Source organism: Cryptomeria japonica, chromosome 3 (assembly GCF_030272615.1).
Source record: "Cryptomeria japonica chromosome 3, Sugi_1.0, whole genome shotgun sequence".
NCBI classification, from domain to species: Eukaryota; Viridiplantae; Streptophyta; class Pinopsida; order Cupressales; family Cupressaceae; genus Cryptomeria; species Cryptomeria japonica.
In genome coordinates, this window is record NC_081407.1 from 855578857 (window position 1) to 855650945 (window position 72089).

Here is a 72089-nt window from a genome sequence, read left to right on the forward strand (position 1 = left end):
AGAAATTGGAGAGAAAGCTCATGTTGAACATATGGTAATGGATAGCTCTCTCAAGGGATAAGGATTGGATGATGGATCCGCTTGTTGTCTTAGTTTCAGAGAAAGAAATTTAGGATAGATGGATATTGTTCAATGGTTGGACAAAAATCATTGGAATATTTTGGCTTCAAACCACACTGAATTTGGGTTGGTAGTTTGTAAGTATAAATTGTTTTGACTTTTTGTGGCTTCGTCATTGTTCCTCTTGATTATCTTTTGTTATCTTGTAATAATTATAACCCTTTCAAAATCCCAACTTAACTTAATAAAAAATAATCCATGCATGCTCTCTAACTATTTTCATCAAATCACAAAATATGATCTGAAACATGATACAAAAATTTACACACAATCTAAATAATCCAAAAACAGCTCACTACTTAAAAAAAATAATGGTCAAAACAAAAATACAACCAACCTCTGCACGCAACTAACAACCAGAACGGTCGAAGACATAAAGATGCCTCTTTCACTATTTGTTAAAAAATTTCCCCTAATCTCCAGATTAGGTAATTGATATTTTGCTGAATTTCGATATCTATTTCTGTACAGGCAGCTATTGCATAGCGCGTGGAGCAGAGTGATTCGATCCCTTAAAAAAGCGCCTGCTTTTTGCTTTGAAAATCTCCACCGGTCGCCAATAATGTAATTTCGCGTGAGAGCCTTCTGGAAATGTGGTAGGGCTGTCGTATATGTTCATTTAAAGCTGTAAAATACTCCAAACCCTAGTCTCTTTCTACAGATCGATCTTTGCAGCAAGCAAGAAAGTAAATAAAATATTGCCGCTTACCGACTCCAATGTTATGATCTGCCGCTTTTAAATTGCCTGCAATCTTTTCAGAAGCCCTTTGTATTTGCCAGTGCCCTAAACAGAAATTATTTTAAAGCTTCTATGAATAGATTTTTGAGGCACTGCTTCAAATGTTCACTGCTGCTGCTTACTAATTTGTTTTTCTCTCTGTAAATTATTTTCCGTTGCAGATAGATAAATAAAGATTCCTTCTACACTGTCAGTTTTTTAAAGTTTGTGTTGCAAATCACGAGCATATTTTCACATAACTGCCTGTGCTGATCCCGCTGTCAAGTCAAATTTGGAAAAGCTGGTAAACCTAGGTGCTTGTGCCATTGCATTGGCCAAATTATGGAATTCTTTTTATTTTTATTTTTATAATAATAAATCAGGATGATTCTTGATCATACTGTGAGGTTTTCATGTCCAATCAATTACAGCATTTTCTATTACATTGGTATTTCCCAAAATTGCATAGATTTTATGGTTCAAATACGAAGAATTTTCATTTTACAATTTAGAGGCATTAGAGTAATGGTTCTATATTTTTGCTTAATTTCTACCAAAGCACTTTCTACAAATACATCAACTGGAAAACCACACATAATTATATGTATGTGGATTTTGTTTCTTATAATCGACATCATATCAAATTAACATCAACATATCAATAACTAATAATTTGCATAAAAATTTCAATCTATATATGTCAAAAAATTACTATGTACAATTTCATAAGGTTATTGATACATCATACAAAATGTCTCAAAATATATGCACAAAAAATGGCACATGGCCTCATCATATATACGTCATGTGTATATGACTCAAAGTTGACTCTTGATATGTCACATCCCCTCATGTGGAGATGGACTTGCTAGAAGAGTTGGTGGTGGTGGCCCCTCATCTAAACAATCCCATCAACATTGAGACTAACCTCAAACTTTATGCCCTTGACCGAGCATTAGAGTGGGCTCTATATGTTAGTGCCCTCTACCCTATTGTTGCTACCTACTCATATAAATACTTATAGTATTGAGCCTCCCTTAAGGATCTTTGAGATTTCTATAACATCCTAGACATATATAATAAAGCTTACATGTTGATCCCTATGGCCCTAGTGATCCCTTGCTAGTATCTCACATTTGTCTTAACCTCTACACATTTGTTAGAGCCTTGTCCCGCTCTGCCTACATCATAACTATCTAGGCCTACAACCCATCTAGTTATGCATGCACACTCTATCCCTATATGTCTAGCTTGCATCCTTGTCTATATACAATGTGTCCAACTACACCTATAAGTCATCCCCTACCAACTAAAGGTTGTCCCTCTTAGGTTGAAAACCATCCCACTCTAGCTATGTCACGCTCGCTAGCAGTATCCACGAGTTATCTTTCTCACTCCTAGTTGTAGAAACCTCCATTCATAGACCATTGGCCTCTTCGTATGCTCACAATTATGATCTCTCTATCTCAAGAAACTATCTCCTAAAGATAGCGATCCTTCCTCATTATGACAAGACTTGTTATTCCAAAAGATCCTACCTCTAGGGTTCTTGATAGTATACCTATACCTTGGTATAAGTGGTATTGCTAGGGATAGTTCAGGTGATGTGTGGTTTTTCTTTTCTATTTATAAAAGGTTTCACACAAATAATTTCATTGGAGCTCTTGCCATCTTGTATGCTAGAGATATAGGTGGTGCTCTTGGTTGGAAAAGGCTTCTTTGTGAATCTAATTCACAAGTGGTAGTGCATATGTTGAATGAGCAACGATTGGAAGATGCTAATTGGCATTTAATTGTTGTTATTAAATAAATTCTAATATGATTGAGTGGGTCTTTTGAATTTGTTACCTTCTCTCACATTCCTAGGGAGTGGAATAGTGTTGTTTCTGAATGGTGGGATAACATTTAGTTGTCACCTACTCAACTTAGATTTGAGGGGTAGGGGAACTAGGAATGACATTTAGTTGTCACCTACTTAGATTTGAGGGGTAGGGGAACTAGAAATGAATGGTGGGATAACATTTAGAATATTCTATACATAATATTATATTATTCGCATTTGAAACTGCATCCTGAGGTACCTTTTCTATTGGAGGTTTGTCGTCATTTATCCGTAAGGGGCCTATCCTTGGTCGCCATAGAATAGTAGGGTTTCTCCTCGATAGTGGATTGTTTGGCTAAATGAACATATGAACAAATGTAGGGTTGGTATGTAGTGGATATGAGATATTTGACTTTGGATTTATCTCATATGTTTGAGCAATTAGTTGTGCAAGAGAGAAATATGTAATTGTTTGATCTTTGTTGGGCCATTGGCCATTCTTGCTTTGTACCTCTTTCTTGTGATTAATAAATTTGTACCCCTTTTGTGAGATTTTTTTATTTATATATTAAACTATTTAATTTTTGTTCATACTGTTAATATTTTCTTCAAGGCATCTTCTTTAATATTAAACAAAATACTTCCAAAAAAATAGAGAAATGGTGTAATTTAAACCCTATTTACAACAATTTGGTTTAAATGAAATTATTTATGAATATGTAGATCTGCAGAAGGTGTCATCCTCATCCCCGTCACAAGACTTATTCCAATAAACAAAGAAATCAATCACTATAATTACAGTGTTACATAGAAAATCTCTAGTTCACAACTTTATGGATTAGTTAATTTTGTTTTGCCTTAACAAAACATTTTGTTGTGATTTGAACAATTTTCTCTATCTTATATACATATACTTTGGATCTCTTGTGCTATAAAAATATCGTTTTAGTTTCAAAAATTTATTGTTTATATTTCACCATATTGCAAATCTTTGCCAATTGAATCGTCTTATTCCTATCCAAGAACTATTGGGTTCAATCCATATTCTATGGTTGATGCACATATATACATGTTAACAAATATGTCTCCTATTTTTTTTTTATGAAATTGCCCAAAGGAATTTAATGTCCATGCAACTGACAAACATGAATAATGTTGTTCCTTCTCATTTTGTATCACGTATGGGTGTGGTATACAAGAATGAGCTATGTTTTCCAAATTTGTGTGGGGCATCCCCCATGCTCATGATTTGGAGGGTTGGTTTTTTAACTTCCCTTTAAGAATGAAGCTCATTGAATTTTGTGATGTTGAAGATGAATATTATGTTAATGGGACAAATAGTTTGCCTATCTTGGGAAGATCTCTTCGTTGCAAACGAAGAAAGAAGTATACATAGATTTTGATATCTCACCAATAGTATTGACTAAGCATAGAAAGTTGAAGTAAGCAAAGATGACATCCTCTGGACCTCCTAAACAGCATTGTTGCATTTACCTCAATCTATTATTAAATTATTTTAAGAAGGTTGTAGACATCCAGCAGAAGATTGTTTTGATATAACCAACGAGACCTCATGATCTTGTCTTATAATAAAAAAATTGGATTTTGTGGTCTATTAGTATGCAAAATTCTGTGAGATGCACTCAAAACAAACCAGCCTTAACCAGCACACACTAAGCTTTGACTGCTTGTAATAACCCACTTTACTTAACCCAACAAAATTTGACCACTTTTTTTTTTGTTTAATTTAATCATTTGTGTTTGATCCAATCACATACTTTGGGCATCCATCCATTTGGATTAGGCATTCATCCATCCGCGTTGAGCATCTAACCATACGGGTTAGGCATTTGTTCATAGGGAATAGAAGGTTTCATCTATCCAATGCGGGATAGGCATCTACCCATACGGGGTAGGCATCTATCCAATTGGGATAGGAGGTGCTCTGGCCAGAGACTTAGATTCATCGGGACCATTCGAGTCTTGAGTCACTCACTAAGTACTACACTCCCCTAATAGGAGTGCACCGAGGTCATCGTCCTTAGGAGAAATCAAATAACATAGTGCAAGCTTGAATTCTGCCTCGGGATTTGGCTTAAAGCCTTGGGAAGTCAAGCGAATCCATACGGGATTCCTTTTGAGTATGCATTGAATTACTTTTTCTTTTATTTCACTTATTTTTCAAGTTAGGATTCTTCTCAATCCTTCTTCTTACCAAAACCTAGACCCCATCCATGAACGCCTGAGTACTAGGGACAACTCCATCCCTAGACTACCTACATACCCGTTTCGGCATGGGATCAAGGCGTAGAGTATGTAGTTCTATTTTCTAATCTATGGTTTAATGTAAACTGTTTGGTGGGTACGCAACCCTTTCTAGGGTCAATGTCCCAGACAATTTCTCTGTGGTTGCCACCCACGGTGGTAGCATTTAAGCAAAGGCTCAAGGTGGCCTATTGCTTGTGGCCTAAAACAACTAGATCCTAATACCTATCATAAGCGTCACCCTTGACCCAATTGTCAATCGACAACAACTCTTTGAGATTAAATCAATTCCATAAAAGCATTTCACTCGATCAACCTTAAAGGGGGTTTACTATGGTTTAACTCAGCGGATGTAAAATCATTTAAGGATTATCTTATTAGATTATCGATCTAAGGGGGATTACCCGCCCCTTGGATTTTAACTTCCAAGTATCCCTTATTACTCCCTGACGATTTATAGGGACGATGCCACAGACGTCATTGATGCATCTTTATTAGGCGTTAAGTGCAGTAGTTCAACATGACGACATTACCGGTAAGCGTGACCCAGAGGCACCGTAAATACCGAACGCTGCTAGGTTTTGGTTTTCCGACTTCCTTTATTTAGTTTTCTAACTAAGAAGCTATGAAAAACATCATGCTTAAAACAATTATGAAATGAATGTACATAATTGGACATTGCAAAGTTTTAATTAATTGAAATAACTACTTCGATGGCATTCATGTACCACTTGATAAAAATACCATCCTTCTACAACTAAACTATTTAATACTGAAATATAATTGCATGATAATGACAATTATGAACTCACATATTAAAACGTGTAACTTGCATGAAGATGATGAAAATGTAACTCGCTCATCAATAAATGCAATTAATGTATAAGAAATTTGCATGAAGCAAGGATAGTGTAAGTTACATGCAAGGTTAAGCAATGTTTTATTTCTACCATGAGAATAATCACTTATAGAGTCACTGGTTCAAAAATAGCAATTAGTTTAGACATTTGACAATTTTGGTTCAAATCATATTAATATGAACTAATTGTTTTTAATGAATATAAAATGCCAACTAAGTGACCCAATGAATCTTAAATAGATTGAAAGATTCTAATTATAAAATTTGATATAATTTAATTTACAATTATAAATTTACTAAAGATAAATTAATTATAAATTCACTAAAGATAATTATAAATTTACCTAAGTTCAATTTTATTAAACTAAAATTAATTTTTTTTTTTAACAAAATCCAATTGCCAAGAATTTAATGTTATGTAGTGGCTTTTATAGCCAAGTGGGAGTGGGGGCCACGGGTCCCATCACCATTGCGGTTGTCATAACTCCACCCCCCTGCGTTGGCCCGATTATTTATTCAAAATAAATTTCGAAACCACTTTGTCTTATTTTTGCAAAAATTATTTTCGAAACCACTTTGCAATATTTTATATATTTATTATCATTTTGTATAAATTTAATAATATATGTGTGTGTGTGTGTGGTTTTTATTCCAGTTTATTTAATAATATAAGAGGGATATATATATATATATATATATATATGAATTTAATCACAGGAATGAAAGGAAATAAAGAAATTTGTTTTAGCAATATAACAGACAACTAAATTATCACAGAGATAGGTAAATGTTTAAATTTTGATTTCACAATGATCATATCCAACAATTTTGCCCTTATGTTGAGATAAACAAAACTTTCTTTGAGAGATTTTCAAGAAATTAATATTCACAAAGAGAGAGAGATTTCTGGAATAAATAAATAGCAGAACAATAGTGAGAAGAATTCATATTTGATATACTATTTCTCATAGCGAGATTTCTCAATACAAGTGATTTTATGCATAGAGAGAGAGAAATTATCTACAGAGATAAAAGAATTTGAGTTTTCCAAAAAAAGAGATAGAGATGTTGAAAAACATGAATTATTTATTTTTATTTCCAGATTCGAGATTTTCTCTAGATTTCTAAAAAAAAACAGAAAGTAGAATGTGATTTCTTTCTTTTAAATAGATTAAATAAATAGATTAACAAATAAAAGAGAAATCTGCGTTTGTATTTTAAAAAGAAAAGAAACTTTTATCAATGTATTTCTTTAATGAAAAATATATTTCCTTTCCAATTAATCTATCTAACAATTAAGAAATGATTTCCTTCAGGAAGTTATATTCAACTAAAGAATTCCTTTGAAAATATAAAAATTTACATAAGGAATTAACAAATGCAAAGAGGGAACCTGGAGAAGCCTTTTGATGTTGAATCCTCTCCAAATCTTCAAGCCTAACCTTCCTTGATCCTTCCTTGCGAGCTTGGAAAAAATTCTTCAAAACAACCTTAACTATTCTCCAAATGAAAATATGACTACTAAAAACAAACTATTTGAGAAAACTTTCTTCAAAGAATAACCAACTCCTTCTTTTGAAAACTTGCATACAATATATAGGAAAAATCCCTTAATTCCACTATCTAGAGAAATTAATTAAGAATGAGATTCTTTTTCCAATATTGGACCCATGCAAAATTGATTAATATCCTAGTGGGGGAGTTACATGCAAGGTATTAAAGAATGAAGATTCCTCTAGAAGCTTCTAATTTCTCCTACAACATGTGCCATAATTGGGAATGGGAAAAAGAATAAATAAACAATACCTATTTAAATTATATTCTCCAAGTGTGTACGTGGGTCCATTATTTATTCTTTTATAATATTTATTCAACCATTTTCAATAGCTCAACCAAAAAATATAATAGAAATTGTATCAAATCAAAAGTGATAAAGGAGGGTTGTGACACTGCTTAGGTGGCTGGTGTGGGCCCTTTTACTCCGTTAGTTTTCCCAGTACCTGTTTCCATTATCCCGTTAACCGCTACAGTCAGCAGTTAGTAGCTACTCATAGCTAGAAGCCCAAAGTAAATTTAAATTCAAGGTTCCCGCGCTGCAAAAGATGGGACGTGCTTTGTCATTGCACGAATGCCCATACACCCACTCGTTGTTTATGAAACTGTGACCGATAAACTTGAATTTCAAATTTGAATCTGCAACTCCCACCCAATCCATTGAAAAGGAGCAACAGCAGGATTTCCTTACATCAAATACTCAAAATTAATAAATTTCTAAACATCTTTAAGTATAATATTTTTTAAAATCACTTACATTATTAAAATACACATATTTTTAATAAATAACAATATTCATATATGATTATAAAAATATATTCTATTTTTTTAATTGGATACAAAATGAATATATTAAAATCATTTTGGGGATAGTTATCCATTCATTTGCATATATGTGTATATAATTTAAATACAAATAATTTCAAATCATTTTTACATAGATAACATATTGGTTAGTATAATAAGTTGAATCTGCTTTTTGATTTTTTTTTTAAAAGGGAACCTTTTTTCCTAAAAAATAGAACTTATCATTTTCTCATAGTTTATCAAGTGATTTAAGACTAAAACTAAACACCACAAACTCCATCTAGTTCTAACTTGCAAAAAAAAATCTCTTTGTGCACCTCGCATTAAAATACCTTCAAACTAAAGTGCAACATGTTGATCTTCAAGTTCAGTTAACCTTTGTATTCCACTTAACTCCACACACTCATTGATGTCCTAAATTAAAGACTCACTCATAGGTGAAACTAGTTCACAATTAGTAAGTGAATTAGAACATCATCAAACTAAAATGCCTCACATTCACTTGTATACTCATTAAGTTCTTCGACACAAGGATACCCAACACGTATTCTTATTACATGCACTAATAGATTACCCCATTCTTGAATCATGTGCATGAATCAAGTCCATATATATATCATCAACATGCAAATTAGAAATTTAAGGCACTTTAAGGGAAAGACCAAACTCTTCATATTGACCCTTAAGCTCTCACAATTGGAAATTTTAAACACTTAGAGACAACAAAGACCTAAAGAAAAGATGGAACACAAAACTAATAATGATTGTTTAAGAAAAACTATTGATAACTCTTGTGGAGGGTTGATTATACTCGCCCCGGTGATGCCTTTATTTTTTTAGCTACAATATGAAATGTTTCACATGTCTAGGCATGAATTGGCCACCAGCTCTTACACAACTATGATCAAACCACCAAAAAATAATTATTAGAACAAGAAAATTATAGTTAATACAAGCATGATCCATGCTCATCCACATTTTTAATTATGCCATTGATCCTTGGAGTGATATGTAAATTTTAAAGAAGGTTTGTATGCCCCTTTAAACTTGTAGGAAATAGAAAATATTTATAGCCCATACTTATAGTTTCAATTTAGTCATAAACCACCTCAAGTGATTGAAAACTAAAACAAAAAGCCTAATCAAGATTTGTAGGCTTAAGCTCCTTTAGAAAAAAAAGTTTACCCCATACTCAAAAGATTGCCAAAACATGTCAATACAAACTAATACATATGACCTCTCTTCCTTAGGGATTTTAGGGATTTTAGGAAATGGAGTTACACCTTTCTTAAAATATAAAATTGACTCTCCGTTTTGCTTTATAATGCTTATTGGGTCTTTGACAAGAAAGGAAAGGCCATCAAAACACGCATATTAGTTAATAAAGTATGCAATAAGATCCTCCTAGGAAGAAAAATTATAGTCTAAAGATCTTCTCAACCATTCATTTTCATACCCACATAAAGAGCTAACAAACAAATTCATCCACAAATATTCTTGTTCTATCTTAAACTCTTCCATCAAATTAGCAAACGATTTACTATGTGCATACCCTTGGGAATCATTATACCCATCACACTTAAGAAACTATTTTTAGATCTCTCTTGAAATCGAACTAATGCTATTAGGTACCCAAAAAAAAAAATATCCTTTAATAATCAAAATTAAAATTATTATTTATAAATGTATGTCAAAAGTAATTTTATTTTATCATTCAAAGGATACCTATATGCAATATATAATTCATTTTTTGATATTTTTTAAAAATGCTTTTTTGCTAGTTTCTTGACTAGTTGTCATTCTCTATAATAAAGCTATATTCATTATAAAAAATTTAAAATAATATTAATGAAAAATATATTATACTTTTGAAAATACTAAGATTTAGATAATTAAAAAATAAATGGTATCAATGATTTTATCCAATCCACTATAATGTGAGGTAAATTTACTTTTTTGTCAATATTTTGATAGCTATAGATGAGATTCTATTGATATTTAATCCTACATGTTTTTTATTCAAGGGGTTTTTATCTAACCCTCTTAAATCAAACCCTCTTCGATGGAACTCCTCTAGAATTAAATCATTATTTTTTTAATTATTAATTCAACGTTTGATTGTAAATAAAATGTTGTTATATTTTTTCAGTTGTATAGAATAATTGTATATCACTGCTTATAAATGAAATTCTCTTTAACATTTGTGTCACTTGTGTAAATGATTATGTTTATACTTTTCCTTTTCTTACAATGTCCTCTTGAGATGCATTTTTTGATTCAATGGATTTAAGTGCATCTCAATCAACACATTTCTTCTTAAAAGATACTACATATGATCTATTATTAAATTAAATATTGTTATTATTATTACGGGACGTTGGATGTCTTCTTCTTTGTCATGTTTTGATTAGATAAAAGCGGGATAAACCCATACCACAACAAGATGCCACGGGGGCACGCTAAGGGAAGAGCTCACAAGTAGTGAGATTACCTCGAAAACACCAAAGAAGGAAGACCCTTTTTTGAAAAAGGCTTTTGACCAGGGCCATAACCGACGGGAACTGAAATCCTGGGCACACAAATCTACCTAATTAGAATAAAAGGGTTTAGGAATGAAACCCTAACCATCCTTAACAACCACCCTTAAGCTGGGAACAAACCAACCAAGGGGACAAACAACAACCACCAAATTTTGGAAGGCCAATAAGCCAACTGTCAACATAAACATTAGGGAACAACATCCTTATAAGGAACAACAAAGGAGAGAAGGCCTCAGATAATAAACCAAAGTTGAAATGATCCTACACCTGCATAACAATAAACACCACCAAAATCCTTATCAATAAGGAAGGGACCGCAAAACACTAGTCTCTTAGAGGGGAGGACAAGATTATCCCATCCAAAAGACCCATAGCACCAAAGGAGACCCCCCTATTCAGTAAACATCCCCCTTCAATAGAGCCAATGAAATATAATAGAAAAGCCCAAATCCACAAGGCACAAAGAGTATGCAGAAGGATCCAAATGGCTGAGGCCACAACCAAACACATAACACCCATCACCAAACTAAACCCTTGGGAAGGAGCAACCGCCATAGTATTTTAGAAGGGGTGGGGCATAGTTGACAAAGTCACCAAAAATTTAAGCCTAGTAGAATGATCAGTCACTACATATTAACAATCTCCCATTTGGAAACTGATCAAGCTCCACACCAAAAAATCTCCCACTTGGAGACTGATCCTAGACAAACACAATTGCACTTGTAGCTCCCATTGGATTAGTGTATCTAGACTTGGCTTGTTTCTCATATCCACTAAATTATCATGTGTTAAGGCCAATAGAAACTAGAAAAAAAAATCATTTTTTCTCAAGTTACATCCTTTGTTAACATTTTTATAGAATTTTGGCTAGTGTATATCTTTTCCAGCTACAACTTTCCATCATCTAAAATTGATCATATGAAATTGATTGTATACGTTTATTTTTAGAATGTAGGGTTGAGTTCTTTGCAATATGAATGACATGACTCCCTCTATGTTTTCCAATTAGTTGTTTGGCAACTTCGTCAACAATTGTCACCATTGATTCCAAGGTTGTGGCAACCAATGCATCATGTTGGTGTCTAAGGTCTTCAGTGTAGATACTAACTGAGAAATAGTGACTCCATTTTGCACTAGATGACCTAATAAATTGTCTTGTGAGTTTTTTGGAGGGTTTTTTTTGAGAAATCTGAGGGTTATCCTATGGGTCTTCCTCAGGGTTATCACAAGGAAAATTTTGTTCATCACCAATGTTTTGAGAATCTAATATCAATTTTAAAAAATATTAATCAAAACAAAATTGTCAAATTTTAAATAAAAACCAATTAAAATGACCCACTTGTCGAGAGGTTTTTCTTTTTCGGGAGGTTTTTTGTCTTTTTCTTGTCGGCCATGAGTTTAAATGACCCACTTGGTTGTTTTTAAAAAAAAATATAATCACGATCAGGTCACTTATATTTTAAAATATGAATTCTTGTTTTATAACAAGTTTAATGTATACGAGGTTTTAATTCTTAAACCTTGTACTCATTAAGGTTCAAATTTTTGAGTTGTATTGCATTTGATTTATTTGAATTTTCAAGTAACCCAAACATGTTAGCTAAATTTTTTTTAGGTGAGTGGCCACTTTTTTGTTCACCATCCTAGTGCACATACTCATTTTGTTGTTTATACATTATAAATCTATAAAGATATTTGTGCTAGGGGTGTGATTGAATTTGCAATAAAATATAACATGTATTGGAAGGAAGATTGGGTTCCAATTTCAAGAAAAATGAAATGACTCAAAGAGACCATCTTCAATAGAGCTAAAATGCCAAGAAAAATTGGGAAATTAAAAAGGAAAAGGTAACGCTAGATGAATGTGGTAGCTGAAAGAAATTGGAATCATTTGCTTCCAATCATCATGTCAATTCAAACCCAAGAAGACAATGCATAATGATTATATTTGGCAATTTCAAAAAGAAAAGGTGATCACATTTGTTTAAAGACTTATAGAAATAAAAATTATTTGTGTTAATCATTTGTTTGATTCTTCTTATAAGCTTATATCACCCTATTGAGTTTAAATTTGTGTGTGTATATGTAACATGCTACCTAATAACATTGGGGTTAATATTCTACTAAAGAAGAAAAATTTTAACATATTTATAAGATCCCTCTTCAAGAGCTTTAATTTTGCAAATATTAGTGAGTCACAATATTTGTTCTTGACACAATTATTATGTTCCTTGTAAGTAGATTTATTTAGTAAGGTAGAAAATAAAGTTGGAAATGGTGCCATCTCATCTAGACTTTTCATATGAATAGTAAAATAGTGGAAAGTGCATTGACAAAGTTAGCTTATTTTTTCTCATTAATTATGGTCACGCATGTCTAGTTCATGGATGCACATCACCATTCCTACCACGTGACACTATTGATTCTCTTGGTTTTGTGGCAAATGGTTGACTTCATCGTGAGGATTTCATCATAAATATTTGGAGATATTTGCTATAGTTCTTCATAGATATGGATCAATGGGAGCTAATATACTTTCAAGTTTCAGATTCTTTCAAAAAAAATTTAAGACATTTTTTACTAGGCAAGGAAGGTTTCTTTGCAGCACTTATTTGAACCCTTATAAGAAATGTGTCTATAAGAATCTTAATTTTATGGTATATTAAGTTTTAAGTTCTAATAGAATATATAATAAATATAAATTGAAGAGAAAACCTGAAATTAATTATTGAAATCTAGAATTTTTACATTATAAAATATTAATTGATGTAATGTTTAAAAATTGTTGATAAAAGCTCTTGAAGAATTGAAATAATCTATAGTGAAGTAAACTAGAAATTGCAGCTAAAATATTACTAAGATTAAAAGGGATGGTACATGCAAGAGAAGAAAATTTTTATGCATGCATATGGAACACCATTAAGTACAAAAAAATTCCAAAAGAACCATAGGCATAAACTCAACTAATAGATTCAACCTTTTAGATTGTCAAAGAGAAAAAAAGATATAAAATACAACCTATTTAGTTCATGAATACCAAGCCCTACCAAACAACTTAGATACATTGGGTCTACACACATTAATTGAAAAGATGTGGTACTGAACCTCCTGCCTAAAAAATCCTTAAAAAGTGGTTTTATTGGTTGCACTTTCCTTTCTTTCTATTTTGAAACTACAAAGGACCTCCATAATATAAATAGAATCATCAAACCTCAAGGCTCAATGAGGTTGTGTGTACTTACGTTGCATTGATGTTGCATGATGGTGGCATTCCTATCATTGTATCCTTGAATATGTTTTCCTAAAATTTTGCATTTTATGTCATTATGAAGTTAGAATATTCAACACCAATCTAATAACATCATATGAATTGTTGAAGCTAGGAGTATAAACTATTTAATAAGTTTAAATGTTTTTGTTTTACATCCTTAGGTGTTAGGCTTAGACCAAGATTAAAATATTGTTGTACTTAAACATTTGTAACAGTTTATGTAATAGATGAAATATATTTAATTCTTGGGGTTGGCATGGAAACCTAAGTAATTGGGCACATCTATGATTAGAGTTGTTATATATTTTATGAAAAAATGATTAAAATTATTAGTGGATTCCTTGCAACTATTACCCCATTGTTTTTTTTTGTTTTACTTCAAATACAAACTAATACTTGAAAATGTTTAACTAACAAAAAGACAATCTAAACATATCATGGTTTTATGGCTAGAAAATAAATAAAACAAAAAATTCATTTGGTCATGTATAGATTCCAAAAAAATAAAATTTCCTACAACAATATCAAGTGACTTACCTCAAGATTTTGCATAAATTATGTTGTGATGTCAACAAAACCAATGGAAAAAAGTGGGAAAGGTTTGCAAGAAAATTTTATGAAATCCCATCACAACAAAAAAAATGGATGAACCAACATTAACTCTATAGAGATATTGTTTTATTCTACTAGCATAAAACAAAACGTCACTCTAAAAATATCAAGGTTTAAGGTATTAGAAAGAGAATGAAAGAAAAAATGACCTAGTTGTGTACAATTAAAAAAAAAAAAAAAAGCAACTAAAAAGTGGCTTACCTCAATATTGTGCATGGATTGTGTCGTGCTCTCAATTATGTTGATAAAAAAAAAATGGGCAAAGTTTGCAAGAAAAAATTACGAAATCCTAACACAATAGAACTACAATTGTTGCTTAAAAATTTCATTGAAACCATGCAAGTGACATACCTCGAGACTTTGTATAAATCATGTTGTGTTGTCAACCATTTCAATGATAAAAAATGGGCAGAGGTTGCAACAAAAATTAAAATAAACCCTTATCATACCAAAACATTAGACAAATGAAAACCAATCTCCTCATAGTTGTTATTTGAGTTTAATTTAAATCTAAAAAATATTTGAATGTTTCAATTTATTATTAAACATAAATAAATCTAAAAATTATTGATTATTTCAATTTATTCACATTTAACACAAGTAAATCTAATAATAGTTGATTATTTCAATTTATTCGCATTAAACACATAAAAATAGTTGAATATTAGTTGTGTTCAAATTTGTACTCAGGCATGGGGAGCTAATTTTTTTAATGTGAGACACTTTTTCGATGTGAGAAATGTGTTGTTTGAGACATGAGATGACGAATGTTTCTTCTATTCTCTCATACAGAGAATTATAATAGCTCAACCTTTTCTGGTTTTGGACAGTAATGAAAATGGCTTTGGGTGTTTGGCTGGTATCGTTGTTTTTCCCCATTATCAGTTGCTCTGCATGTTTGGAAGAGGAGAGAATATCTTTCTTTGAATTTAAGAAAGGTCTTAATTTTACATTTTATAGAGAAAATGAAATTCCTCTACTGGAATCAAGGAGAGGGTCGTACTGTTGCGGTTGTGAAGGAGTGGGCTGCCACCCACACACTGGCCATGTGCTCACTTGAGATCTTAGTTATTGCCTTGGAGTGAAATTAGAGCAAGGCTATTCCAATTCCTGCATTTGGAGCACTTGGACCTCATCGAAAATGACTTCTCTTTCCATCCCTCCAAAAGTATAGGAAATATAAAGAGAGAACGTTGAGATACAAAGCCAAAATGCAATGAATATCAATGAAGTAAAATCTCTTGTGTCCACTCAAACTCATCAAACAGAGGCAAAAGCGGGAGATTAACATTGATCAAGAATAAAAAACGCAATCTTGAGGACGGACATAATTTTTTTAGTGAATGGAATAGCCAAATCCTGTCAGAATAACTCGCAATTCGTCAGTGTGTTGCAGAGAAATCTCTGTATTTGCCTATGGATCTATCCTTCAAATCCATTGACATAGAAGCCCAACTCTCTTGTTTCGATTACACAAAAGAATTATATGTGAAGAGGCCGTAAGCATTGAAGCTAGCTAAAAGTCCTACCAAGAGGTCGTAAGCATTGAGGCCAGCTCAAATGCCATCTTCAACAAATACATCTTATCGACCATTACTCCTTTGGCAGGCTCTAATCTCCCATCTAGTATATCCTATACAAAAACGTCATCTCCTTCATTATTCATCATCTCTTCATTGAACAAAACCCTAATCTGTCATGCCCATCTCCATTAACAGACTCTGTGAGTAGTAGCCAAAGAGTTTCGCTATTGTTGGTGTAAATAAATATTCATCATGGATATTATTACACTTTACTTAAGTTAACTTAGGATAATGCATCTCATCATAATTTGGATGTGAGACACTTAAGGAAGTGTGCACATAGGGATATAGCTTGTAGGAGAAATTCCACCTTTTGTGGTCTTATTTTGCTGTTACACTCCACATTCGGTGGGTCATCCACCTCTTGTGGAATATTATATTATTTGTCCTACCTATCCCTAGTATTTCTTACCTACCCTTGTTTCTCATTGAGCCACATGTCATGATTATGTGCTCGTACATCCATATGGCCTTGCCTATATAAGCAGACCCATATTCATTGTATTGGTTAATCCAGTTGATCATTTGTATATTGATGAGAATATAGTTTGTTCTTGTCATTCTATTGTCTCTCTTTATGCTTTTCATTGTGCCCTTGATTTTGGCAAAATCTCACATGGTATCAGAGCTATTGGGGCTTCATTGATTGGTTTTGGGAGACATCTTGGAAGACTTTTATTTTTCGGATCTGAAGTACTGCACATTTTGGAGGCATCCTAGAGCATTTTTGACCTCACCATTGCGTCCGAGAGGCCGTTTCCATAAAAATTGAGTATAAACTCGACCTATTTTGGCAAAAGTCGAATTTTGGGTGTTGGAGAAATTTTTTGCCCAATTTGAGCGGTACAGTACAGAATTTTCGGATTTTTTCAAAAAAAAAAAAATTCTGAAAAATAATTTTCCAGTTGAAAATCTTAACTTTTTTTTTTTTTTTGGGGGGGGGGGGTTTCCATACCTTCTGCCCAGTCAGCCTAGTCCAAGGGTGCGACGGCCATTTTGACAGTCAGACAGCTATCAAATTTAGCACAGTGTTTTGCTGACGTCGACATTTTTTGAAAGTTTTAGACCCCTCTCTGTTGAGCAGTTTGGAATTTGGGTCAACTTTGGAGGCTCATAACTTACTCAATTTTGCTCCTTTTTTGGTGCAATTTTTTTTAATTTGGACTAATTTTTCGTTCTCTTCGCACTGGTGTGGTTATTTTCTGATTTTGATGCACAGGTTTTTCAGAATTTTTGGATTCTCTCAGTTAGACCTATCCAATCCTCAATTTTGCAACTTCAAAGGCTTTGTTTGAGCTCATACGACCTCCTTTCCAAGTGCCATTTTTTTAAAAGTGCATATTTTTTCGTCTACTTTCATAATCTATGATCAGTTTTCAGATATTTTGAGTTGATATTGTACTTTCAGATATTGGTCTTTTTTGGCCTACTTGGTACTTGTAATTTGCTTGGATCTTAGTTTAGATCTCTTGCATTATTAGTTTGAGTCTCCTTTGCCCTCATTGAGGCAGTTGTAAAGTTGAAATCAGAAGTCCACTTTGCCATTTTTTGCAACTGGCCCATTGTACACGCACTAAGTATAAAGTGCCAAATCATCATTTTTTTTTTTTGGGGGGGGGGGGGGGCGATGTTCTTTGATTGAGTGAATTTGGGGGGGTGTATTGTGCGATTTTGCCTCTCTTTCCTTGTGCTCTTTCATTTTTTTGCAATAAGTGCTCATAAATTTCCACCTTTAACTCCACATAATTATGCATCATGGAAAATTAAAGTATGGAGCAAGTTAATGGAAAAAGGTCTCACACATTACATAGATGGAACAATAGCAACACCACATGATCCTAAGGTTGATCCTAATGCTCAGTTAGAATGGCTCACTAATAATTGCATGGCTCTTGGAACTTTGCGTAAGTATGTATCAGATGACCTCATTTTTCACATTGAGAAGTGTACTACAATCAAAGAGGCTTGGGATATGTTTCAAAAATTGTATGGTCAAGTTGATGAAATCAGAGGTTACAAGATTGACAATGAGCTCACCAACTTGGATCTCAAGAGTTTTGATACAATCCAAGATTATGTCACCAAAGCAAATGAGCTAAGAGCAAAGCTTAAGGATTGTGGAATTGACAAAAAGGATGCTTAGTTGATATTCAACTTGTTGGACAAGCTTGCACCAGAATATGCAGCATTTGTTTCTAGCTTCCAAACTCATCGTTTGACAGTAAGGAGTTCATGCACTATGCCTTCATTTGATGCTTTCACAAAAATGTTGATATTGGAACAATCTAAGTTGTTGAACATGGGGTTTCGCAAGTCTTCAAAGTCCAAGGCTTTGGTGGCTAATCAAGGAAGTCAAGGGAGTCAAGGCAAAGATTCCAACAAGAAGAAGAAGCAATCTAATTCAAAGCCACAGTAGGAAAAAGGGCAATCATCCTCTCCATCACAAGGCGATTTTTCATCCTCTTCCAAGAAGGGGACTCCACCTAAGAAGGATAAACCAACTTGTGCATATTGCAAGAAGTATGGTCATGATGAGCATCGATGCCACACCAAGCAAGTTGATGAGTTGATAAATCTTCTTAAGAAAAACACCATCAACTTGCCATCTGCCTATACAAATAAGGATTCATCTCCTTCCTCTTCCTCACAATCTAATGGAAAAGGGCAAGAATTTGTGGCAACAATAGGTTCTTCACAGTAGTGGATACTTGACTCGGGTGCCTCTTATCACATGGGTTCTACATGTGTGTGTGAAAAGTGGACCTATATCTGTAAGCACAACATTTCAATCAAGTCATTACATGCACGGTTAGACAAATATAAACATGAATATGAAAACCATAACAAATTGACCCATTGCCTTCTAAAAGATGTGAGTATAAGATTGCTCTCAGATTTGTATAAGCAATCCAGTGACTAGACAACACCAAGACGAAGGATTTTAATCTATATGAGCATGAATTAAGTTAGATGAATGCAAGATTAATCTAATATGATTTAAGAAATAAATGAGATAAATGATCTAAATATGTATGCAATATATCAATGCAAATTATCAATGAACCTAGAGCAAAAACAACATAATAATAATACATTCTCTAGGATCCTTTGAATGAGAGATGAGAGCCTGAATTTATAGAAAATTTAGAAAGAAATCAAAGACTAAGATCAAATGATGATGAACGGTCAAGATTTTCCAAGAGGAAGCACAATTCAGGTGAATTGATGTGATTGGATACTTTTCTTAGTTTTAAAGGAAATTGAACTAAAATTAAGATAAAATCAAGAAAAAGCTGATTTATTCTCTATTTCATTCAATTTTAATATTTAATTGTTTTAATTGCTTTCTTTGAGATTATTCATCAATTTTTAATTTGTTTTTCAAGATTATCTCCAATTGATTTCTTTTCTCAATTTTTAATTCTTTTTTGGTCAATTAATTCCTTTTTTTGATTGATTTCCTTTTTTGAAGATTTGATGGCAAATTGATTTATTTAATTAAATATGCTAGGATATTTAATAAAATAAATAAGATAATTGTTTAAAATGATTTGCTTGGAATGATTAATTAATTAAATAAATATTTAATTAATATTGATTGATTAATTTGCCATGTGACATTTGATGATTAAAGAATTAATCGTGTGCTAAAGATTTATTTAATTGCCTTTGGTTAGGACCTTGGTGACGTTGTCGAGATTAGGGGCTCATGGTCTAGATGACCATTTTTAGAGTATTACATTTGCCCCTCTTTGAATCAATGTGCGAGCAATGCGTTGGTTCAAATAATAGTTTATGTCTAGGAGATACCAGTTCTGAACTTGATTGATCATGAACTAGATGAAAGCAAGGTGTTTAGCTTGTTTCGAATCGACGAAGCTGAATGAAGTTTGATTAAAGCGATATCGTTCCCGAACTTGATTGAACTTAGGAATGATAGAAAACAAAAGATACCAAACTTGAACTTGATTGATCAAGAAGTGGATCTTACTGATCTAGAACTTGATTGAACTTAGATACAATGAGTGATGATAAAAATCGATCTTGAACTTGATTGATCAAGACACAATAATGATAAACTGTCCAGCTTGATCCAAAGCGACGAACACTAAACACCTTCTTAGATTGAGTGTGATCAAAGATACTCTTTAAACCCTTGATTGAGTTTAAACGAATAACCAGCTTGATGAAAAGCGATGAAATTGATTAACGTTAAGAGATTGGTTCAAACGAAGACAAATATCAGCTTGATTTGAAGCGATGAAACTGATATGCCCCTAGAGATTGATTTGATTCAGATGATAGAGAAATCTCAACTTGATATAAAGCGATGAAGTTGAGATGCCCCTTAGCGATGAGGTCTTACTTGATTTTCTTTAGTTGAAAAGATGTTTTTTGCTTGACTTTTGATGAGGATTTGAAAATTTTCTCGACATTGAATATGTGAGATCATAAGGTCATGAGTATGCCCCCTCGGGAGAGAAATCGAAAGATAGCGAGGGTACATAATGATAGGCAATTTTGAGCAATGATAAGTTGTTTGAGCACAAATTGATTCAGAGGAATTTTTGAAAATTTGGCATTGATTGATAAGAAATTGAGCGCAAAGTTGATTTGTAGAAATTAAATTGAGATTCAGCGTTGATTCATGAGAAATTGAGCGCAATTAGAAGAGGGAATGAGCTTTTGATGAAAAGCGCTAAGTGGTCCAAACTTTGTGAATTTGACTAGCAAAATGATCTCGAATTGACATCAGATTTCGATTTCGATCCCGAAAAATGGACTCAGGACAGCCGATTTACGAGTTCTTGATTTGATTTCATCGTACTTGTGTTGATTGATTATGATATGTTGTTCTATATGCTTTATTCTATATGTATGCATTTCTTTTCAGTATAGATGAATGAACGCAAATAGAATATGGGTGTTTATTTTTGTTTCTTTTTATGCAAATAAATGAAATTGAATGAGTAATATGAATAATACAATATTTTCATTTTTCTGTGCAATAAGATGAATGCAAATGAATGTATGAATTTATATTAAATATTTATGTATGCAGCTAACACCTCAAAACACAAGTACTCGATCGGAGAAATGATGAAAAGAGACCACTTAGCTTAGAAATGATGACGCTCCAACTCTCATTCAGAAAATAAAGAAAGCATTGTTACCATATCGAAATCACTCTAAATGTATGAGATGCAAAAGGAGATACAACCTAAACCTAGTCACTCGATTTTGAAAAGCTTAATTTTCATCATTGAGCGCTTTACAACCATAACAGGCAGATTAGAGTTCTTTGCTTTTCATGTGCAATATTAATTATCTTGTCCGCAATGACCCTTTTTTCTCGTTAATATCTTTGGACAGATTACGTATGGACGTGGATTGCACAATGAAGAAATTCACTCAAAACAGACAAAGAAATGATATGGAACCTCCCTGTAGCATTCAAATAAGCGGAGTCGAGGTATGTGAGGCGATTTCACCTTGATGTGAAGGCTCTTATCACAGACACCCAACTAATTTAGATGTTTCTAGATCATTGGAATCATTCCTACAAGCAGAAAACAAAGAAAATATTATGCCCCCAATCCTTGCTCCTCTTAGTCAAGATAGACTTCCTTGAGTTACTCAGAGGGATAATAATCGAAAACCAATATAAAAGGCAACACACAAAGAAAATTTGTATGCATAGCTCACACTGTTTAGTGATTGTTTTCTGTTTTGTTGTTTTGTTTCTTTACTCAGTAATAAAACTCTTTAGTAGTCAGGAGACAGGTGACTGACTCGGAGTGGACGACCAGGTTTCACTGACGTAAAGATGACTTGTTTGACATTGCTTAGGATATGTAATGTGCTCTTGTCAATTACCTAAGACTAGGACATTGATCAGTTTCAAGCCATGAGGGTTCCAATGAACCAGGATGTCACAAAAGTGATTGAAATATGTACAAGCGAAAGCAAATATGCAGAAAAGCGGGAATGCCAACGTTGCGTTGATAGATGGAGCGCTTGAGTACAAGAGGCACCTGTTTGCCAGGTTTTCACGTGCTTGGCAGAGATTCATATATTTTTTTACCAAGGTGCCTGTTTACCAGGTTTTCACCAGGGCATTTTCTCTCTTTTTCCTTTTTTTTTTCTTTTTCTTTTTTTCTTTTTTTTAAAATTTCTTCAAGACATTTTATGATTTTTAGGATTTCTTCAAGACTTTTTCTGATTTTTAGGATTTTTTCAAGACTTTTTATGATTTTTAGGAGTTTGTTGAAGACATTTTTATGATTTTTAGGAGTTTCATGTTTGCCCCTAGTGTCTAGCAAGGCAAAAGGTATTTTGAGTACATGAATGGATAAGTGAATGATGGTGGATGCTTTCAAGGACTATCTCACAATGTTAATCCAACACAGGGTCCAGATATAGCAATGTAAAGCAAGGATTTTAGCGATGTAAAGCAAGGATTTTAGCAATGTAAAGCAAGGATATAGCGCAATGAAGCAAGGATATAGTGTAATGAAGCCATATGGTCCAAAGAAGTGGCCATGTCAAGAGGTTAGTGGAAAGCATGTTTTTTTGCATTTTGTCCATAGTGTTGATCAAGATCTAGATAGGGGACAAATAGGATAATCGAGATCAAAGGTGGTAATGAAGGATGTAAGTGAGCAATGGAGAGGAGCTAAAGGGTCTAGATCAAGTGTAATAGATAGGACACATGAAGCCTACAAATATCCTTAACCTTGTCAAGATCAAAGGTGGAAAAGGGATATGAATGTAGATAGAGCGAATGAGGGATAATGGAGGATGAAGGATAATGGATGAAGAAGGATAATAGATGGATGTACATGGATGGAACTTGCCCCCAGTGTAAAGTGCAAAAGGATAATGGATTACGCATGACGCTTGTTTGCCAGGTTTTCATCATGGTACTTGCCCAAGGTGCCACAAGAAGTGGTTTTCACTCGTGGATGAAATTATTTCTCTTTACTTCTTTTTTCTGATTTTTTTTTTCATCTTTTTTTTTTTTTTGGAAGATAATGGAGGCATGATAGGAGATGGAAGAAGGACCCCAATGTCTCGTTGCTTTGGATGGTCCCCTTAGAATATGAGTTCCAATAGACCATGGCTATAAAGGTATGCTCAAAGACGTTGGCAGGATAATGAAATGAAACTAGGGCAAGGATTTATGCAAAGGATTGGATAAGAGGGATGGAAGGGTGAAAAAGAGGTGTTGGATAATGGATGGGATATTGGAAGAATTGTGTATGGATAGATGGAGATGTTGGAAATATCAACATTGGCACACGCCTTGAGGGATGATGGACATATGGAGGAGAAGTGAATCTCAGATTTTGAGATTTGGATGGAGGAAAGGTTACATATTTTGGGGCATAAGAACCCAAAATGGATGAAGGAGGTGATGGAGGAATAGACTCGGAAGGTTTGGATGGAGGAACAACAATTTTGGATGCCAATTTTGATTTTTCTTTAGACTGTTGTACTTCAAGCAGCCGCTTAGGGATCCACATGATTTTTTATTTTTCATGCTTTTGTAGTTCCTTAGAGCGCATTGCTTGTACAAGTGCCTTAGGAACCCATATAACTTTTGACTTTTCTTCTTTCTTTGTGGGCCTTTGTGGCGTTTTGTATTTTTCTTTTTCTTTTTGGATCATATTTTTCTTTGTTTTGACATGTCGATTAGATGGGACATGTTGATCCTTGAATACATGTGGATTACTTGACTTATGACTTTTATGCTTGACATCCAAATTAATTGGAGGGAGAAAAGAATGTGTGGATAGATAAGAATGATATGGAGGTATTTTAGATGGATGGAAGGTACTCGAAGATGTGTGCCTTTGTTGATCCTGCATAAGGGATGGAGGGATATAGGGACCTAGAATGGATGGAAGCGGCGGAGGAGAAGGCATGCATTTGGATTTAACTGGAGAAATGTAGGATTTATGAGAGATACCAACATCTTGAGAAATTTCCCTGAGGCCATGACCTTTAACATTTTCTTTAATATGGAGGGGTTCTTGCTTGTGGAGATTTATCCCTTTGCCTTTATAAATATTTTGACTTGTAAGATACACTTTGCTTTGGAAAGAAGGCGTGAGTCCATTATGAGACGGAGGTGGAATGTAGGGAATGATAGGATTATGAGAGGGATTTGTAGGCATGATGGATCCTTGAGGTGAATATGGAGGATTATGAAAAGGAGATGAAGGGATACTTTGATCCTGACATGAAAGTGGACCATTGGATAGATTAGGAAGGGTGTTTAACTCTTCATTTTGAATAGGATCATTTGAAAAGGTGGAAAAGGCATCATGATCTTGCTTAGGAAGGATGCTTTGATCTTGAGATGGAAGTGGGTCATCTTGGAAGAAATGGAAAGGTATAAGGGGATCATCATGGGATTCTAGGGAAACTGGATCTTTTTCAATCATTGGATGGGATTGGAGAGTTTTGGTGTCTTGATCTTGATTTATGATAGGACTTGTTTCTTCATTTTTCAGATTATCCTCTTGACATGGAGTCACTTCTAAGGAAGGGATAGGATTTTGCATAGGTGTAGGGGATTCTTGGAAGATTTCCATATTTTGGCATGATAAGGAAGAATTTTGAGTGGGACTCTCTATAGTGGGTGCGTTTGGAATTGAAGTGTATGATGGCATAGGATCTGGGATTTTTAAATCTTTAGAGGAACTTGTATCAATATTGGCAATAACTTGGATGTCCATAGGAGATAGCCCTTGAAGGTCAACATGAGAAGTTTCATTGTTTGAAGGAGATGTTATGGATTGTTGCTGAGAAGTCTTAGGAGATGAAGGCATCATGGAAGGGATGGAGGCTACATATGAAACCTTGCTAGACATAGGTTCACGATTTTGATCATTCTTAGAAATAATTCCTTCTTTTTCTTTAGGTGAGTCATTAGGATCTTCAATTTCAATGACACCATTATCAATGAGATCTTGAATCTTGTGTTTTAATTCTATGCAATGCGAAGTCTTATGTTCATTTTGTCTATGATATGTACAATACTTACTCAAAAATTCCCATCCCCATGTGGTCTTTTTAGGTAATATGATAAGATTGTTCTTAAGAAGCTCTTCCAAAGCTGACTCAATAGATTGCCCCAAATGTGTAAACTGTCTATCTAGGGAATATTTGGGGCAAATGTCTTTATGTCTTGGTGAAGGTGTCTTGTGAGCTTGTTTGAGATTTGGTCTTTGATTGTCAATTATTTGTTGGTATTTGATTGTCAAATGATATAATTGTTTTAGCATTCCTTGAAGTTTCTCACTCTTGATATCATGCATTTGTTTTTCAAATGGAGTCATTGATTTATTTTGTTGGATTTCCATGTCATATATTTCTTTCTTGATATCTTGAAATATTTGAGAAAAGGTAGCCATGGGAATTGGAGCTAAGGTATCCATGAGATTCTTACTTTTGTCAAAAGAATTTAGAAGAGTTTCTGGTTTGAACAAGAATTTACAACCAACGGGACCGAGAGCCAAATGTGTTGCAGAAGTCAAGATCAAATTGTAGCTAGTAGTTCGTTTAACGTAGTGATTGAGAGAAGTAACTAAGATCTGGTCTAGTTTCAAGAATGATCTATCCTGTGTAAGACGTTATCTAAGTTAACTTAGGTTTGATAAGATATTTGTTTGAACTAGCTTAAAGATGATCGACGAAATCATGCAACACAACAACAGAGGTACACTATCAAGGTTGTTTATGCTCAGGAGGATGATAACCAGTTTTAGGCTCGCTGTAGACTATTTTGGATAGGTTTGATTGTTCTGGACTGGCAAAATCAGAGACTCGTATGATAGAATTTCTGAAACTGTATGACAGTATAACAGGTTCAGGACGACGACAGTTCTATTTCGTACGAGATGATGCCTAGTATCATACAACAAATGGGTAGGTCCTGAACAACAAATAATTCTGAGCAGTTATGTTTTGTACGACACAGGATTTAGCTTGAAATGATAGACTGCTAGGTTTTGTACGACAGAGAATTGAGATTTGTACAACAATTTAGTAGACTCGTATGACATAGAATATGGTGCATAACGACAAATGACTAGGCTCGTACGATTGTTAACAGGACAGACAAAAATTCTGAGTTTTTCAATGGCTGGGTATGACAACTGAGTATAACCAATTCTGGGATGGACTAATTTTTGACCAGGATAGACTAGTTTGTGACACAGACATAGTTTTGATCACTGAGTTTGTTGATTTGTTTTCTCTAGTTTTAGTATTCTAGTTTTAGTTTGAGGGATGAAAACACAGAAAACACATAGTATGAATAGTAACTCCAATCGCAACATGCAAACCCTATGGAAGTTGGCTTAGAGAAGAAAACCTTTGCTTGCTGACTTAGGTACACACTCAATAGCTAATCAGAATATGGCCGTTGAGTCTCATGCAATGGATTCTCAATGCCGTATTAGCCGACTCCAAACACTAATGGGGGCACAATATGGCAAGTGTCTTGGGAGAGCTACTATCTCTCTTGCACAAAGATTATCAACCTTTCGGAGGTGAATCGGGTAGCTTCTGATTTTAATTGGATCTAGTAAGGGTTTCGTTCGACGCATCGAGGTATAAACTCAATTAAGAGGTTTTCCAACCTTGAAAACCAAGGTTCAATATACTCGAAGGTACTAAGGAGAGCTATTCCCGAGCACTATCGTTGACTTGATTTTCATCAAATCACGTTTATTTTATAGTGGGTTGGAGTACTTGGCATTTAGCCATTCCCACTTAGGTCGTTCCCCTCACACTGGCCGTAACGACTTTAAGAGTTTTTCAACCCCTTGGGAGGGCAGGCCTATTAAAGATGTACAGATCTCAAACAAAGAAAAAGCCTCAAGGCTCTAGATTTCTGATTGTCTTAGAAAGACAAGAGCATACTCTCCTACCTCTCGGAATTTTCCAAAAAAGCACAAAAGACAGATTTGTTCATTACCCAGATAGCAAGTTAGGTGCCTAAAAAAATTAAAGAATACACGATGTTTGATTGGTTTCTCTTTAGGCAACCTTCAAAAACAACGCATCAGTAGTCATGTTGTTTTTATTCTTTGATAGGCGTATGTTTGATTGATAAATTCTTTGACAAGTGTCCTACAAGAAACTGGTCAGGCTGTGAAAATCTCAGGCAGACAAAAGACAATTCAGGGTTAGTGTTAGCATAATCCAAATTTAATTCAAGAAAAACCCCGAAAAGTGAAACTTGCTTTTAATCTAACAGAGAACAGAATCGTACGATAATTATCATAAAATGGAATGACATTAAACTTTTATCATACAAGTCAGAAATCAATACAAAACGACAGAAGATAATAGAAGAAGTATGTCGTACTAGTCAATATTCTGATTCGTACAACAATTTACAGGATATAATATTGTGTCGCACGATAAACTAAAGGCTTCAATATAATGTCGTACGATGCATTGAAACTGCTCGTACGATATTTCATAGAGACTGCACGGACGAAACCTGCAAGATAAAAAGAATGATTCTGAGGCCGAAAAAGTAGTTTTCCGACCCACGGTGGGTGCCAAAGATGTGTGTGTGAAAAGTGGACCTGTATCTGTAAGCACAACACTTCAATCAAGTCATTACACGCATGGTTAGACAGATATAAACATGAATATGAAAACCATAATAAATCGACCCATTGCCTTCTAAAAGATGCGAGTATAAGATTGCTCTCAGATTTGTATAAGCAATCCAGTGACTAGACAACACCAAGACGAAGAATATTAATCTATATGAGCATGAATTAAGCTAGATGAATGCAAGATTAATCTAATATGATTTAAGAAATAAATGAGATAAATGATCTAAATATGTATGCAATATATCAATGCAAATTATCAATGAACCTAGAGCAAAAACAACATAATAATAATACATTCTCCAGGATCCTTTGAATGAGAGATGAGAGCCTGAATTTATAGAAAATTCAGAAAGAAACCAAAGGCTGAGATCAAATGATGATGAGCAGTCAAGATTTTCCAAGAGGAAGCACAATCCAGGTGAATTGATGTGATTGGATGCTTTTCTCAATTTTAAAGGAAATTGAACTAAAATTAAGATAAAATCAAGAAAAAACTGATTTATTCTCTATTTCATTCAATTTTAATATTTAACTATTTTAATTGCTTTCTTTGAGATTATTCATCAATTTTTAATTCTTTTTTGGTCAGTTAATTCCTTTTTTTTTATTTATTTCCTTTTTTGAAGATTTGATGGCAAATTGATTTATTTAATTAAATATGCTAGGATATTTAATAAAATAAATAAGATAATTGTTTAAAATGATTTACTTGGAATGATTAATTAATTAAATAAACATTTAATTAATATTGATTGATTAATTTGCCATGTGGCATTTGATGATTAAAGAATTAATCATGTGCTAAAGATTTATATAATTGCCTTTGGTTAGGACCTTGGTGACGTTGTTGAGATTAGGGGCTCATGGTTTAGATGACCATTTTTAGGGTATTACACTACAAAGGAGCAATTTTCTTCATTGGAGCCATCAAAGGTACCTCACATTTACATAGGTGATGATACACAAGTTGAGGTTGAAGGGAAAGGTTTAGTTGACATGGATGATGGAACATTTGAGAATGTTCTTTATGTTCCTAACTTGTCTACCAACCTTCTCTCTATCTACCAAATCACTCACTACGGGAATGGGAAAAAGGTTGAGTTTACACCTGATTCAGTTGGGGTAAAGGAACTTGATAACGATGCCTTGGTAGCAGTGGGACAAGTCAATGACAACTCAAGGCTTTACTCATTCTCCCACTTTGTTCCAAGTTCTCCTTCTAGGGCCTTGCTTACTCATTCAAATTCAGAAAGTAAGCTATGACATGAGTGGTTTGGTCACCTCAACTATCGCTATCTTCAGCAACTTAGCACTAAAGACATGGTCATAGGTCTACTTTGTATCAATTTTTCAGAGGGTGTATGTTCAGGTTGTTCCATGGGCAAGCATCCCGAGGAGAAGTTTGATAAGGGTAAAGCTTGGAGAGCTTTGGAAGTTCTTCAACTTGTTCACAGCGATGTAGTAGGTCCATTTCCAACACCTTCATTTAGTAAGGCCCGCTATGTCCTCACCTTCATTGATGACTACTCCTGTTTCACTTGGGTATACTTTCTTATTCATAAGAGTGAATTTTTTGATAGATTTCAGGACTTCAAGACTCGTGTGGAGAAGCAATTCGTGAAAGTGGTCAAAATTCTTCGTACAGATAATGGAAGGGAATATGTGAACAAAAGACTTGAAGATTTTTGTACATTTGAGGGGATTTGTCTTCAACATTTTGTTGCTTACACTCCATAGCAGAATGGAGTTGCAAAGCACAAGAATAGAACTCTCAAGGAAATGGCTAGCTATATGATACATGCACATTCTCTTGATCCCGCCTTTTGAACAGAGGCTATCAGTTGTGCCACACACATCTAGAATTGGGTTCCTCACAAAGATTTGCAAGGTATTACTCCTTTTGAGGCTTGGGTTGGTAGGAAACCAATTGTGAGACATTTCAGAGTCTTTGGGTGTCCAACATGGGCTCGCATACCTCAGTAGAAACGCAAGGCATTGGAACTTTAGAGTAGGCCTTGTATTTTTGTTGGATATCCTGAGGGTGTTAAGGCATATAGATTGATGGATCCTGAGACACATGAGGTGTTCATTGAGAGGAATGTTCATTTTGAGGAAAGCTCTCCTAGCTTAGCCTCTCTACCTCCTCTGCCTTCCTCTATTGTGGATAGTGATGCTAGTGATTCAAATGATGAGACTCCTCCAACTCTGACTCGCAGGGTTACACCTCCACAGGGTCCACTTGCAATTGAGGAGCCTCGTTCTCCCCCTACACCTAGACCTCATTGGGCTCGACAGACACTTGAGTTAGCGGGTTCTCTTGTTGGGGATCCTTTAGATACACAGAGGACTCAATCACAACATCAAGACCTTCCACATGCATTCATTGCTACCGCTTCTGATCCAAAGACATTTTTGGAAGCATCAGAGGTTCCTAAGTGGGACCACGCTATGGAGGAAGAGTATAGTTCCTTGATGAGGAACAACACATGGGAGTTAGTCCCTCTCCCTAAGGGGAGAAAGATGGTTCGATGTAAGTGGATCTATCGGACCAAGTTTGCAGCGAATGGTAGTGTGGATAAGTATAAGGCTCAACTTGTTGCGAAAGGTTCCTCTTAGGTTCCAGGTGTTGACTATAGTGAGACCTTTGCGCCAGTAGCCAAGATGAACTCCATTCGCTTGATACTTGCTATTTTCGCAGCTCATGGTTGGGTTGTACATCAGATGGATGTGAAGAGTGTTTTTCTTCATGGGGATTTTGATGAGGAGATTTACATGGAACAGCCATAGGGTTTCATCCAGGATTCTTCCTTGGTTTTTTGACTAAGGAAATCTCTCTATGGCCTTAAGTAGGCCTCCAGGGCTTGGTACGTCAAGATGGATTCCTTTCTTCTCTCAGCAGGGTTCATCAGGTGTCATTCCGATCCGAATGTCTACATTTTGCGACAAGATGACTCAAACTTGATACTTGTGTGAGCTATGTTGATGATTTGATCATTACAGGGAGCACCGCATCCATCATTAGCAGCGTAAAATTTGCTTTGCAAGACAAATTTACTATGAGAAACTTGGGTCTTTTGCACTACTTTCTCGGGATAGAGATCTCACAGTCACCTTCCGAGATTACACTATCACAACCCAAGTATCCTCTTGATCTACTTGCATGCTTTCATATGGTTGATTGTAAGCCTGCACTGACTCCCTTTCTTTCAAGAGTCAAGATTAGCTCAGTGCTCTTCTCCACTAGTTGATGCCAGGTTGTATTGTCAGCTTGTGGGTAGTCTCATTTACTTGACTTACATACGCCTTGATATTTCATTTGCAGTTGGCATGGTTTCTTGCTTCATGCAGGAACCACATTAGCTTCATTGGAAAGTTGCCAAACGCATCCTTCATTACATCCAGGGTACACATCACTATGGGATTCACTATGCAGCAAGCACAGGACTTTGCTTGGTTGGTTACATAGACTCCGATTGGGCTAGCGATCTTGATGATCGTAAGTCTACTTCAGGTTACAACTTTCACCTTGGTTCAGGCCCCATTTGTTGGCAGAGCAAGAAGAAGCATGCTATTGCTCTCTCTTCGACTGAGGTTGAGTATCGAGGAGTTGTTAATGTAACGACTGAGACAATTTGGCTTCAGCGTATTCTCACAAAGTTTGGGTTCACCACTCCACGATCAACAGTTCTACATTGTGACAATAAGAGTGCTATTGCAATCTCGAAGAACCTGGTCCAGCATCAGCGGACCAAACACATCGAGATCCATATGCACTACATCCGAGAGATGATTCAGGAGCAGGTCATTGATTTGCAGTATTGTCCTATAATGGAGCAAGTTGCAGACATATTCACCAAACCTTTCACCGAGAGTAAGTTCCAGCAGTTGCGAGCTCTCTTGGGGGTGCAAGATGTCTCATTAGGGGGGGTTAGCTGACTTCTCCTTCCTCTCTTATGGGGGGGGACTTTTTCCTCTTTGAGGTTTTGTCCTTCTTCTTTGAGAGTCTTTCGTACATTCATCTTTCTTTTGGGGGGGAGTTTTTTCCCACTGGGTTTTCTCCCTTTCTCCATTTGTGAGAGATTGCATTGCATAGTTTTGCTTGCATTTGCATATTGTACATGGGTACCTATCATGGCCTCGTAGCCAGGACCCATCTTGCATTGTTGACTTGAGTCTTCATTCCCCTAAGTTGCACTTAGGGGGGTGGTGTAAATAAATATTCATCATGGATATTATTACACTTTACTTAAGTTAACTTAGGATAATGCATCTCATCGTAATTTGGATATGAGACACTTAGGGAAGTGTGCACATAGAAATATAGCTCGTAGGATAAATTCCACCTTTTGTGGTCTTAGTTTGTTGTTACACTCCACATTCGGTGGGTCATCCACCTCTTGTGGAATATTATATTATTTCTCCTACCTACCCCTAGTATTTCTTACCTACTCTTGTTTCTCATTGAGCCACATGTCATGATTGTGTGCTCGTAGATCCAAATGACCTTGCCTATATAAGCAAGCTCATATTCATTGTATTGGTTAATCCAGTTGATCATTTGTATATTGATTAGAATACAATTTGTTCTTGTCATTCTATTGTCTCTCTTTATGCTTTTCATTGTTCCCTTGATCTTGGCAAAATCTCACAGCTATGTTCTATGTTATGGTGTCGAATCCCCATGAATGCTTGGCTTTCTCATTAAAAACTATTTTTTGTCTGCGACTCCTCCATTCATTGTTGAGAATAGCTTCTTGACAACCTGTGTTTGACTGGATGAAGAACCACATCATTAACTTTTGTAGGGCGGCAATTGCAATTTGAATTTGGTTTAGTTGGTCTTATGGGCGGGAATTGGGTGATTGATTGCTAACTGTTACAATTTACAAGACTGTTTGGGGGAAACAAAAACAACAGTGGGAAACAAAAACAACAGTGGGTGAAGCAATGGATTCAATGGGCCCCACACTAGCCACACTAAGCGGTCAATGCTTAGTGTGTGTTGTTTAAGCCATCCCCTCAAAACATGCAAATTCTATAAGCTCCTCACCTTGGTCTGGAGGGACAAACACAAACTATTCTTCTTCTCAGAGAAGAAAGGATCACAAATCATATAAGGTCAAATTCATGTTAAATTTGGGAAATGGGAGGTGATTCAATAATGGGTTTAAAATCATGCTACCATTGTTTTACCCATGAAGACCTCATTTCAAAACCAAAAGCCACCATTAAGTGACGTATTTTGATCTAATTTGGATTCGCATATGATCACTTCAAAATTTCTAAAACAAGAACGGGAATAAAGATTCATGTTATTTATAAACTCAAATCCTCTCAAGGAACAAAACTGACTCACACGCGCACGCACACATATATATGTATATGTATATGTATACATATATACATACACGCACACACATATATATGTATGTATATGCGTACACACACACACACATATGTATGTATATGCGTACACACACACACACATTTTTCTGATTTTTTTTATGTGTGTGTGTCTGTGTGTGTGACCTGAGTCTACACCTGAATAGGAAAACCATGAAAGATCCAAATCTTGAAGTTGCCAAAGTAAGACAAATTGAACTAATCAAATACCTTTGAACAACCGACTTGAGCAACTAAAGTTATTTGTGAGCTAATGGTAGGAATCAAGCTATCTACAAACAATGTAACCTTATATTGAGCTTTCTTCAAGTTTTTTTAATGACCTATAAACCTAATTTGTCTCTTTTCATCTTATCAAATAGTTCCATTGGAATTAAGGAGATTTATTTTTTAAAGCCTATATTTAACAAATAAAACTAGTACTACATAAGTTGTAAACACATTGGCTAACAAATTTTAATTATTTTTCAAAATTTGTAATTGTTCAAATTTAATAATATGAACACACACAATCTAACATATGTTATACTATTACCAATAGGTTCAACAATTTATGATGTTATGCAAGCAAAATAATAGTTGGTTTGAGGAACAAAATTGTTTATTTTAACTGAATATGCCTATTCACAACAAAATCAAAAGTTGAATGCAATTTAGAAAGTAAAACAAAGCAAATGTATATGAAATTGAAATTGAAAATAAAAAGGAAAGTGTATGTATATTTCTATTTGTAGAGGTTCTTTTTTGTAGTAGCCTACAACATGCACATTATTTACTTTTCCTACAACTGGTTCTCACAGCAACACATTCATGCACAACTATATTAAATAGTTTTTTTGGAACAAATGTTGAAACCACAAATCTTAGAAAAAAGATCTTATGATATTTTGTTGTTGGCAATTTATTGTGTCGTTTTCTTCACATGTTGCCTTGTTGAAAAAGAAAAGGATTTTTAAATTTGATTTGCAATTGATATTTTGAACCCACTTAAATTGTTAGTGACACGAATATTATCTATTATACTATATAGGTTTGTATGGTTCTTTAGGATGACATACATAATAGTACAAAGCCAATTTGTTTTTATCTCGCTTTAGTTGTACATGAAGATGCTTTGTTGAATTTTATTTTTTTTAAATGCATTTTTTGAAAGAATTATTGAAAACTATTTTGAAATAGTAACATTATTGTCCACATTTAAATATTAATCAATAACACTATAAAAATGCATAAAAATTTGACAAACAAATTCAAGTTGACATCATCCCGATAAAACAAATGGCCCACCTATCATTATGTCAAATTATTGAAGACTATTTTGAAATAATAACATTTTTGATAAAAATGCATAAATTTTTGACAAAACAATTCAAATTGATATCATCATACACTCAGATTATGAATGAATAAAGCTAAAATATGTCATATTCAATTAGCAATATGTCATATTCAATTAGGTGACAAAATACAAATTTGTTTAAACAAAATAAAAACTACACATTAAAAACTTTTTCTTGAAGGGTCATTCTTAAGTCAATAAGAGTAAGTGTTTTAATTTTATTTACCTCAATCTATTATTTTATTTTAGGAAGGTTGAAAACATCCAACAAAAAATTGTTTTGATACCAACAAGACCCCATGTTCTTGTCTTATAATTAAAAAGTTGGGTTTTTTTATCTGATTTGAATTCACATATGATCACAAGGCATCCTTTTATATAGGACTAGAATGTGAAACCCATCATAATGAAACATACTTTACAAGTTCAGAGGAAGCAAATCAAGAGGTGGAAAAGGGATTTTAAAAGTTCTAAAACAAGAACAGGAATAAAGATCCAAGAACCAAAAAAAAGGCAAATTTATAAACTCAAATCCTTCGAGAGAATAAAACAAATTTAACTCTATTTTTTTATTAAAACAAAGATGTATAATTTGAGTCTACACTTAAACAATAAAACCACAAAAGATCCAAATCTGGAAGTTGCCAAAGTAAGACAAATTGAATTGATCAGATACCTTTGAACAACTAGCTTGAGTAAGTGAAATTATTTGTGAACTAATGGCAGTAATCAAACTATCTACAAACAAAAGATGCATTTGGATTAGGTTCATGTCATAATGCTTTTGTATTAAAGTTGTAACATTTGCAAATTGTAGTAATAATATGAAAATCTTGACTTCGTTAAATAATAATTTGGAATTCTTTAAATAATAATTGTAGAAATCATATAGTAAATCTTTTGACAAATAGTATTGAGGAAAATTTAACCTTGAAGCATTTATATTTAAATGTTAAAACATAAAATGTTTTTCCTTAGTAACAATAATGATTTTTGCATGTATAAAAAATTAGATGTGTATAGTAAAGGTTTGCAAAAAATAGAGCATGTCAAATTAGAATTTAAGTTTTTGCATCAAAAAGTAGATATTTTAATGTTTTACTTTGGCATCATGTTTCATTTCATTTTTTTGTGTTCATAGTTGAAGCATGGTCATCAAGATGGTGTTCAATTCAACGGATATCTGGATTACATTAAATATCAGTTTTTGGAGCTTTAAGAAAGAGATATTAAGTGCACCAATCAATTGTATAAGATCATCATGTTTCAATTTTAATACGTGTCCAACCTATTGTAGTGTTCAGTTGGTTGTTTCAGCATTGTAAATGTTTGGATTAAACAATTATGTTCATTGTCTGTTGGTTGACTATTTTAGTTGTTGTAAAGGTTTGTTCATAGTTTTAGAATGCTATTGTATCAAAATGCAAACAAAAAAACAAACATTAGGAAATTTGGCAAACCTATTTTAATTCTTGCTTCTCATTGGTTGATGCTTTGACATTTAAAGCATTAATATCAACCTAATATGATTGTATGACTGCAGAGTACTATTATCCAATAGAATAATAGATAAAATAATTTGTGTATTTTGAAATGAATATAAAAAAATATAAACATCGAAAAATTTGGTCAACCTATTTTGATTGGTTGTTGCATTGACATTTAGCTCTCTTCAAGTTTTTTTAATGACCTATAAACCTAATTTGTCTTAAAACAAAATTAGAAGTTGAATGAAATTTATAAGCTAAAACAGAGCAAATGTATATGAAATCGAAATAAAAAATAAAAAAGAAAGTGTATGCACATTTGTCTTTGTCAAAGATTCTTTTTTGTAGTAGCTTACAACATGCACATCAAATAGTTTTTTTTGGTACAAATCAGATTGTTTACACAATTAGTCAAAAGTAATAAATTAAAGTAAATAGTTTTTTTGGAACATTGAAACCACAGATCTTGGAAAAAAAACCTTATGATTAGTTGTCTATTGCAAATCACAGTGTTTACACAATTAGTCAAAAGCAATAAATTAAATTAAATTGAATTGAATCTTGATAGATAATGATATTTTGTTGTTGGCAATTTATTGTGTGGTTTTCTATTATTTCAAAATTATTAGTTGGTTCAAAAAAAATAAAAATTGCCCACCTATCATTATGTCAAAGTATTGAAAATAATTTTGAAATAGTAATATTATTGTCCATAGTTAAATATTAATCAATAATACTATAAAAATGCATTAAAAAAATTGACAAAACAATTCAAGTTGACATCATCCTAATAAAACAAATGACCCATCTATCATCATGCCAAACTATTGGAAACTATTTTGAAATAGTAATAATTTTGTCCATATTTAAATATTAATCAATACTACTATGAAAATGCATTAAAAAAACTACCTACACATTAAAAACTTTTTCTTGAAGGATCATTCTTCAGTTAATAAAGGTGAGTGTTTTTGTTGTTTAAATGTGTTGGACCTCCAAAACAGCTCTCTATTTGTTGTTTGTGCTCAGTTTTGCTTCATTTCTGTAAAAAAAATTATGTATGTTAATGAAAAAATTCCTCAGTTAATAACAGTAAGTGTTTTTACTGTTTGGTTGTGTTGGACCCCCAAAACAGCTCTCTGTTTGTTGTTTGTGCTCAGTTTTGCTTCATTTCTCTAAAAAAAATTATTTATGTTAATAAAAAATAATAATTTATTGAAAAGAGGCTGTGAAGAGGAAAACCCCAAAATAAAAAATATAAATAGGACCATTAAAAACAGCACAAAAACCTCTGCAGGTAACTAACAAGAAGAACAATCCAAAGATTCACTGCGTCACATAAAATGTCCCTTTTACAATTAGTTCTTTACAGAAATTTGAAAAAAAATCCCCCTTATCTCCAATGTTTGCTGGACTAATATTTCCCTGAAATTCGAGATTTGTTTCTGTATGTGCAGCTATTGCAGAACCTGTATAGCATAGTGATTCGATCCTTCTAAAGCGCCCGTTTTCAACTTTGATAATGCAATTTCGCATGAGAGACTTCTGAAAATGTGGCAAGGTTGCCCTATATGTTAATTCAAGCTGTAATGGAAATACTTCAAACCCTTGTCTCTTTTTACAAATCGATCTTTGCAGCAATCAAAAAATAAATGAAATATTGGCGCTTACCGACTCCAATGTTATGTTCTACTGCCTTAATAAAATGCTTGGATTTTCCTTGAATAAAAGTAGCAAGAATAAATTTATTTGAGACAAATATGTATTGAAAATATCTGGAATCTTTGTGGAAGCCCTTTGTAAATTCCAGTGCCTTAAAATGAAATATATTTTGAAGCTTGTAAGCATAGATTTTGCAGCATTTCTTCTCGTCACTTTCAATGTCACAGTGATAGGGTTCACTGCTACTGCTGCGTACAAATTTGTTTTATTCTCTGATCAAGATAAATTTTCCTTCACTAGTAATATGTGATTCCTTCCACACTGTCAGTTTTTTAAAGTTTGTGTTGGATCTCTTCGCACTGCAAGTCACAAGCATATTTTCACATAATTGCCTGTGCTAAATTGCCAATACCACTGTCATGTCGGAATTGGAAAAGTCGAACAAAACATATATTTATTATCCACAGATAGAGATCTACAAATGAAAACTCTTAAAATTACGAGATAGGGAAAGGAGTCAGGGGCGGTCATAGTTAATTTTGCGCATCTTAACGGTTCATCTGATTTAGACGATTTTTTTTTTTGTTCTTTCTGTATGTGACTTAACCGTTTTAAGCTATTGTTTTGGCTTGTGGGTAGTAATGATGCATGCTGTGTAATTCGTTACGTGCACAAAGGTCAAAAAGTACACATTTCAAAGTGTGGTCCAATAGTAGTGGACAAATGTCCCAGTAATGAGCTAATTATGGTCAAAAAAGCTTAAAAAATGCACCACTATTGGTGCATGTGATATTTATTAATGGACCTTCCATTACCATTTTTTTAACTCCTACTATGTCTACTAATGGGGGGTGAGGTTGACAAAAAGATGACGGTTATTGGTCATATAACGGCTACTGGCTCCTTTCCCCTAAGTTGGTTGTGTTGCATTCTTAGGGTTTTTTTTTTTTCTTTTTCTGTTTTTTTTTAGTTGTTCTTCATTTCATTTATGTCACTTTATAATCTTGATGGGGAAATCTTTTAGTTTTAGATTGATTGTGGTTTTTTAGATTGTCTATTATAGTTGATGTTGATGGTTTGGTGGCTTTGCAAAATGGCTCCACCAAACAAGAATTTATAAAAATTTGTCTCAAAGATATCATGAGGTATTCACTTTGAATCTTCACTGGATGTGATTTTACCCATCCCTCTAAATTTGATAGTCCTTGTAGATGGCTAGATCATTTCACTCTTATAATATATTTTGTGGGGAGAAAACCCCCATAAAAGCATGTTTTGAGAATATGGGTGAAGAAACATTGGGCTATCCATAGGGTCTAGCTTGATGTTGTGCAAAATCTCACTAAGGGGTTCTTTCGTTTTTTTGTTTTTTGAGGCCAACCATGCTAAGACTATTCTTAAGCATCACCCCTAGTATGTCTACTTATCTTTGTTGGTATTTCAACCCTAGACATGAGACTTCATAATCTCAGATGAAAAGAAACTTTGCATGTCAATATGGCTTGAGTTTCTTGATTCACCCATTCCATGCTAAGTACTTTTACATCACATTGTTTCCTCTCTAAGAAAGGCTATTTATGTGGATCTTGATAGGTTTTACTAGGCTCATCCATAAAAACGCATTTGCATTGAAATTGATTTATCTAAGGATTTGAAAGAGTTTTAACATTCAAATTGATAACCTTTGTCACACCCACTGAGTGTTTTGCCTTAATATTCCCAAATTTTTTTTTTTGTGCCAATCCACCAAGCATAAAATTTAAGATTGCATTTTAGTAGCTCCTTGGGTCAAATCATCTACCACTTGATTGAGGTTCCCCAATTCACAGACCATTGCCTTGAAATCTATGAAAAAATGGACTACAATGTCACACCATACAAACAAATATTCTAACACTAATGGGGTGCAAGACAAAACACAACCCTCTTCAAATTCTTTTACTGCCAAGGTGTAGCTAGTAGTTGTTTCACGCACTCCTAAGAAGGAGAAAGAGATTATGTCATCCTTAGTGGAGCCATCCTCCAAATCAAGGTTTTCTTAGACATCACAATTGGTGTTACTGTTATCTTCACAACCATAAGTTTATGTTCACTCTCCCTCATTACCAAAGCACTTGTGACGATCTTCCAACCCTATTGGGTGCTTGGAGGAGGGAGAATATATTACTAAGAAATGTAGGATTTCATCACCCAACATTCACTTGGGTTCTTTCTCTCTCTCAAGATTTTGTAGAACCATTATTCCACTCTCCAAGAGTTGGATAGCAAGGATATGCTTGACTTATGTCCATGAATTTTGTATCTTGGAATGTCCAATGTCTCACTAACCTCACCAAGAAGTATTTCATTTGGGATACTTGTCAAAAGCAGTCGAATCTAACGTCCTTTGTTTTCAAGAAATGGAGATTGTTAGTATCATACTTTTCGCAAAATGTTGTGTCATATAGCCTAACAATACTATATTTTGCAACGACCATAATGTAGATGTGGAGGTGTTGTCACCTCTCTCTCTCATAAGTGTTGTCATCATTTTGTTGACCATGGTTGTGATCCATTTAACCATGTGATTTGGATTCTTAATGTTGACAATCATTATGTTTGGAACATTAAACATTTAGGCTTCCAATAAGATAGATTTCTTTTGTGGTAACGGATTGTTAATTTAACATCTCTACGCCACTTGGATTATGTGTAAAATTTCAATATGATTGAGATGGCATATGATAAAGATAGGGTGTTACATGTACACTGTACAATTGAATCTTTTCTATCCCAATTTGGGTTGTCTCCACAACCAACATGTTTGGCATACATGGTGTAACTTTAGGTTGGTTTTGATGGAGTCTTTAAATGCCTTGATCATGCTATAGTTTCTATGTAATCTTTCTTTTCCTTTACGAATTATTTTCTCTCTCAATGCAAACATTATCAAGGCTTCCAGATGTCACCTTGTTTAATCACTTTCCCATCATGTTCAAAATTTGATGGCAAGTGGGGCTTCCTCAAAGTTGTAAGACTCGAGATTATTAAATACTTCTCTATTGAATCATCAACCTTTGCTAGTTCACCTCAAGAAGATCTGGAACATCAACCCACTCAACTATCTGATCAGATTGCTCAGTAGAATGGACTTTCATCAACACCACAGATGGATCAAGAATTAAACCCCCATGACCTAAACCACCTAAAAAGACAGTCCAACCCAAATGAACTAACCCCAACAAATGCCCTTGCACAACCTATCATTGGAATTGTAGGGCTGTCCGAAATGTCACCTTTCGAAGGGCATGGAAGGAATTAAAAAGCCCCATGCGGCCCAAAGAAGCCCCATTTATCAAACAATTTCACAGCTGAAGGAACCAGTGGATCCGTAAAACCCTTTCCTTAACAGATGACGATAAACCCTAGGATCTCACCTTAGGTTTTTCAGTTTCTCCTCCTACTCTTTGTCTAGTATGAGGCTCCATTCCTCGTGGAGTTCGCTATCAAATTCCTCGACAACATCATCTTCGTCTTAATCCTTGGCCCCTGCTACATCCAGACCATCATCGCTCAGGCCTCGTTCAAAACGATTGCAACGTCATTTTATTGAAGGGTTTATATATATATGGGGAATGCCCATTTTTTGGTTTTTATAGGACAGAGGATAACAATATGAGTAAAATATAGAAATAGAAATAAAATGGTGGGCAAAATATTGTTGCGTGGGATAAGAATTAGTTTGTATCAATTTATATGTGAAATGGGAAGATAGATGATACCCAAAGAATTAGTTTGCATCAACTGAGATTGTTAGATTGTGAAATCGGAAGATAGATAATAACCAATGAAGAGTGGACAAATAGAAGGTGTTGCTATTGCACTCAAAAAGTGGTGGAGACAAAATGGCATTATATCTTGGAGTGTTTGGCCTCCTGGAAGGTATTCATTCGTATATCTAAATCAAAAGTCATCGTCCAACTAAGCAAGAGGTTATTCATTCATATATCTAAATCAAAAGCCATCATCCAACTAAGCAAGAGGTTATTCATTCATATATCTAAATCAAAAGTCACCGTCCAACTAAGCAAGAGGTTATTCATTCATATATCTAAATCAAAAGTCATCGTCCAACTAAGCAACACTCTGAATGAGAATCTTTTTCCTCAAAGTCAAGATCCCCATCTAAACACACCAATAGGAGTTTGAACCTTGGTGGGTAGCTTTTTTAATCATATATCACCATCCTCACCAATTGTATTCAATCCTTTGACTTTTTTCTTTTTTTCTTTTCTTGATGGAGGATTTTTCATCCACAAATTGAAATGAATAGTATATATTTTATATTTAATTAAAAGAATAAAATCATATTAAAATATAATAATTTTTTTAATATGTAATTTTAAATGAAATGGAAAAATCATCATTGACTATTAATAATTTCATTTGTTTATTAAAAAAGTTTTTTGTTTAATAATTTTTTTTTTGTTAATTCTTTATTTTGTCATTTTTATGGATTCTTTTCTCAGCGCAATCGCTTCATCACATCCCTTCATTAGGTCAATTATTAAATGCACCTCTCAATATAATTAAACTTTTTTTTTTTTAATGAAAATTGACAATACATACAATTATAAAAACAAGGAAATCTAATCCATAACATTCTATATGATATTAAAAAAATTAGATTTCTACCTTTACAAAAATAAAAAATTACCATTCCATTTGAATGTATAAGTACTTGAATATTTTGGAGTAATACAATATGAAAAGGTTTTGCATCTAAATTTACCTTATTTGAAAGAGTGCCTTCTTAACTCAAAGTTTGTCTATGCCCTCAAATCCAAAGTGTCAATGATAAAATTGAAGATAATGATGTTAAATTTTTTAAATTATTTGTGACATTAAATTCCTTAGCTTCTTATAGTTCCTTCCTAGAGAAAAACATGATATGAATATGCAATATTTTACCATTCTTAAGTAATATGTTTAGATTTTAGAATTATGAACATGAATAGCCAATTCATAGTGATATTAATAGTGAGAAAATATCTTATCAAATTTCTAGATTCTTTGCTTTGCTTGTCTCATTTTATCATATGAGGTAGAGGTGGGCATTGGCTCATTCCAGTATTTAAAAATTCAAGGCTATAGCAATTCAATGGTATTGCTTTCAGTTCATTAAAGTAGTTGTTGTTAAAAGTATATTGAATATTTTTCATGTTCAATGGTCATTAAGCTTATAAAAATCAGTGATTGAAAAATCTTATCAAAAGCTTAGATTCTTTGTTTTGTTTGTCCTATTTTATCATGTGAGGTGGAAGTGAGCATTGGTCTATTCAAAGGTTGTAATAATTGGATGCTTTTACTCATAGTTCATTAAAGTATTTATTTTTAGAGGTTTTTTATGTTTTATGGTCAATTAAGATTATGGAGAATAGTTATTGGGAAAAGCATTCCATTCTTACTAAATTCTTAGATTCTTTGTTTTGTTTGTTGTATTTTATCATTTTATCATGTGAGATGGAGGTGGACACTTGTCTATTCTCAACAACTAAAAAAGCAAAGGCTGAAGCAATTGAGTGATTTTATTTACACTTCATTAAATATTGTTGTTAGAAGCATATTGAATATTTTTTATGTTTTATAGTCAGTTAAAGTTATGGAGATTAATGATTGGAAAAAAAAGAAGCATTTTTAGATAATGAGATCTAAATATAAGTCAAATGTTTTAGATGCATACACAGATTTTCTTTTTTTATTCATAATTTTAAAGCATTCATGTGTCTTGCAAACTATTAAACTATTTAAAATGTATCTATTAATATGATATAGACATATACATTTTTTTACTGTTGTTCGCATTTTTAAAACTTTATACAATATAATGAACCTTCACTCTACTGGTGAATTTGAAAGGATCTTAATGAGTTCATAAGAGATCAAGTCTTATCTAAAAGAGATAAAGCATGATTGTGACCCAGGTAAATTTGATAGAATATTTATGAACAAAAACCTCCTTCAAAACATTCTACAACATATGAATTATAAAACCACTTTAAATTGTCTATTAATATCAGTACATAATTATTTTTTTTAAAGATTCCTGTATAAAAAACAATTAAATTTTATACCATAATAAAGAAATTCACCCTCTCATTCTTATGCCAAGAAAAAAACTTCTCTTTCGTTCTATTATTATCTTAGAGATTCTGTATCGTACTACTTTACTATTCTTTTGCCTACATTTATTGGTACGTTTGAAAAAACCAAATTGGTACAGCTATGTATTCTGAAGCATCTTTAATGCCACCAGCACTTATGTAGAGCTTTAAAAGAAGATTTATGCATTGTGGGTCTCACACATATTTGTGTCCATACATTTCACCATAATCAATAGCATTCTATTGGGTATGGTGGAATCCTGATTTTTATAAATTGAATTTCTTTTGATCCTGATTTTTGTCCACTACCTACATCGTGATAATTAATTTCGTTTAACTGACCATCTTTTGCTATTAATCTAATTTAAGTATTCTCATTATTGTTTTCCAAGATTTGACTCCATTCTTTATGTCCTAACATTTTAATTATAATTTTCTAATGATAAATCATAAAATTTGATCTAAAACATTTGAATAATATTAATGATTGACATTAACAAAATGTCTACGTGTAAGACAGAAAGTCTTCAATGGAAATCAAGTGCTTTTGCCTCAAAAATGTGAATATTCATCCAAGGACCCAATGAACTAGTCTATCCAAAGCAGCTCTTGTGAGCATAATTTTCTACCATGGGCCCAGAGAGTTTGAAAATCTGCCCAGGGATACTTTTTTAAAAGCATTATGTTTGTCTCTGCATAGATTTGTCAATATAGATTTCCATCAAGATATGATTATTTATGGGCCCACTGAGTTGTGTAAGCAGGCCTTTATTGGATTGAAGTTGGGGATTTTCAATACTTTTTTTGAAGGTTTATGGAAGATAGAGATTTTGATGACGATGTGCTGTGCTGGATGAATATCTGCAGATGTGATTCTTACTTTACATGGTGATTGGCAGGTCTGGAATTTGACAGGCAAAATGATCGTTTTTTTACTTTTGAACTGTATTTGATAGCTTAAAAAATTAGTAGAACGTATGCATTGACATGCTATTTTTTTCTAAAATCCTATAAATGACACTTCAAATTATAAATAAATCGTAAAAAAATATAGTAGGTAATATATATACTAGTTTAGAATATGGAAGGATGTAGTTGTTTTCAATTTTATAATATTTTAATATGATTTTTTAGAATAGTTCTATTTTTTCATATGAAATTAGAAACTTGTCATAATTGAAATGATAGAATATAATTGATAAAATATTTTAATATGAATTTTTACAATATATTCTATTTTTTATATATGAATTTAGAAACTTAGTCAATTTAATTTTTTAAATATATTTAATAAGACTGCTATAGAAACTTGTCATAATATATATAATTTTAAAATTTTAATGTTTATTATTACTAAATTAGTAATTAGTAATTGATTATCATTTAATGTTAATATATAATATATATTAGTGTATTAATTTAGAAACGTATTTAGTAAATTTAAGATTTTTGCATATATTACTAATTTATCATTATTTTCTCATTAAGACAATGATTTTCATTTCTGAAAATCATATTACAGGTAGGGGTGACAGTCAAATTCCAGGCCTGATGATTGGCTTTAGTGTTTACTTTACCTGTATACTGCCCGGTGGCACTTAAAAATTACATTTTATAAATACTTAGAATGGAATCGTTTGACATGATAAAGTGATCTTTTAAAATGCAAGCAAGTCAATAGAGTTTTAAATTGGACTAGCATTCGTTTTTTAAGAAGGCATGGCATATGGTTCAGAAATATGCTTGATTCATGACATTACACGTATATGAGCATAATTCTAAATATACAAGGAAGGTAGGTGGAATCTTCCAGAAATGGAACTTGACAAAATTGCCTTTTTTTCTTAATCTATTTAAAAGATGAGTTAGATACAACTACCTTTACCACAAAAATCAAAGTTTTGAAAGTATAAAATTGCTGCCAATGCAATCAAATTTGGTTGTACCTCTTTTTTTTTCAAAGTAAATTTTCTGAGCTCTGTTTAAACCTTGTAATTTTGTTTAAGCTTGATGGTTATTTATAATTGAAAGTAACTTGATTCTCATGTAACTCTTATTATATATACAAGGGAGGGAGGTAGGTAGAATCTTAAAAAAAAAATGAAATTTGATAAAATTGTTTTTTTCTTCGTAGTTTTTAGATTTAACTGTGATCATTTTTTTTCATTTCTCTTTTCAATCTTATTCATTCTGATGATGGAGCATGATCCAAAATGTTGATGGAAAAATTGATCACACAGTTATATCCAAAAGCTATCACAACAATTTATCATGAACTGTGGAAATTTCATGCATTTAAAACTGTCTTTTTTGTTCTTAATCTATTTAGAATATGAAATTGATAGAACCACCTTAAACACAAAATTCAAAGTTTCGAAAGTAAAAAATCACTGCCCAATGCAATCAAACCTGACCTTACTGTCTCTCCCAGAATATTATAACATTTTTTCAAAATAAATTTTCTTTGAGCTCCTTATTTAAACATGATAGTTATACTATAATTCTTAGCATCACTCAAAGTTACATGATAGTTATACTATAATTCTTAGCATCACTCAAAGTAACTTGGTTCTCGATGCAACTCTTACTAAAAAATATACATATATTTTCATAAAATATTTCATTGTAGGAAAATATTTAACCAATTCACAATCAGAGCCTACAAATCAACTTAAAGAGAAAAGCATTGGTACATTTTGAACATACAGGAGTCTTTGACCATTATAGTATTTGCAAACTTTGCTTTTAGGTAAGCAAGTACATTCTTGTTATGTAAAATGCCTTAAATAGACCCAGCACATTTATGTATTATTTTAAGTTTACACTCATGGCGATTCATCAGTGCTGAGTAATCTAGGCCAAGAACAGACATTTTCACATATACAAGAATGTACATGATGACAGAGAACCTTCTTATTTCAGAGCATATATGCTCATAGTACTAATATAAATGATACACAGATCCAATTATAATTGGATTTTCGACGTATCAAGCCACCGATCTAATAATGTACAGCTCTTATTTCTATGATGGGAATCAGGCAGATTAAACTTTATATTCTTCCATTAGCAGCACTGCTGAGATCTCTGACATAATTTCCCCTTTGAGAAAAGTTTAGCGGTTCAAACATTGAATTGCAAACACTTCAATAAATTGTATTGCTGAAACCTCTGTCTTGCATAATCTATATAATCAAAATCAATGTCATTCACATGATCCTGCAGAAAAAGAGGAACACGGTTGAAAGAATATCAGCACCACTCGAAAACAAAAAATTAAATGCAAAAGAATGTTGTCTGTCTAGCTTTTCTACATGCAACATAAAATTTATAACAGACTTAACAAAGTATTTGCAAAGTTGCATGGACATGGATATGGTATCGGATACGGATACGGCTATTTTTTAAGACCCCAATATGGATACGGCTGGACACATCATTCATAAAAAACACATACACATATATTTAACACAATTTTCCAAGTTATTCAAGGAGATTTTCATTACTTCAAAAGCAATATAGACACATAATTGCTACATAAATAATGATAAGTAGATTTGACATTTTACAATATGCAAAAATAGAAGAGTTGCATTGGAAGATAACCCAAAAAATGGGTCACTGAAATATAAAAACATTTCATTTGTCTTTCTCATTTGGTGTAGGTTTTGTTAATACAATTTTTTTTTTAAATGCGTTAATGAAGTTTTTTAAAATTAAATTTAGGAAGATTTACGTCAATTTTGTTTAAAAATCAAATCACATTAGTATTTAGCATGGTTGGAAATCAAGTATTTTTAGGCATGCGTGGGTACAATATTCGACGTGTATCTGGGCTGTATTGGATATGTATCCGTTTCAGAAATGGGAACGGATATGGGGAAACGCATTCCCGGGGAGGGACAAAGGAGTTTCCGGCAACTCTGAGTATTTGTAATCCAACAATTTCCAGACATAAAATTCTTGATGTTGAAATATATTTTCAAACCTATAAACAAAATTTATGAAAACAAAAACAAAAACAGCAACTCTGAGTATTTGTAATCCAACAATTTCCAGACATAAAATTCTTGATGTTGAAATATATTTTCAAACCTATAAACAAAATTTATGAAAACATAAACAAAAACACCAATATGGAAAAACAGGGATAACAACAAAAAGAAAAATTGCTTCTCCATTTGATTTTATGATTATTTTGTACATCAAATATATTCCAGTTGACTAGCCAAATGCGTGAAATCTATTAACAGAGATATACCCAATGCCCCATTACGTGCTCACTAGCATTGAAACAGTAAGAAAAACATACCGAAATTATACCCCAAAGGCCCCATAAAATATGATTTGCAAGAACATACATCTCAGCATCTTCCAAAAGCTGTTCGACTTCAGAGTCATTCACTTCTTCACCTAAGTGACATTAAAACAAATAGTTAGCAACTTTGTATAATGAAAGCTGGTGCATGGTGCATCCTCCCTTACTGGTGAGGCATTGTTTAGGTGCATGTGCTCACCATAATTTAGAGCTAAGCCAATTGTGTTCATAACACTATTTAATTGGGAACCAATGCTGAATAATGTTTGCAAAGTAGCCTCATAATAACAAAAAAATTGCACATCTAACCAGCAATGTAATTGAGTCAATTTCATGTTTGGAAGTTAAGACCTTCATCCATAAGAAGTTTTGAAATTCAGATAAGTAAAATCTGATTCACATTCCTTTAAAAAACCTTAATGCAACTAGAGAACATGCATACCCTACATGTGATAGAAATAATAATACTACTATCACAACATGCCAGTATAAAAGAAAAAGGGAGCAGATGGCTCACCATATGAACTTAAATACGCCCTCACAAATCTTTGACGCTCTTCAAAACCTGTTGAAATAAAAAATGAGCCCTCATTAAGATCAACATGCACCTTTCTTAAACCAGTGGCCTATTCAATATTTCTCATCGGAATTATGTTTAAAATGAATTTTATGTTTGAGAAAATACCTGGGTACTTGCTATAGTCCAGTAAATGAGGAGTGTCAGTATGGTAATTGGCAGCCATCTCACAGAAATGGTTAGCTAAGTCAAACGCCACTGGATTATAGCTTGCATATTCATAATCCTGCATTGAATTGAACACATAATATAAGAACCTTCAAAACACCAATAAAATGTGAGAGCAGCTTTAGATATCTTAGCTACAAGCTGCATGTCTTTAAAGAAAAATTCCATGCAATCATTGTTTAACACTATCCTCTCAAATATCATGTGACTAAATCACTTATAATTCACCTGCTGTCCTACTCTTAATTGCAAAAATGCTGCAGCTTTCTCTCTGACGAGAGCGAGTTAAGTATTGGTTCCATCTCCAATTCACAGATGTTAAGACCACTGCACAACATTCAGACTATAAGGGAAACTAAAACTACAGAACATTCATGACGCACCCACGTACATGTATATAATTATCTTGTAATCTCACCCCTGACTGAATGTCTGAAAATCAAATGATGACTAGCACTGTTAAAGACATTCTATCCTCTCAAATCACATATGACCATGCTACTATAAGTTCAGTTTTGCCCTATTCTTAATTGAAGAAGTATGTTGCTTTCTAGAACATCAGTCAATAATCATATCATCAGAAACCATTGTACAGCATTTAGACCATATGAGATATGTAATCTACAAATCATTACATATCACCTGTATATGTGTAAAGAATCACATAGATAGGCAACACATCTTATCTAAGAAATGACAGATCACACCCCCTCACCCCGCCATGTTTTCAACATTCACCATAGAAGCTAACTAATAAGGTAAGAGCTGTTATGCATTTTCAGGTGTAGAATACTCACAATTATAGTCACAGATGTGTCTTCTTGATCAATCATTATGTTGCCATACTGTAAGTCATTGTGGCAAAACCCAATTCGCTGATCCTTCCTTGATATAAACTTCTCCAGATTATTTACCTCCTCTTCCATGCAATCAAGTTGGAATTCAACCGCCTCACTTTTGGGGCACAAATCTTTCGCTGTCCTAAGCCAGGCCCTGATTTGAAAATAAATTATAAAAGTAATTTGGCACCGTTGGTGTCCCGATCCAAAAACTGCAGAAAGATAATTTCACACAAAACAATTTGATCACAAAGTAGGAACAAACCTGAGGCGCTTCCAGAGCACTGGTTCTCGAGAGCCTGGTACATCAAGTTCATGAAATTCCCTCAACTTTGCTGCAATTCGAGCTGCTATTTCAGGATTTCTTAGATCAGCTGCTGACAGTGTCTAAATGCCAATACAAAGTAAAAGGTCAGATTGTAGAAAGTTTGATTATAAGAATTGCAGCTTGACATGCAATGGCTCAATTACTCTTCAGACAAACAGGACCGACAAAGCAAACAACAACAGTGTTGAACATAGTTTTGGCTTATTTTTCAGTGATATGGTTGAAGAAAGCTACAACATCAAGAAAAGGGTCAATTTAATGAGATCTTGGAAATGGCAGCTAAGCTTCGTGAGAAAACTTGTGATAGAAATCCATTATTTCAGTTCTAGTTTAATTGAAAAATGTAGATCTAAGAACTGGTAACAACCCTAGCAGCAACACAGAAGTATATGTAATATGCTTTGAAGGTCAATATGAGTACACCAACCCATTCATCATTTGATCATGTTAATTATGCAACAATTATTCCACCATGAGTCACAAACTAGATGTGGATGTTGGCTTATGGGAATTGAAGGTCCAACAAGCCCTGTCAGAACTACAAATGGTAGCCAAACATAAATTATAATCATTGGCAAGATTAGATAAAAGAAGAGCAACCCTAGATCAGAAATATTAGTTTCAAAATTGAAATGGTAATTTGCAATGGAACTCACAGACCAAAGTAAAACACTTCAGTGAGATAGATTTTGTGGTTGCCGAGGCACTAATTGACTGCAAACCATCTCTGTTCTTAAGCAAGCAATCGCTCACCGGGTAAATTAGGCTGGATGGTAAATGTCATGTCCTAGGTGGTTGAGTTGTAAGATGTAGTTTTAGTATGTGGACATGCTAGTCCATCCAATTTCATGTAAGTGGACTTGCAAAAAGGCTTAATTTGCATACAAGCTTGGTCGTGCGGTCAGATCCTGCGAGATACAAAATTGTAGATATTTTTATTAGGGAAAGAAAAATGCTCCACTTGGGAGTTTTGGCAATTCCTGTTTATCCAAAGGTGAATTCACAGTTCCAGTCAAGAATTCACTCCCGATGGTATTGAACAGATCTTATATTCTAAAAATAAAGTTATAAACCAGCCTCCAGATTAACTGCAGGTCTCTTCTTTTGATCTGCGGAATAAGAAGAAGAAGAAGAAGAAGAAATGTGCAGGGGATTTGTTCTAGTAGTAAAGCGATTCACTCTCTCAAAAATGACTCGGAATCAAATTAGGGGCATTCATCTCTAGAATTGCAACTGAAATAACCAGAAAGGCGAAAAATGAAAAAACATAAGGTTCAAGAAAAAACCCTTGACCGAGGCCGTAAAATATAGAACTGTCTACTAGATCAGTTGGGCATACAAGTTCTACACAGATGACTGAAATTGCGAATATAAGTGGTAATCTACATATCTTAATTGCTGTAAAGCAACCTACCACTTCCTCGAATATATTGAATCAGATATTCAACAAAAATCACAACTACAAGCATGATTAAACAAAACGTATGGGCGAAGCAAAAGAAAATCACACCGCCCACATACTGTTGCATGTCATTTGGGGGATAAAAGAAGATTTAATAAACCCAGACCGAACCAGAGCATGGAAATTCACACTCAAAATTATTAAAAAAAAACTGCCACAGAACAGAAACATTCAATGCATTATTACCCTTGCATGCAGAAACTCCTCAATTCTTCCACTAGGAAAACGACCCAGAAGTCTGGGCCCCTGTCCAAGCCTGGACATGCACTCAAAAGTTTTAATCTCATCCTCCCTGTTAAAAAACAAATCCACTCCCTCCCCGTAAATTCTCACAATAGCCTTCCTGGGCTTCTTCCCCTTTCTGGTCTTCCAAATGCACTCAAACACCTCATTAGTCATGGCTCCCTTAAGAGGATTAATTTCCAACTGCTTTGCATCCACAACATCCCCCCAGTTCAAAGCCAATGCATGCAAAAGGCTCTCAGCTTCTCTAGGCAAAGTCCACTCAACATACTCCATAAGATTCATGCATTCTACAGAGGCCATGTTATCTTCCACCAATCCTATTCAATACCCAGTTGCTTCAGCAGAAAGGAAAAAGAGCTCTTTCACCTCAAGATTTAAAAACACAAAAAAAACAATGAAAAGCTATCAATCTGCAGAAATGTTTGTTGAATTCCTTCAGAACAGATAGAAGGATTTATAGGGAAAAACTGGGTCAGTTCTGTATTATTAAAAACCCAAACAGGATGGTCTTTTGACCAGTTTACAAAATTTTAAAATCCCAAAAGATGCGGAATGCGGGCTTGATATTTTCTAGATTGTGTTCATACGGTGAAGTGTGGAGATGATCTTCCTTCGTATGGAGGATTCCAGATTCGGTAATGATTTAAACTAATACAGATCATTAAAAAGTTTCGTTAAGATGTGGTTTGGAATTAAAGAGGGAGCATCTTCAATCGGACGGTGGACGGTGAACTTGGGATTCTTTTGACAGTTGACCGGTAATATTTTTGTGCGCGTTAATGATGTGGATTCAACGTTTTCCAGGCATACAACATGTCGGCTAATCTTTAGTTAATTGTTAAATTTTTGGGCCCCATTTACCATATGATGATATGATAAATATGAAAAATAAGGGGAAGATAAGGATCTCTTTGGTTCACTTTTACTGCAAGGTTTAGGGACCACCCTTTTAATTATTAGGGACAGGAGAGTTTTTTTCCATTTTACACGTTGATGATGTGTGTCCTTTTTACAGTTATTGCCCTAACCCTAAGATCTTTTAATGCGCTTCTCACATTTCACCATCACGCTCTTCCATGCCTCCCAAACATATAGGACAATTTGTATGGTATAAAAGTGCACATTTTACATTTTCACTGGAAGGATATTTATAGTTGTTATAGCTAACTTTGCTAACTCACATAGATTCTGAATGGTACATTGAATTTTGACCATTTTTTTGTTATTTTTGCATGCAACTTAACTATTTATAGGGGAAGAGCACCAGTAGCCACCATAGCCAACTTCGTGCATCCACAAATCCTAAACGGTACATCGAATTTTGAATTTATTTATTTTGGTTGTCTTCGTATGCGACTTAACTGCTTAAACCTATTGATCTAGCTTATGGGTAGTAATGATCCGATTTCTATGGGTCGTTATGCATCGAAAGGTCAAAAAGTGGTCATTTCAAAGTGTCGCCCAATACTTGACCTTTTTTGCGCCAATAACCATACACGAAAAGGCCAATATCCATTTATAAAATACCTAAAAACTAATATGTTTTTCACCTTTTTATAAAATGAAATTAACCTAAATAGTTTATGTTATGCATATTATTAAAAATACATTTAATATTATAAATTTTTAAAATGGGTGGTCGAAAAAATTGTTGACCACCCATACCACCTTCCCACGTACGCATTATGGGCCCACGTGGCACAAACTACCGCTATCTACGTTGCCCTAAAAACTTAGGGAAATGAAGATTTTTGGGGCATTTTCTACGTTTTACATCCGTTCGCCATTGTTTCTCCTCAGTTTCTCCTCTGTAGCCATTTCTTGGCCTCCTCTGCAACCATTTTGTCGGCTCTTCTGCGCTCCCAAGTAACGGTCGCGCTCTTCCTCCTTGCATATTGGATGTCCAATGAGGGTTTTGCTCATTCGTAGCTCCATTATGCTTTGTCTATTGATGATTTCTTTGTATGTGGTTTAGGGTTTCATTTCAATGCTCTGTTACAGTTTAATAATGTCGAAATCCTCACAGAGAATGGCAAAAAAATTGATTATCTCTTCGTTTTCTTCGAAACCCCTTCATTAATTATCATTTTGTTTAATGGGTGCGCTGTTAAATGGTGTCTCTCTGTTTATAATGCCAAAATCATTACAGAGAATTCCAAAAAAATTGATTATTGTTCATAATTATTCGATACCCCTTCATTATTTATCATTTCATTTAATGGGTGCGTTGTTAAATGGTGTATGTTCGTTTATAATGCCAAAATAATTACAAAGTGCAAACAAAAATGATTATTGTTCATATTTTTTTGAAACCCCTTCATTATTTATCATTTCATTTAATGGGTGCACTGTTAAATGGTGTCTCTCAGTTTATAATGCCAAAATCATTACAAAGAATGCAAAAAAAAAATGATTATTGTCCATAATTATTTGAAACCCCTTTAGTATTTATCATTTCATTTTATGGGTGGGTTGTTAAATGGTGTATCTCTGTTTATAATGCCAATATAATTACAGAGAATGCAAAAAAAATTTATTATTGTTCATATTCATTCAATACCCCTTGAATATTTATCATTTCATTTTATGGTTGCACTGTTAGATGGTGTTTGTCTATTTATAATGCCAAAATCATTATAGAGAATGCAAAAAAAATGATTATTGTTCATATTTGTTCGATACTCGTTGATTGTTTATCATTTCATTTTATGGGTGTGATGTTAGATGGTGTATGTATGTATATAATGCTAAAATAATTACAGAGAATGCAAAAACAAATTATTCTTGTTCATGATTATTTGAAACCCCCCCATTATTTATCATTTCATTTTATGGGTGCATTGTTAAATGGTGTCTCTATGTTTATAATGTCAAAATCATTATAGAGAATGCAAAAAAAATTGATTATTGTTCATAATTATTTGAAACTCCTTCAATACTTATCATTTCATTTAATGGGTGCACTGTTAAATGGTATAATTATTTTGGGCCCACTTGGCACGAATTACCGCCAACTACATTGCCCTAAAAAACTTTGGGAAATGAAGATTTTTTGGGGGCATTTTCATTGTTATCTCTGCAAAAATAACCTTTTTCTCCTGATGCATGATAATATTAGTTACAATGAGTATATACTCACTGTAAATAATATTATTAGGCATACTGAAGTAGTCACCGATAAGGAGGGACCTCAAGGAGATCAATTTGGGTCGGTCAACAAGAGTAAACACAATGAAAACACAAAGATATGATAGAGGCAATGCAGAACAAACTGTTTTTTTGCATGAAATTTGATTACATCCTGTATGCGGGAAAAGTGGGCTGATAAAACTAAATATGTGAAAATATTGTTAGAATAATAGTCCACACACACACACAAGACTTCTTGGTGCAAGCTATGGAGTAATAACGTATTACTCAGCTTCCCAAGGAGGGTCCCATGGTTCTCTATCTCACAATGTCCCTCAAACCAATGTTTTGCTCTCAGATTACTGAGCAAAATGATTCAGGGATGGCAAATGCAAGAACGAGGGATGCTCTGATAGATTTTAGTATGAAATGGATGTTAAGCTATGTATGATTCTAAAATGCAATAAACTAAATGATAAGATGACAAGATTAGTATGAGTATTATCCTAGCATGATATATTTAATCTATGATTGAGCTAAAATGATAAAGAACTTATTCTAAACATCTAAAAGAGAGGCTAAATGATGAGCATAAAGATGATATGAAAGCTTGAAAGAATTTGAGCATAAGTGTAATGCTTCAAATTTGAAAGATGATTGTTAAAAATGGAGGAATGAGAGCTCTATTTATAGCAAAAATAGGGCAATGGATGGTCAAGATTGAATGGTTTAATCAAGGGTTGAGTTTGAAAGTTGGGGATCCATGTGCACAATTGGCACCAATGAAATGGTGACAAGTGTCAACATAGGGTTGGGTTAAGAGAAGAGGTTGGAGGCATTAAAGGCCTGAGAAAACCTCATGGTTATCTAAAGGCTAAGGGTCAAGTCTAAGTTAGGCTTACCCACTGGATTAAGAGCTAATCCAAGGATAAACCTTTGTGCAAATGATTAAGAGATAATCATGGTCAAAGCATCAATGGCCTGATGAGACCCTTGGGTTGGATAGAGGTTGAGTCAAAACAAATGCTTTAACCATGTGGGAAGGTTTGAATTAACCATTAATGGTTATTGGAGACTTTAGGGATTAAGTGGTTGAAGGTTGGAAGCCTTCAATGGTTTTCAAAGACTTTAAGGGTTTTGGTGGTTGAAGGTTGAAAACCTTTAATGGTTATCAAAGACTTTAAGGTTTTTGAGAAGCGACTTCCTTTTGCTTAGGGATGTGACAAAATTTAGAGGAGGGTTAGGTTAATTAGAAGTGTTTAGAAGATTCTAGAAGGGATTAGAAAGGGGTTTGGGATTTTGCAAGTGGATGGAGGGATAATAGGATTTAATTGAATTAAATGTTTTAATTCAATTTGGTTGTAATTAAATAAATTTGATTTATTCAATTTGGGATAACTATTTAATTAAATTTGAATTTAATTAAAAGTGGATAGGGGGGTTTTAATTGAATAAAATGATTTATTCATTAAATGGGTATAGTGAATTTAATTTAAATAAATTGAATAGTTTATTTAATTAAATAGAGGAATGTGGATAGTTTAATTAAATTGGATTTAATTAAATAGAGAAATGAACATAAAATATTCATTTAGGAATATGGTCATTTTTATACGTCTACACATTCAACTGGTAACAATCGAGTTACAACATACCGGCTCACATGCCTAGTAGAATAGGTCACAATCGGGACCTTGAATCTTATGATCTATCTTCTAGGCACAACCTAGCTACTTTATTCTTTGATTGATTACATTCTAATGTGTAATCACAAATATATATTGATCCAAAGGATCCAGTCGGACCAAAAGGGATCAAAACCCGAAGAACATGACCTAACATGTAAAATAACAAGGTCAACCTCCGCCAAGAGATTCCTCCATAAAATCCAAAGGATGAAACATAGATCTCGGGAAAATGTCGGCCACACATCAAGGAACATCGGGATCAACGCCCAAGGCTCAGCAAACTTCGAAAGGGGTTCCGGTAGATCACCAGAATATGTCCAGACAATCGGTAACAAGAATTGTCAAGGAAACCGACAACGATATCTTGTCAAAAAATGATCCAAAAGCAATGTAGTCTAGAAGTAAGAAAGATGATCAAGTCTTCAAGTGGAATCCAACTCCAGAGGATTCGATGAGCCAAAATCGGGACACAAAGAAAGGAAAACTAAAACTGCAAATAGAAAACAAAACAGAAAGGAAAATGTTTTTGGTTGATGCAAGATTGCTATGAACTGAGGATGCTCCTGCATCATACATTCGAGGTTATTGAAAAAGTGAGCCTCTCACTTTGCTGGGGTCAGAGGAAAACCAAGGCAGTCTACCTCTATTTGAGAAATTCGAGATGAATCTTCAACTAGTATGTCCTTCCACATCACAATATATTCCTTATATTCACTTCTCCAGGTACTAAGCCCAATCCTACTATTCAAAATCTCTTCAATCTGATCTGGTTCCTTCTGGGGCAATTGTTTCTCCAAGTCTGCAACATTGTTCTCACTGAATTCTGCTTCATGGTACTCATGGAGATTTGTGATGTTGAATATATGTGAAATACTTAGACCATCTAGTAACTCCACTTCATATGCATTTCCAGAACTGAACTTCCTCAAAATCTTGCAAGGTCCAAATTTCTTCATCTGCAACTTATTATAAGTTCCAACTGGGAATCTCTCTTTTCTTGGATATACAATCACTTCATCGCCAACTTCAAATTCCTTATGTCTCCTCTTCTCATCTGCCTTCTCCTTATACTTGTTGTTCATGTCTTCCAAATGTTATTTAACCTGAATATGCAATGTTGCCATATGATCTGCAAAGTCTTCTGTTTCTGAACTTCTTCGGTCTTCACTACTAATGTCTCTCAACTCTGATATACCTCTAGGATGCACTCCGGTAACAATCTCAAAAGGTGTTCTTATGGTACTTCTATTCAATGAATTATTGTAGGCAAACTCTACTTGTGCAAGGATCAAATTCCAACTTCCAGTTTTATCTCCCACTAAACATCTCAACAAGTTTCCCAAACTCTGGTTAACAACTTATGTATGTCCATCAGTCTGTGGATGAAAAGTAGAACTGAACTTCAAATCCGTCTTCATCTTCTTCTAAAGTGTTCTGCAAAAATAGCCAACAAACTTAGTGTCTCTGTCTGAAACTATTCTCCTAGGTAATCCATGCAATCTCACCACTTCCCTGAAAAATAGGTTGGCTACATGTAATGCATCCGATGTCTTCTTACAAGGTATGAAATGAGCCATCTTCAAGAATCTATCCACTACCACAAATATATAATCATTCCCTCTTGGCGTCTTAGGCAATCCAAGTACAAAATCCATTCTTATATCCTCCCAAGGTCTTACCGGTATTGTCAAAGGTTTATACAATCCCACAATCTAACTACTACCCTTTGCAACTTAACAAACTCTACAACTTTGAACATATTTCTTAACATCCTTATGAATCTGGGGCCAAAAGTACTGCTCACTCACCAATGCTACTGTTTTATCAATACCAAAATGTCTAGCCAATCCTCCACTATGTTTCTCCTTTATCCGATTCTCCCTCATAGCACTCTTAGGTATGCACAACTGAACTCCTCTGAATAACATCCCATCCTAAATGAAGTAATCCAACCACTTGCTTCTATCTACCATAACCGGTTCTCTACATGCTTTCCAAGGTTCTGCAAAATCTGGGTGATCATCATACAAGGTCTTCAAATCCTAATATTGTCACTCTCATCTCTGTCAGCAAATTCCTTCTCTAACTCAATGCATCGGCAACTTTGTTAGATTTCCCACTTCTATGCTTCAACACAAAGGTGTAACTCTGCAAGGATTCTACCCATCTCATATGTCTCTGATTCAACTTACTCTGACTATTCAAATACTGCAAAGCTTGATGATATGTATAAAACACAAACTCCTTAGGAAACAAGTAATGTCTCCACTTCTTCAAGGCTTGAACTATAGCATAAAACTCCTGATCATACACTGAATATCTCCTTCGAGGATCATTAAAATTTCTCACTGAAATAAGCTACTGTTCTCCCTTCCTGACTCAAGACTGCTCCTATTGTTGTTCCACTTGCATCACAATCCACTTGAAATACTTTATTGAAATCCGGTAAAGACAACACATGCTACTCAGTCAATTTCTGCTTCAACAATTCAAAACTTTTGTTTGCTCTAGTGGTCCACTTGAATTGCTTCCGATCTCCTCTCATGGTCTCAATCATAGAGTTACAAACTGAATTGAAATTTCTGATAAACTTCTGGTAAAAACTAGCCAATCCATGAAATGAACTTACCTCTCCAATGCTTTCCAGTGTAGGCCATTCAACAATTGTTTTCACTTTCTCAGGGTCCATCTTCAAACCATCCTCAGATATCACAAATCCCAAATAGACTAACTCATCCTTCATGAAAGTACATTTCTTAATATTTATCAACAACTTTTCTTCTCTCAACCTCTACAAAATTTGTCTCAACTGCAATAAATGCTCCTCTTTTGTCTTACTGAAAATCAAAATGTCATTCAAATACACAATAATAAACTTACCCAAGAATTTCTTCAATACCTTATCCATCAACCTCATGAAAGTACTCGGTGCATTAGTCAATCCAAAAGGCATCACCAACCATTAAAATAGTCCTTCATTTGTCTTAAATGTTGTCTTCCACTCATCACCTTCTTTGATCCTGATTTGATGATATCCACTCTTCAAATCTATCTTGGTAAAGTATTTTTCTCCACTCAAACAATCCTTTATGTCATCCATCCCAGGCAAAGGAAACCGATATTTCACTGTGATCTTGTTTATTGCTCTTGAATCGGTACACATTCTCCACTCTCCATTCTTCTTAGGTGCTAATATTGTTGGTACTGCACAAGGGCTCAGACTCTCCCTGATCAAACCTTTCTTCAACATCTCCTGCACTTGTATATTCAATTCTTCATTTTCTGTCGATGTCAAGCGGTGTGCAACTTTGTTAGGCAAACTAGCTCTGGGAACCAAGTCCATGCAATGACTAATTCTTCTCATAGGTGGCAATCCATTAGGTACATTATCTGAAATGATGTCCTCATATTCTGTCAGCAAATTTCTTATCTCTTTTGGGTGTTCTCCTTTTGGTTTCGGTCTCTCAGTCTTCTTAGGAATTAAGGCAAAGCACACATTCTCATGTCTTAGTCCATCCATGAATTTCCATCCATCTACTAAACAGATTCTAGCATTCATATAGACTTCATACTTCAAAGGTTCCTCCAAAGGCAACAAGGTTTGCTTCATCCCATTGGCCATGATAGTGTATGTATTCTTCCTCCCATCATGTACTGCTTGTCTATCAAACTGCCAAGGTCTACCCAACAAAAGATGAAAAATATCCATAGGCATAATATCACACAAAACTTCATCATGATAATGACCAATTTTTAATTTTACCAAACATTGTTCACTTACTAACAACTTATGTTCATCCTAAATCCATGCTATCTGATAAGGCCTAGGGTGTTTCAATCTCTCCAATTTCAAATTATTCACCATCTCTTCTGAAATAAGATTATCTAAACTACCACTATCAATAACAACTTTACAACACTTACCAGATACCTTACATTTGGTCTTGAATAGATTCTTCCTCTGCAAGGGCTCTTCATCTCCTCTAGTATGACACAAAGCTCTCCTCATCATCAACAGTTCTCCATCTTCTGGTTTATTGTCTGATCTGGTGGGGTTTTCTTCCACCACTACTTCTCTTCTGGTAGTTTTTGTCTTCTTATACTCGAATGCATGATGTCCTTCTCCTCCACACTTATAGCAAGTTCCTCTAAATGTCATCTTGCCCCGTCTTCCAAAGTTTCATTCTAGTAACCATCCAGTTCTCTTTCGGTAGAAATTTATATCATCCTTTCGGTATGAATTACCTTCTTTTCTCACTTCCTTGTCCTTGTTTTGATCTATACGGGTTCCTCTTCCTTTGGTATATCCTTTTCCTCCTTGAAATCTTCCTCTGGTAAACCTTCTACCTCTGCCTCTTTGTCTCTGCTCATGTCTATTGTTTAACTTATCTTCTGCCTTTAGGGCATACTAGTAAGCCTCTTCAACACTCTCCAATTCGATCAAACTGAGTTCATCTTGTATGGACATATGCACTCCATTCAAATATCTTGCAACTTGTTCAACTTCATTATCAACATGTCCGGATATGATATTCAACTTGTAAAATGCTTCAATGTACTCCTTCACACTTGATTCCTCCTGTCTCAAATTCTGCAACTTCCAGAACAAATCCACTTGATAATTCGTCGACAAAAAAATTGATTTCAACTTAGCAACCATCTGATCCCATGTTTTAATCTTCTCTTTACCTCTCCTTTGTCTATCAACTTGCAAATGCTCCCACTAAAGAGATGAATGACCTTTCAACCAGGTTCAGGCATATTTCACCTTCCTCTCTTCTGCAGTCTATATATATATATATATATGTAAGTGAGTATGTATGTATGTATGTATGTATGTATGTATACATGTATATGTATATAATGTATATATGTACAAATACATGTATATGTATATAATACATATATACATAGATACATATATCACAAGGACAAACACTAATGTATATGTATATATATATATATATGTATATAATGTATATGTATATAATGTATATATACACAGATACATATATCACAAGGACAAAAAATAAAAGCACGATATGCAGGAGTGAAAGATGTAACTGTGATGTGATTAAAAATTGGATATTGTTGATATTCTATTAGATGCAGATTCTTTTCTCATATGATCAACTACTGAATGATGTTGTTGTATTTGTCATATGAATTTTTTTGGAAGTAATAAGTAGAAAAGATTTAAGTTCTCTGAAAACAATATAATGTGTATGCCTAATAATATTATTAAGTTGTCTAAAATCAGTATAATATGTATGCTTGATAATATTATTTACAGTGAGTATATACTCACTATAACTAATATTATTAGGCACAAGGAGAACATGGTTTTTTTTTTGTAGAGAAAACAATGAAATGCCCCCCAAAATATTCATTTCCCAAAGTTTTTAGGGCAATGTAGTTGGCGGTAATTCATGCCAAGTGGGCCCATAACATGTACGCGGGGATATTTTTTGACCACCCATTTTAAACTTATATATATATATATATATATAGCATATATGTACTCACTGTAAATAATATTATCAAGCATACATATTAATGAAAAGATTTAAGTTATATATATAAATATATATATATATATATATAGAGAGAGAGAGAGAGAGAGAGAGAGAGAGTCACAAAATTGTTGTATATATATGCCATATATGTATATAACCATATAGCCAATATATACTCACTGTAAATAATATTATCAGGCATACATATTAATGAAATGATAAATAATGAAGGGGTTTCAAATAATTATGAACAATAATCAATTATTTTTGCATTCTTTGTAATGATTTTGGCATTATAAATAGCGAGACACCATTTAACAGTGCACCCATAAAATGAAATGATAAATAATGAAGGGGTTTCAAAGAAAACAAAGATAATCATTTTTTTTTGTCATTCTCTGTGAGGATTTCAACATTATTAAACTGTAAGAGAGCATTGAAATACATGGGCATTATAATGAGTCAAGTTTGTAGACACCCAAAATTGTCCAGTCTAATTAAATAAATATTCTTATTTATTTAATTATCTAAGCCTAATTCTTCTATTAATTAAATAAATCCTTATTTATTTAATTAATTCATTTATCCTCTTCTAGCCTTATTTCTCATTTAAATAAATACATTTATTTATTTAAATTATCATTTTCCTAAATTAAATAAATATTCTTATTTATTTAATTATCCTACTTCTTCTATTAATTAAATAAATCTTTATTTATTTAATTAATTCATTAGCCTTTTCTACCCATGACACATGTCATTCATCTCTTAATTCATACACTACCTACCCATTTCATTATTTTATTATTTCTTTTACCTACCCTCTAATCATAGCTGACCTCCTTTTACACCTCTCAATCTTATCCCTCCATTTCATATAGTGTCTTCTATATAAGGAGATGCTTTCTTTATTATCAGACCCTAATCATTCTATGCATTCTAATCAATCATCCTAATCATTCTATGCATCCTAATCACTGATCTTAAGGACTTGACTATACTACGATCCTACTTGCAACCACATTCCGTTCTTTGTTGAGCTCTTGTGCACATAAAATCTGAGAGCAAATATATTAAGCAAGATCAATGGAGATAGGAAGAATGGAGATCAAAACCCTATTGGACATGTAATGGTATAATCTTTGTGATTTCATTTGATTTGCATTGTCTTAGGTAATCTTCATATGTTATGGTGGATCTTTGTTGATTGTTAGGCTAGGGTTTTGTGGTTGAATTCATTTAGCCTTTCAATATTGTTATTATTGTTATCCATTTTCACCATATACTTTTTGCCACGCCCGGTGGGACATGGATTTTTCTTAGATCTGTGTTTTTTACAGATTTTTCTAACCCTATATTGCTATTTTGTAAAACAATTTGGAGAATAACCTTGTGCAGCTAGGGTTTTGGACACAAAATCAAGATCTTGGAGAGATTCGATCATATCTCAAAAACGGCTAGGAAATTTTGCACCAAATTTTTTTTGCAGGTTGAAGAAAGTATCAGGAGCTCTCAAGCCAAAATTCAGAATTTTTGGAGCACATTTTCATTTTCTATTAATTTTTTATGATTTTTCATAAAAAATTAATTTTGAGAGCAAATGAGAGAATTTTTTGGATTTTCTTATATTTTTGGAAATCTCTCATAATTATACATAGGATCTGTTCTTCGTGATTTTAATTTTGATGCAAAATATTTCCCTAAAAATCGGATCTTTAAAAATTAGGGTTTTTCCTTATTTTGATCAGATCTCACAAACCGATTCGAATTTTGACATAAATTTTTTTGTTCAGGTCAGGAAAAGTATTAGAAAGATTTAGTAAAAATTTCAGATTTTTTGGATCTATTTTGCATTTTGTATGAATTTTTTATGATTTTTCATAAAAAATTAATTTTGAGAGAAAATTAGCGAATTTTTTGGATTTTCTTACATTTTTGGAAATATCTCAGAATTATACACAGGATCTATTCTTTGTGATTTTAAATTTGATGCAAAATCATTCCTCAAAAATCAGATCTTTGAAAATTAGGGTTTTGCATTATTTTACTCATATCTCACAAACTGCTTGAATTTGTTACAGAAAATTTTTTGTGCAAGTTTGGAAGACCATCAAGACTCTCCAGTAAAAATTTCAGATTTTTTGGATCGATTTTGCATCTTATATGAATTTTTTTATGATTTTTCATAAAAAATTAATTTTTGGAGCAAATTAGCAAATTTTTTGGATTTTCTTACATTTCTGGAAATCTCTTGAAATTTTACAGGTGTTCTTTTTTTATGATGAATCAGATCTTTGAATTGGTCAACAAAACGCATTATTGAAGGCCCCTATTTCACAAAGTCTTTTGGATCTAAAATTTACCTAACTTGTGTGCTTGTAGGAAGGGGTGATTATTTCAAACAATCCAAACTACTAATAAATCTTTGTTGCAGATCCTTGGCAAGGGTTTTTGGATTTTTGTTGTGTGCCTTGTTTTCATAGACTAGCAAACACTTCAATTGGTGCACTAAAATTGAATCATTGTCTTTTGTGTCTTGAGCAATAGGCTCTTTTTGTTTAATCTTTAGAGGGTCTGTCTTCCCGTGTGGTCATTAGGACTACTAGTGAGAAGAGAATGACCCAAGTGGTAGCGAGGAAAACCTACCTCTTTCGAACCACTATAAACAACTGTATTCATGGTGAAAACTATGGATAACGTGTGCTGATTAGTTCATACCGACATTATGTCTCCCCATAAACCCGTTTGATCAAATTTATTTGATCATTTGTAGGGCGTAACCCCTACCGGCTGGGAACCTTCTGTATTTACAGAGCCGAAAGTGCCGCATGTATGGCCACACAAGCGGATGCCCTTACTAGCAACTTTTTGTTTTAGAAGCCCAAATCCTTCTAGTTGTTGGGGCAGGAGGTCGGACCTCTGGTAGCGGCCCACACACATACGGTTCTTAGTAGAGATACAAAGTTCGTCACGGGGAGTTTTCGTGGGGACTGATGCTTGGCTGACCCGAGAAGTGAGTGCCGAGGGTGGAGCCAGTGAGGTCAAACATCTAAGTATCCGCTCTGAATAACGTAGCCTCGGGGGTAAAATCCCATGTGGGATCAACAACTATTGTCTTGGCCAGCCATAAGAATTGTGCTTGACTTATTTTAAACATTCAAAACATTCAACACCAAACAACAAAACATTGTGTCTTTTGTGTCTTCAAGTGTATGCAAAACATTTTTACATCAAAAAACACACTTTTCTTGGAGAGTCTAAACACTTGCAAACATTGAGTCCTCATCAACATTGTGTCCTCTTGTCACGAAAAACAGTCAAACATTCAGATTTGGTCACAACTTCACAAATTGGAAAAATTTTACAGTCAAGCAAACAAGAACAATCAGTTTCGGAATTCTTGAGCTTCCTAGGTTGTTTCTCTAGGTTTTCATCTAGCATTCAACTTGTCTTTGGGTCTCACAAAATCCATCATTGCTTTACACCTTACATTACATTCACATTTGTCTAAACTTGAGTCAAAAGGTCACTTGCTTGTCCTCATCATACTTTGTCAACACACTACATACAACAACACTTTGCTAAGTGGTCCCTCATCAAGGTTTCTTACCTTTGGGTCTCATTTGGTTTTACTTAGAGTCAAGGTCAACTTACCTCATCAAGAGAAACTATCCTCTCTTTGGAAGTCACACCTACTCTACTACATACTGTAGCGTCGTAAATTGTACGCACTCGCTAGGGTGGTACAATTTCACACCTAGTTTAGCACCCGCCTTAGCGCATTTTGCATTCTGCATTGCATTTCTCCTTAAGCACTTAATTAATCAAATTAATTAGGTCTAAGGCCCTATTTCATCATTTTCTACATCATAAAGTTGGGCCCTTTCACTAAAGCGTGCCCTTCGCATTTTATTCCTCCAATACATCACTTAATCAAAAACCCTAATTAAGTCCTATTTCGAACTTGGGGGCTTGGTTTCGGGGTCTAAACATCTCGAAATCACCTGTAACTTCGGGATTCTCTCTAAAATCATCATATCCGACGGCCCTGAAAATTTGGTGAAAAGTTGTCGGGACCATGGCGCCCGTGCAACATGGTCCCGGACATTTTTCCCGAAATTTTGGGAGCATGATCCAATCATAAAATAAAGCTTAACCCCAAGAAATTGGCGGGATATTCAATCTCTAGGTCGGCCAAAATACGAATTTACGACCTAGGGTTTCATACATAAAAGCTCTCTTTCCTCATTGGAAGGGATCAGATTTTTGTTTCCAGGAACTGGATATGCAGCGAAAGAGCAGATCTTTGAAGACTTCAACAACACTCAACATCATTCTATCAAGCATCTATCAAATCCATTCATTCATCCAATTAGGGCTTGGAAGACATTGAAGAACAATAGGAGATTATCGACTGAAGATTGGCTTGTACTCCTCCCTTGAGGGTTGGGTATGATTTCATATTGTTTTCATGTCCTTACATAAGCTTTGATATATCATTTATTCATGCTTTAGATCACATTGCATCTTGATTTAGAGCATTTGCATTATCATTTACAAGCAATTAGGGTTTACTTTCTAGGTTGCTCTAGTTTGCTTTCTTGCATTTTGGACCTTGCACACACACTAGGTCTGCACACACAATACATTTTACAAAACAACTTGGCTATTCGTGGAGGTGGAAATCACCAAAGCGGGGGTTTGACTAAGGCAAAACCCTATATAGCCGCCCTTCCCCCTTTTCAGATATTATTGCAGGTTTCGGGATTCGGACGACGCCGCAGGACACAGATCCGGAAAGAGGAGACTGAGACAGAACCCTGTGTAAAATTGCAGCTCAGAAGACCAGGACAGGGGCGCTGGGCGCCCTGGTCCTGCCAGGACAGGGGCGCTGGGCGCCCTGGTCCCTGGGACAGAGGCGCTGGGCGCCCTGGTCCTCCGGACAGACAGCTTTCCGACAGTTTCCAGACAGTGTTTCAGGGTGCAAAACAATGGTTTCCGGTGCAGTTTTCAGGACAGTGGCGCCCGCGCCCCCGTCCCGAACATTTTCAGTCTGATTTTGACTCCAGGTACATATCTGCATTCTTATTTTATCCTTACATTTACAGCTGTTCATTGTTTAATCTCAATTCTGCAAACTTGTTACTAGTTCATACTTACATTTCGAGGTTAGGGTTTGAACTTGTATCATTTTAGCTTTCAATTTCAACAAGGGAATAGAAATCCTAATAGATATCCCGTGGCTCTCTCTTTCACCAAAAGAAGTAACCAACCGTGCGATATCTCTAGGCTCTTTCGTATTCCGCAATGTGTGCCAAAAGTTAGGATTAGGGTACATTGTCCTAGTCTCGCTTTTTCCCCTACACATTTTGGTGAACCCGACGTGAATCTATCATTGCTTCCTCTTGCCTTGCATTTGTTAGATCTAGATCTAGATTTAGTGTGTTTTCATTTCATTTCATTAAAAGAGAAAAAAAAAAAAAGAAAAAAAAAAGAGAGAGAACTTGTGTTTCTTTGCATTGTGTGTTTAAATTTTATGCAATCTTTTCAAAATGTCAGATTTCTATTTGCAAAATGTTCATGCATTTGATGATTATTATGAGTATAGCCAAGATGAATTAGATGAAGCTTTAGATGAGTTTTTAAACCCTAAGGATGCTAAACCTTCATTTTACCAAAAACTCATAAACCTTGTTACTATGCCATTTAGGTGTGATGAGAAAGATAAGTCGAATGATTCCTCTCAAGGATACATTCCTATCCACTCTTCCCCTGAATCTAGTAACATGGTTGTTTTCAATAATCCCCTCTATGAGGAGATGTCTCCTTTTGAATCAAAAGATAAACCTTTTAACCGATATGATTATGCTTTGTTGGATGATGCCTTTGATGACTTTGTGGCTTTGTCGAAACCTATAAACAAAAACAAGATCTCTAAGTTGGTTAACATGATAAATTTGAATGAATATAACAAACCCCTCTTTGAAGTCCAAGGTGCTTATCCTTCTCCCACCTTTCAAATTCCTAAGACTCCTCTCCTTACTGTCCAAGGGAGGTATGATCATGATTCCTTTGGTACTCCAAATAAACCAATCATTACCGTACAAGGAAGACAACCTATAAGTCCTTACAATTATGCTAAGCAAATAACTAGAGAGAGTTATCATGCGGTTGCCCATACTTATCATACCAGAAATAATAAGCAACCCAATCCTCCTCCTGTTATTCCAGTTTCGCTTCCTAATCCTCAACCAATCCTTCCTCAAGCTCCTCGTATTTCGCAAGTTATGGGTAAGGAATATGATCTCATAGAACAACTTAAAACTACCCCTGCTAAGATATCCCTTTGGGATTTGATTCAAACTTCTTCCGCTCATCATGGAATGTTACAAGATGCCTTGAAAGATTTGAATGTTCCTCCACCGAATACATCTAGTAATATAGCATCTTTTGTTAACTCTGTGATGAATCGTAAGCCTCAAATTGTGTTTACGCAAGATGAGTTGCCTACTAGTGAAGTCCAACAACAATATGATCCCTTGATGATTGTGGTTGTCATGAAAGACACTGCTATAAGACGAACATTAGTAGATAATGGCTCTGGCCTTAATGTGTGTAGCATCAATCTATTACATAAGGTGAATGTGGATACTTCTCTTATGGAGCCTGACTCTCGTTCCATTCGTGGTTTTGACAATGTGGCTAAGACTTCATTGGGTATCATCACCTTACCTCTCACAGTGGGACCTGTTACTTTGCCTACTCCTATCCATGTTATGCCGGGAAATTTAACATATAATTTGTTATTAGGGAGGCCTTGGATTCACAACATGCAAGCTGTCCCCTCTACATTGCATAGACAAGTTAAATTCATTTATAACAACAAGACATATACCTTGATGGGTGATACTAATTTTCAAGCTTGTCTACAAACATCTAATTCCAAAGGAGATTCTTCTACGCCATCCTCGTCTAGTGATGACTCTTTAAACAAGAAACCAATCGATGAGTCTTCGCTTTCCGATGATCAAAATCCTTGGGATGAATCTGGAATTCCTAAGGAAGATCCTTCTCGGCTTGAAACTACACATAAAAAGGATTTTGATCCTGAGAAGGTTCTCGTAGAAGATGATTGGGGATCTCTTGACTTTAACCCTACCTTTGTGGGTGAAAATAAGATTCCTTCTAGAGAACTTAAAGTTGAAAAGAAGGAAGAAGCTGGAAATCACAAAGTTGAAAAGAAAGAAGAAGCTAAAAGTCAATCAACCCTGCCTGAAGCTATGAGTAATAATTTTGTGGCCGCTTCTCAAACTTCCTCTTCTCACATCTATAACTATGAAGAGTTTGATTCTTTATCTTATGAAAAACCACCTTCTTTTCCTGAAATGGCTGATCGCTATGGTCGTGGTTTTCGCATTTTTGCTAAGCATGGGTATCATGGAAAAGGTTGTGGTGCTAATGAACAAGGGATTAGAGTTCCTCTAGAGACTAATTTTCAACATTATGCCTTTGGACTTGGCTATAATCCCTGCAGACGTACTAAAGCCTCTAAAAGACCATGCATTAGTGTTAATGCCATCTCTACATCTTTATCAATACAACACCCTGAGTATATTGATGAGGATTCTTCGGGTGATTGTGCTCTAGATATCTTCCCTACCGACGACGCTTTAGCTGAGTTCTTGGGAGCCTATGACACTCTTCCTCGTTATCATCACAATAGGGGACTCCCTTATTGTTTGAATACTGAAGCTTATTTTGGAAAAGAGATTGATAATGATAAGACTGTGAAAGAATTCCCTCAGTTAAAGGATACTCCTCAACAAAGTAATCTTCTCATAAGTGATACCACTGATGTTAAGATGGATCCTTGCAACAAAGAAAAAATCATTAAAATTGGAAAATGTTTGGATAAAGAGGAACAGAAACAATATGAAGAACTATTGCATGAATTCCCTGAGATTTTTGCTTGGGCATATTCTGACATGCCTGGTATAGATCCTAAGATTGTTACTCATAATATTGTCTTAGTTCCTGATGCTAAGCCCGTGAAACAAAAGATTCAAAAAATGAATCCTAAGATAGCTCTGCTTGTTAAAGCTGAGATTGAAAAATTATTGGAGGCTGGATTTATCCGCCCTATTGACTATTCCCCATGGATTTCAAACATTGTCGCTGTGGCTAAACCAGATAACAAAATAAGAATGTGTACCGACTTTCGGGATCTAAATAAGGCTTCTTTAAAAGATGATTTCCCTCTTCCAAACATTGATATGATAGTTGATTCTACGGCAGGACATGCCCTCTTATCCTTCATGGATGGTTTTTCAGGCTACAATCAAATTTTCATTAACCCTCAAGATCAATACAAAACCGCTTTCACCACTCCTTGGGGTACGTTTTGTTGGATAATGATGCCTTTTGGACTTAAAAACGCTGGTGCAACTTATCAACGAGCGATGACCCTTATCTTTCATGATTATATGCATAAGATTTTAGAGGATTACGTTGATGATATTTTGGCTAAATCCTTTCTTCGCATGGATCATGTTAAAGTCCTTCGTCAAATCTTCGAAAGAATTCGTAAATATCACATGCGCTTGAATCCCCGAAAATGTGTTTTTGGTGTGGATAGTGGAAAACTATTAGGGTTCATAGTTTCGCATCGTGGGATTGAGGTGGACACTAAGAAAATAGATGCTATTGTTAACATGCCACCTCCTCGAAATGTATCTCAACTTAAAAGCTTACAAGGAAAGATTCAGGCTATTCGTAGGTTTGTGTCTCAGCTTGCGGATCGTACCTTTCCTTTTACTCAACTTCTTAAAAAGGATATCACTTTTCAGTGGAATGAGGATTGTCAGCAAGCATTTGAAGATTTAAAAGTGTATTTGGCTAGTCCTCCTATTCTTCAACCTGCTGAACCTTCTAAACCCTTTATCCTGTATACAGCTGCTTCTTCTCATGCTCTCGCAGCATTGTTAGCACAACATGATAAAGATGGTAAGGAGTGTCCGGTTTATTACATAAGTCGTATCTTACTCGATTATGAGACCCGATATTCTGCGATAGAAAGACAATGCTTGGCCGTGGTGTTTGCGACTCAGAAATTGAGACATTATCTTTTAAATTCAGAAGTCCATGTCATGGTTAAGTTTGATCCGTTGAAGCATCTTTTCTCTAAAACTGATTTATCAGGACGTCTCGCTAAGTGGGTTATGATGTTAACTGAATTTGACCTTAAATTTGTTTCACAAAGAGCAATTAAAGGACAAGCGTTGACTGATCACTTAGTTGAGGTTCCTTCACCTTTTTCATTCCCTAACCCTGAGTCCTTTCCTGATGATTTCATTCTTTCTATAGAGAAAGATGAAACTTGGGAGTTATATTTTGATGGCTCTAAGTGTCGTACGGGATCGGGGGCAGGGGTTGTTTTGGTTTCTCCTACAAAGAAACCTATTCCCTTATCATATCGTCTAAATTTCCTGTGTACCAATAACATTGCTAAGTATGAGGCTCTTATAGCAGGAATAAAAGCAGCCCTAGCTCTTAATATAAAACACATACATATCTATGGAGATTCGCAATTAATTATAAGACAAGTAACAGGAATATATCAAGCAAAACAAGACAAATTATCACAATATAAAGACCTTGCTATATCTTTATTACAAAATTTTGATTCTTATACCATGGAACCGGTCCCTCGAAAAGATAACCGACATGCGGATGCGATGGCATGTGTGGCTTCGTTAGTATCTTTAGAGGACCCTATGGTCGATCTTAACTTCGTTATTCACAATCTTACTTCTCCAGCTATTGAAGATGATTCTAGCTTGGTAACATGTTGTGACTTTGTAGACTCAGATGAATGGTTCTCGCATATTGTAAGATATTTGACCGATGGTACCTTCCCTGATTCTGCTAATAGGAACACTAGGGCTAGAGTCCGCAAGCTGTCTGCTAGGTATATCATCCTTTCTAATGT

General features: G+C 34.2%; 1 protein-coding gene across 1 annotated transcript; it reads right to left on the bottom strand.

Annotated features, from left to right (window-relative positions):
• Nucleotides 1–46496: 46496 nt before the first annotated feature.
• Nucleotides 46497–52393, bottom strand: LOC131046560 (probable choline kinase 2). The gene is made up of 7 exons (XM_057980320.2): nucleotides 51709–52393; nucleotides 49998–50119; nucleotides 49691–49886; nucleotides 48834–48951; nucleotides 48666–48713; nucleotides 48143–48243; nucleotides 46497–47049 (listed from the first exon to the last, which is right to left on the bottom strand). Exons 1-7 carry the CDS (start codon nucleotides 52066–52068, stop codon nucleotides 46954–46956), a joined length of 1041 nt encoding a protein of 346 aa, XP_057836303.2. The 5' UTR covers nucleotides 52069–52393; the 3' UTR covers nucleotides 46497–46953.
• Nucleotides 52394–72089: the final 19696 nt, after the last annotated feature.

What these genes read in the sequence shown, in the direction of transcription:
- LOC131046560 (XM_057980320.2), bottom strand. Translation starts at nt 52,068, where the DNA reads ATGGCCTCTGTAGAATGCATGAATCTTATGGAGTATGTTGAGTGGACT. An exon ending in ACACATCTGTGACTATAATT is followed by an intron (nt 48,952 to 49,690) that starts GTGAGTATTCTA and finishes AATTCAATGCAG; the next exon opens with GATTATGAATATGCAAGCTA. An exon ending in GGACTATAGCAAGTACCCAG is followed by an intron (nt 48,714 to 48,833) that starts GTATTTTCTCAA and finishes TTATTTCAACAG; the next exon opens with GTTTTGAAGAGCGTCAAAGA.